This window comes from Taudactylus pleione, unplaced genomic scaffold, assembly GCF_031769625.1.
Source record: "Taudactylus pleione unplaced genomic scaffold, aTauple2 ptg000483l, whole genome shotgun sequence".
Classification (NCBI taxonomy): domain Eukaryota; kingdom Metazoa; phylum Chordata; class Amphibia; order Anura; family Myobatrachidae; genus Taudactylus; species Taudactylus pleione.
The window spans coordinates 1358905-1430993 of NW_028284885.1; positions in this window are offsets into that span (position 1 = coordinate 1358905).

The window sequence follows — 72089 nt, forward strand, 5'->3', positions numbered from 1 at the left end:
AGGGATACATATCCTACAAGGGGGGTTCCTATCTAACCCCCTCCCATGCGGCTAACTTATTGTTTAAAATTTGTTAAGGATGCCGGTAGTCTGAATTTTGGCGTCTTAAAGTTAAAGATAGGCGTCGGGATATAGACCCATAATGTAATTCCAGTTCAGTGTTTTAGGCGTAAGGATATAGCGATTATTTGCCGCCATTGTATTACATCCCACTAGGAGTATATCTATATAAATAACTTTATTGTTTAATATTCATTAACCAATTGAAATATACCAAGTATTTAGTATAGATTTTTTTATTTTTTTTTAAACTTTAAATGGGATGGTGGCGTACGTAGCATTGTAGGGTTATACAATAGGAGGATTATTATTATTTTTTTTTTATGCATGGTTTTAGCTAAAATACCGCCCAAAAGATCCTGTCCAGCCCATCTACCTTTTTTGCGATATTTAGCATGAACCCAGAGGGAGGGACTTAACTAAAATCCAATAGAATTTACATTATAGAGCATGTGATTATGAATAATTATGTCAGTTACAGCCTAGGTATAAATACCACGCCTTTCACCACAAATAGTCCAAAAGAGAAATTTTTGCTTTGGAGTTGTTTAAGGATTTTAAGGACCTAAAAATGGAACAACAAGAACAACAGCAACCCTCCTGCAAGTTTGCTCCTTCACAAAAGGGAGTTATGTTGTTGAACATACATGGATATTTGTTTGCTAAAAACAAGACGAGAGGTGACACTTCTTATTGGAATTGTGTGGAGAAAAGAAGTGGCTACTGTTTGTCATATGCCAGAACCATTGATTTTGGAGAACCTGCAGTGCGTTCACATGGAGAGCACAATCATCCTCCTCGTGCCGCGCAGACTGATCTATTAATTGACAGAGCTGCTCTGAAACAAAGGGCCAGATGTACAACTGAAACTCCAGCACAAGGAATTCAGAATGTCACCACAGAAATGCCAACTACCAGTGCTATTGCCATGCCTAATCGAGATGCTTTGAGGCAAGTTATAAATAGGGCCAGAAGACAGGATTTACCTACAGAAGCCCAGTCTTTGACAGATATAAATGTGCCCCTAAATTTAAGAGAAATTGATGGCGCTGTTTTCCTGGCAAAGGATACAAGCTTTTCTGGTAACAGAATATTATTGTTTTGTACAGTAGAGAACTTAATGAAACTTCAAGAGGCGCCATCTTGGATTATGGACGGGACTTTTAAAACCTGCCCCACCCTTTTCCGTTCATGCCATGGTTGGGACAGATGAGTCCTCCCAAAGATTCCTACCTTTGGTGTATGGTTTACTCTCCAGCAAATCCTTGGAATGCTACAAGCAATTTTTTTCAGATTTTCAGGATTTTGCTGATGAAAATGAAATCCAACTGGCGCCACAATATATCATGACTGACTTCGAAATGGGTGCCATTCATGAAGCTAGGAATGAGTTTGGGAGCAGTGTACACAAATGCTGTCTTTTCCACTTGTCCCAAAATATTTGGAAAAACATACAGGGCGCCAGACTAGCAGAACAATATGGGTCAGACCCTGAATTTTCTTTAAAAATTAGATATTTATAAGCACTTGCATTCTTGACAGAAAGTGAAATCCCATCTGCCTTCATAGAATTAAAACTCAGATGCCTGCTAATGCTCAACCAGTAGTTCAATACTTTGAGGAAAATTATGTACTTGGCAAAACACGAACATGAACGAGAGCAAGAATACCTCCAACCTTTCCCCCCTCAATTTGGTTGGTAGCAGTAAACAATGAACCGGGTATATTCAGAACGCAAAATAAATTAGAAGGATGGCATAGCCGCTGGAACACTATTCACGGACACAAAAAATTGGGAATTTATAATCTGATTACACATCTAATCAAGAAACAGCGCAATACAATAATTCAATGTGAAAGAGTTGTAGCTAATGTGTCCAAACCCCCCCACGTAAAGAAAATGTCACTAAAGAAAGAGCATTGCAGAATTGCATCCGCAATAAAGATACATTGCACACAATTTGAAACCTTAAATATTTATTTTATGCTAAAATATAGCATAAATCTGCTGTAGTTTTAGAAATATGTTAAGTAAAAGTTTCTGTGTTATGCTTCAGTTCTTAGATTTTAGATTTTCTATCATAATGTGATTATAAGATAATTTCTTCACTTTAAAATATTAATATTAAGGAAGTTCTACTTTACTGAATATTGCCTAAGATATAAATACAAAATAAATTACTTTTGATTTTACTACTGTTTTTGTATTTTTTTTAAATAAACACTTACTTTAAAATATATATTTATATTTTAATATTTATTAGGATTATATTTTATTTGTAAATCATACTCCAATTTTTTTTGGTTTGTTTAAAAAAAGCAACATTATATTTTATTACCATAGCAAACATCTCTTTCTTTAATTAAATAAGTAATGCAAGGTCTGTGGACAAAATATAGGTAAATCAGTATAATTTTGTATGTATAATTTGTTTGTGTTTAATTACAAAACAACAGACTTATGTTCCCTGTTTTGCACCTACAGTACACACAAGTCTGTGTATGAGTGGAATGTAGATAATAAACCTGCACCCGAGAACCTATATCCCAGCACCTAAATCACCATTGACTACTTCAGATAGGCGTCTAAATATCCAACATGTTTTAGACGGCTAACGATAGCTATCATATTCCATTCTCTAAACCATGCATATCCTGCGTATTCTAGATGGATAACCCTAGCATCTGTACATGCAGGGTTAGTGACAATTATTTTGATCATAACCCCTCCCCCCCGGTTTCCTACACCGTGCTCGCCCCCACTACGGGCGACTGCTGTGAAGCCGCCGGTTCAAATCAAGACAAGAGGAGATCCTGATGCCGGTTGTTACGTACTGTTGAAGATTAATTTACATAATTCCATATTTACATATGCTTTATGCTGTATAATGAAGCAGTACATGAGATTTAACAGGGCATTGGTACTTCCATTTTGTTTCTCTGTCCAAACTTAGTTTTAAATGGAAATGAGTGTGATGTGTTTAAGGCCGCACCCGAGGGAAACTGTTTATCTAACACAGTGAAGAGATCATGCCCATATATGTGTCCTTGTGCTGGGGAAACTATTCAGACTAAATATGGGATGTAATACTCCATGAGTATCACTCAAAAGGAATTCAGTTTCGAGTCTGATTGTCAAGGAGGAGTTAACAAAAATAAGCTTTGTCTATTATCTGATAATGGTAGTGGGCGTTAAAGGGGCGTATTATCTGAATATTGTAATAATGTATAAGTATTGTGTGACAATGTCAATCGTTGTTATTCCTGCATTATAACCCTGGGAGAATATGTCCCAGTTAAATGGGCTTGATCTAATTATTTAATTAATTAATAAAATGACAAATTCTTAAGTATATTGGTTTGGAGAATATTACTTATTATGGAACAACACCTGTCAAAGATAATTTTAAACAGTACCCTAACCCTCCACCCCCCTCAGGGGGCCGAGGGGGGGAGCGGGTAGAGATTAACCGGGCCCGAGCTACCTGAGGGGCACGGTTCTGGCGCCACCCCCCTTCCCTCACGGCCGCCCATCACACAGCGTGTGCTGAGCTGCAGTGGGAGACTGCTAGTGGCTGCTGAGCAGCCACAGCAGTCTCCTATGCCTGCTCGGGTGAGTGATCACACTGATCGCGCCCCCCCTGGATTTGTTCCGGGCAGAGGGGGGCTCAGAGCACCCCCCTTGCCAGCGCAATTTAGTTTATTTTCTTTCCTCCTAAAGATAGGTTTGTGCATCTATCTTTAGTACTAGATGTAGTAGTAGTTGGTATTTAGATGTACAGCATCACATACGCCAGCAAATCAACTTATATGAAGTGAAATACCGACACCCTAACCTTAACCCCCCTCAACCCTAACTCTCCCCCCAGTGGCACCAAGGGTCCGTAACCCCTTAGCATCACCACTGATAAAAAATAGTTTTTGAAATCACGATGCCGTAATTTAATCATCCGCCATCCTAGCTCTTAGCTGCTGTGGTGTATGAATTATTTAGATATTACATAACTAGTATTGAAGCAAAGATTGTTAAATATTATTCACAGCACTGTTAAAATGGCCACCTGCAAACCAAACATATCAGAACATATTTTTCCTCTATCAATAATTTTTGCTGTTCCAAGGGGATGAATTAAGTGACGTTTTCTGTAGCCTGTGAGATATCCAATAAAAACGTCTGTATTTGGACAATGGGATTGTTCATATTTTCGCTCAATTTGTGTTTAATATAAAAGCTTTGACACGCCCAACATAGTTGCCATTTTCTTTGCACTGAAACTCTTGGTGACAGTGTTGAGAAAATCGGCTTTAATTGGCAAGCGATAACTGGTGACTGATCGAAATAGCGAATACCATACTGCACCTGTTATTTTTTTTCCTAAACATAAGTATTTACTGTTAATCAAAAAAAATGTTTGGAGAGTTAATACAATACTTTTAGGAATGCTACATGTATCCCCTGTAACCCACACCCACAATAAATCAAACCCCCCCACCCGGTGCCATAAAGATAGACACCGGACGCTGCTTTTGCTCTTTCGTCCTTCAGCATTTCAAGGTCGGTATTAAGGCGTCGGTATTTTGACGCTTAATCTTGATCCTCTAGAATTTAGGCATCATTAAATCTAATGTTGGCATTTATTCCAGCTGTATATTTAATACATACCCGATATGTTAGTTAATTGAAAGGTTATACTATGGAGTTAGCACCCCTTTCTGTGCCTATTTTCTAGCTTTCATAAGATAGGGTCTATTTACTAAGCAGTGTTAGGAGATAGACTGAAAAGTTATAAGAAAGTGAGAAAGTGCCAGCCAATCAGCTCCCAACTGTCATTTTTCAAAGACAGCCTGTGAGATGCCTGTTAGGATCTGATTGGCTGCTACCATATTGGCTGCTTAGTAAATAGACCCCATAATTAACTATACCTATGGATCATTTCAAATGTGTTAGTCAATGTAATGAACATATATGTGCACCTGATGATAGAAACTGTATTATGTGGTGACCCAGTTTGAGAACCATTGGTCAATATAATATCTAAATTAATATTATTTGTTTATTTTGTTGCTGGGATTATAGATTACTGTGTGTGTGTGTTTGTTTATAGATAATTAAAAGCATGTATCCAAAAATATGCTATTGATAAAAAAATATATATATTTTTTTTTTTATAATAAATGTTGAATAAAATTAGTATATTTTAGTACAAAAATAATCTTAATACTCTTTTAGAACCTGCAAAACACGTGTACTGCACTGATACATGCCTGGTAACATGTGGGAGATCTACATGGATAATTGGATAAATGTATATATTTGAAATGTAATGTAGTTATAATACTGAAGGCCAGGGTGGTGCCGTCTGTTTAAAAGAAGCCCTCAATCATCAAACCAATGTAATAGTGCTAGTTTAAAGAAAATACATAATGAAGAATTTAATAAATAATGTTTTACTTAGACAGGTAGTTAAACCATGGATATCCTTAAAATATGACCAGTATAAATACATTAAGTAATTAGTATAGTAAACAACGTTATAAGTTCAACATTGTAAAAATATATAAAAATACAATAAATTGTAGCTTGTTAGACATATTTAATGTTTGATATTGCATTTTTTTTCATCGCTTTTAAGGGATATAAATATATTTATATTTAATAGGATGTAATTTTGTATCAGGAGCACATCATAACAATGCTCACCATTATGGAGCAAGAATGTTGCTGCCAGTATAACTGTGGCTACAATCCAGTTATGTCAAATTATACTGTTAACTTTTGTGGGGAAGGATTAATCGCAAGGGTAAAGTGAAGGGTTACGTATTTATGTAAGGTTATTAAAGGTTAGTGGAATGGGATTTGTTAATTAACTTTAGACGTGTGGAATGTCAATGAGTATTCCTGGTCTTTGATCCAGTGCACTTGCATTATGTTTTATGTGATCCAGTACACAACCTTCTTTACCTTGTTTAAGGCCTTTATACTTTATTAACATGTATGTGTCATTTTAAAATTGTTAGAATAGTAATTACATTTTTTTTTTTAAATAAGTCTTTAAATCCTTTTTTTTTTTTTTTATAGCAATTTCAACCATGTCCAAGGAGGTGAAGACACAAGAAGAAACTGAGCGTGACCAGAGGAGGATCGGTGCTGAAGAAACAAACCAAGACACCTCAACAATGGAGTCTGTCAACGTTTCACATGCTGAAGATGAAGGATCAAAACTGAGAGCCCCGAATTTCAGCAGAAGGCAAATAGAGACCCTCATCAAAAAGGTAATTCTTCACACCTCTCTGCTTTTTGGTTCACAGGCAAAAAACATGCACCACAAATTCAAAGATTCCACATGGGAAAAGATTTCGCAAGCAGTTTCTTTAGTCGGTAAAACAGAACGCACACCGGAAAAATGCAAGAAAAGGCTTTGTGACTGTAAAAGGACAACTAATAACAAAATACAAGAAGGAAATGACCTGGAGACAGAATGGGAAAAGAAGATACAGACACACTTCGATATGGTACGAGAGGAAGAAGTTCCAGGCTCTAACTCACAAGGTATGTATGTATGTAATTTATAATTATAATTTTTTTTTATTTTTACAATACGGAGGTTTAAGACTTTGAATTGTGAGAACTAAATGTCCAATTTTTATTGTGGTTATTGTATAGGAACGCCAAAGAAGAGCAGTAAGAAAAGCCGATCAAGAAAGACGGAAACAATCACAAGAAAGAAATATGCAACAACACCATCAGAAACGGAAGATAAATAATATTGTAATTTACTTTGCTTTAAAAACTGTTGTAAATTATACAGAAAAGATATAAATAATTAAAAAAATATATATATAGACACTGGAAAAATGAGAAAAAGAAGAGTTTTGTTTGTTGAGGGAGAAAAGGACAGCGAAAGTGAAGCAAGGACAGCGGACGAGACTATAACCATGTTGGAGACAGGTATGCATGTTTAACCAAAATGTACAATATATTTACTTAGTAGAGACATTGAATAATTATAGATTATAAACAATTTTTAAACTATAACACTTCAAGGAGTGTTTTGTCCATTATGGTTGTGCTTGAAATAGTCAGTCAGAATTATAAGGCAAACATTACTACACATTTTGGTCGATATTATATGTCTCACCCTCTCATACTCTAAGCCTCTTTTCCTAGTGTTAGAGCCTAAAATCTCACATAGTAAGTAGAGTTAACCTAACACTCACGATACCCTATACCTACTCTGTCCCTTAGTGCCTAAATCAAACAATACCCCCAACTACATTAGTTATTTGGAGTGGGGAGCATTTATAAAAAAAATTTGATTCATCAAATTTTCATTGTGGGATTCTCCAAGAACTGATGATTACATAAAGAGAATCTGATTTAGTACATATACTACACACTACACTTGTGATTTTTCTTGGATTATCAATACTCATAACAGAATATGATTTTATGACATTGGTAAAACATTAATATGTTGGAATCTTAAAGCAGAAAACACAGTAAGAACAATTCCTTATGACCAGGAAGAAACCATAGATGAAAGGGCAGCCAGGACAATGACCACAGTTCAAGGATTTCTTGAGAGGTATGTCTGTTTTCAAATAATAAAAGACAATCAAAGTTTAATTCGTTGTACTGTTGCACATCAACATAATAACTACATACAGTTGTTATAATGTAATGTTATTTAATTGTTTATATTTTATAAAATAAAAATTTCTTTTTAAATAACATTAAATTTTAAAAAAAAAATGGTTTTAAATATATATATATAATTGGTTTTTATAATTTCAGGAGGACAAAGTACAGTAGACAGTAATGTAGATACTGCATCCTGCAAACTTTCTATCAAATGAACAAAATGCACATCGAAGAGAGATTATTAGTAAGGACCCCAAAAATATTTATAAAAATTTTTTTTTTATAATTTTTTTTTTTTTATTTAAGTTTATTTACATATTTTTACATTTTTATATATTAATAATCCAATGATAGAGCATCGTGAATGGATGGAACAGAAAATAAGAGAAGAGCACAAATGGTTTGAACAAAGGAGAAGATCGGGAATGGTTGGAACAAAGGAGAAGAGAAGATCGGGAATGGATAGAAGAATGAAGGGCAGAAGATCGTGAATTGATGGAATGAAATTTGAACAGCCTGGTGCAGAGCATGAACCAGATTTCAACTATACAGCAAAATCACTCATGCAGTTGGGAAACGGTAGGCCAGTACTTTGGTCAAATGACTACAACGATTGATGTGCTTTTTAGTAGTCTCCAACAGATGGGCAGCCGCCTTATATGGTAGTGTGGCAGCATCAAGGCAACACAAACACAAGTTTGATTGCCAACCATTTGCAGCTGTTGACGGAAGATATCAAAAGAAGATCCTCAGAAGTAGATCCACAACTACAAACTGCACAGGTTACAATGCCAGCAACGTACAGTGGAGTCCAGCAAATACATTAAGTAAAACAGAGAGCTTTGGATGAGGATGGAAATGGAACAGATGCAATTCTCAAGACAGGAAGAACAGGACCCAGAACCAAGGACTGATCAACCATAATTGTTAAAGGTAAAATCGAGTTATTAATGGAATCCTATAATTGTTTAGAATTATATTTTGGGGGAGAAGAGATTTTTTTTGGGGTATCTTTATTTTTTTTAACTTACACTGGGCGTAAGGGGTCTGTGTCCTACTTTGGTGCGCAGGACCCTGTGATGACAGCAAGAGAAGAGCGGGCAGAGAGAAGGACTTGGGGACCAGGTGCTGGGTGTATTTTCTTTGTGGAAAAGAAGGAAGTTTCATTGCACATGTTTATTTTTTCCTCCGCCTTTCAGTGTCCAGGAGAAGCGGAACGGCATGAAGGGACCAGCTGCCACTAGAAGGGGAGGAACCAACGAGGCTGGTATAGAGCTGTAAAGGACGTGGTTGGACGGTAAGTGCAATATATTCTCTGGGGCTTCCCCCACGTCCAACTTTTAAGTGTTACCTGTTACACAGCTTTTATTTTTTGGGGATTAGGCACCACAGCGGGGGAGATTAGGATTAGGCACCACTAAGGGAGGGTTCTAGTGGTGGTGGAGAAGGCTAGGGTTAGTGTATTTACTATGCACAGTCAGGATCTTCAGAGTTCGTGATTGCAACGTCAGTATTTTGTGAGAAACTTACCAACTGTCAGATTTTCATACACAAGGCTATAGAAAATAGTTAGCTAAATATTTCTTATGGAAATGTTTCAATAATTTAGGACTGTGTGCTATTATTTAAAATAAAATATTGTAGTATAGTTGTATTTTAATCTTTATTTTTTATTCACAGCTAACAAAGGAATTTGAACAAGTGAAAATGGATTGAAAAAATACAAGTCAATAAATACAAAACATTTATATAAATACAATAACAAAAAGACACAAAGAAAAAATTTTATTATTTTTAATATGTGTTAAGCAAAGTTTTTTTTTTTTTTAATTGCAAACAAAATAAATAATTTATATTTTGTTTATGGTTGTAAAATTAAAATTGTTACCGTGTGTTTATTTGCTTTGTGAATAATAAAAATATGACTTGAATTTTTATTTTTTTGAGTTTAAATTGTATTTTGATCAATATATGTAAGATCAACTTGACATTTAAAATTAAATGCGTGTGTTTGTGTTTACATACACAAATGGAGATGAACCGTGCAATTGCACGGTGCGCTCTGCCATGACCCCTGCTGACAAGAACTGTCAGCCACCAGAGGCTAAAGAACCATCCACTTCAGAGAACAGCAGCGTTCACAATAATGCACTGCAAGGGTTAAATCATTACATTACACGGGCGGTGCAGAGCCTACCCTGCGCACCTGCTGGATAAAATTACATTAAGTCAGAGGCAGAAGGTGGTAGAAGCTGTAGTGGTGCTCAGAGTCTGGAGAAGACAAAGGAAAGTGATCAGGTAAGTTATACAAAGTAGTCTGGGGGAACTGCATATGGGGCACTACTATATGGGAATAAACCAACAGGGGACATTGCATAAATGGCACTGCATAAGGGCCACAACTACAGGGGGCACTGCATAAGGGACACGACTACAGGGGGCACTGCATAAAGGACACAAATACATTTGCTATATTTGAGTCCACCAGGGATATTTAATGAAGTCACTGGGACACACTATCCATGGTGGATGGTGTGTGTGTATGTGTGTAGCCAACAGGAGAAAAGCAGGAATACATAATTTTTACTTGGAAAGCTAGAGGCAGGACTAAAGACAGATGTCTATATTGAAAAACCCATCTAGATCTAGATGACAGAAACACGACAGACTGATTACAGAACGAATTGAGCCAAAACTAGTAGTTTTTGGTCCCTCCAGGAAGTTTAAAATTAAGCTAGGCTAAGGGGGGGATTTGGTTTAGACACCCCCCTTGTAGGCAGGTCCACCAAGAGCTGAGCCGGGCATGGGTGACAGGGGGTGTGTCCTAATAGCTGGAGGAGTGACCACGCCACCGGCTAGGTAAAATAATTAAAAAAAAAAAATTAGAGCACCGCGTTGGGAGGGGGGCACTGTGGACCCCTCAGCCCAGCACACAGCCAATGGGGGGCGCGATGAGCGTGATCACTCACCCCATAGGCATAGGAGACTGCTCCAGCTGCTGCTTAGCAGCTGTGAGCAGTGTCCCACTGCAAGCCAGCACACAGCGGTGTGTCAAAAAGGGATTTTGTTAATATACTGAGAAACCAAATAGAGAATGCTATCCATCTAATTTGCCCTCTAATAAGGGACAGGTTTGGCCGTTGTAGACGGGACGGCGGACTAGGGGTTGATGGCCGGACATTATCTTAATTTTGGTCGTCTAACTTTCCGTCTAATAATGGACGGCTATTTTCAGAAGTTTGGGTGTCTAAGTTTCCGTCTAATAAGGGACGGCTATTTTCATTAAAATACGGGGTGTGAAGGCGGACTCGCGTATCAGCCTAGGGTTAGCCGTCTACATTGCCTTCTCTTACATGGCGGGTCTGGACAGTTTTAACTGGACATAGCGACTCCTCTTACTGATGTCACTTGTTGGTTGTTCACTTGTCGGTATTATGTTGATCGGTATTGTCATAGATAATGCTGTGTCGGTATTATTTATTGTCGGGTTTTTGAATGTCGGATTTAACATATGTCGGGAGTACAGTTGGTAAATTTATTTCTCGGTATTAGTGTAGTCGGGTTTCTGTCAAGGTATGGATATTGTTAATGTCGGTATTCCGTGTGATATGTGTAGTGATCTATTCTGTTTTGTGTGTTATCAGCATTTTTATTGTAGGTAAATGATTGCAGTCTGGATTCTGTGGTTGTCGGTATTTACGTTGTCGGGAATATGTTAATGTCGGCATTTCTAACTTCTATACATTGGAACTATCGTATATTAATTTGTCGGTATACAATACTGTTTGGTATTTTGTAGTTCGGGCTATCATTGACGGCATTCTCAGTTTCATTCCCACATTTGTTGGCAACTTGACTACATCCCCTTTGAACTACATAGAGGGGAAACACAAGTACCCACCCAGGAGAGACTGGCAGGACTCCGAACCATCACAGTCAGTACCCCCACATAGCATAGCTGCCAATATTCTGTGGGAAAACATAGACCAACAATAGGGACTAGGTCACACCTGTGTCATACAGCCGGTTAGATTGACTAGAGACCTTAAAGAAGAACCGGAGGTCATAGTTAATGTGGCCGGTAAAAGATAATCTTTCCTTGTGGATACAGGGGCGGCCAAATCTGTTATAACATCTTCGCTAGGTTTAAAAACTACAGGTAAAACAATTTCGGCAATGGGAGTAACGGGAAAAGTGCTACATTACCCTTTGACTAAATCTGCAGAAGTTACGATTGGGCCTCTGCATACCAAACAGCAGCCCCGACTAACTTACTCGCAGAGATCTCTTGTGTGAAATGGGATGTATAATATATTGTACACCTGATGGTGTGTTTTTAGATATCCCTGAAAATCACGTTCAGGAAGTGCAAGATGTGTTAGATACTCCTCAAAGACTAATATTGCATTCTACCATTCTAGATTCATGTCCATCGCAGGTAGAGGAAATTATCTCACAAATCCCGGGTTTCCTATGGACTAAGGATGGACAAGACACTGGATTGATGCCAGATGTAGCTCCAGTAGTTGTTCAATTAAAAGATGGTAGAGTAGCTCCAAATAATTCCACAATACCCTCTGAAACCAGAGGTGCAGTTAGGGGTGTATCCTGTCATTGAACGGCTACTGCAGCAAGGAATTCTGGTCAGGACATCCAGTAAGGCCAACAGTCCCATCTTCCCTGACCCCCCTTCCCCTAGCCTAACCCTCCCAGGGAGGGTGCCTAACCCTAAGTCCCCACGGGAGCCCCTAACCCTTTCCCCCCACGGCTGTCCAAGCCCGCTGCCCGGCTTACCTTCGTTCGGTATGCCGGACGTTGGGCTCCCGGCGGCGTACGGATAATGATAGACGTTGGAATTGTCGCGATTCAGAATTATAAGCATTTTACGGCATTCGCACATTGTTCATTGATGGCGTTTTGTCTCATGGCCTGATTCAGGTGCACTGCTGAAGGCTGATTCCAAATGTTCAGGAACGCACGCAAACTGTCAGCAGACTGTCAGTGATTGACAGTCTGCTGCCGTTTGGGGGCAGGAAGGGGGCAGCAATGCCCTCCTTTTCCCAAAACGGAGGCGTATCGCCGCCGTTGCGGGGGAGGGAAGCCAGGATCTCCGTTGGGTGACGGAGATTTCCTGGCCTTTTAATCTAAACTGCAGTGGCTGGCTGCGGGACCCCATGGTCAATAGCATGTACTATGATGCACTACTATTTGGGACTGCCCTCACCATCCCTGTAACTCATCCTCTGTCCCTGCCCTCACCCTCCCTGTAACTCCACACTGTGTCCCTGCCCTCGCCCTCCCTGTAACCCCCCTCAGTGTCTCTGAACACCCTCCCTGTAACCCCCCCTCAGTGTCCCTGCCCTCACCCTCCATGTAACTCACACTGTGTGTCCTTACCCTGTTTGTCACCTTAATCTCAATATTCCTGCTACTCATACTCACTGTCACTCTGACCGTCATTGTCCTGTCACTCAGTCACATTCACCTTTGTATCACTCACACTGACCCTCAATGTCCCTACACTCATCAATTACAGGAGTCCTGCCAGTCACACTATCACTCAAGCTAAGTACCACACAAACACCCACAATGTTACCCTAAAGGCGGGTATCCACTTGCCGACAATGAAGGACTGAACGATAATGTTATCGTTCAGTCGTTAATTATACTGTGCAGTGGATATTGTGCCCACACTGAACGATATGTCATTCAGTGCAGGCACCATCCCTCATCCCCGAACATGCACTACATGACGATATCGTCAGGTTGATCGTCATATTCGGGCGTTGAGCGATGCCGACAACGACCAGAGGGAGGGCGAATCGCTGGTTGTTTCCGGCATATCCACTGCACGATTAATGAACAATTGAACGATAACGAAGTCGGCATTGTTGAATCGTCCATTTATATCGGCAAGTGGATACGCGACTGTAACACACAATCACCATCAACGTTCTCCATCACAAATAATGAGCAGGAAAGAATGTCAGAACGGAAACAGACACAGACAGTGGAGGAGAGCGAGAGGGGGAACGTGGAAGATGGGACGGAAGAGAGAGACAAAGTGATGGGATGAGAGAAATAGGAGGAAGAATATCAGAGCAAAAAGGGAAATTGTGGAGGGAGAAAAGAGATATGGGGAAAAGACAGAGCAGAGAGGGAGAGATGGAATAAGAAGGGGGAAGAGGGGAGGAGAAACGGGGCAGGAGAGAGAGAGAGAGAGAGAAATTCAGGCAGCACTGGGGACAGCAAAAAACTAAAACGAAAGCTAGGCAACGTTGGGCATTACATTTAGATTGTGTATGTATGTATGAATGTTTTTAAATGTTAATTTTTGTGTGGATGTTTTTTTGATATAATGTGTATATTGGGAAGAGTGTATTATTCGTATCCACACTAAATTTTCACACACACACAAGATCCACACTGGGTTCTATGTAAAAAGCAAAGTGAAAGCGTCATAAAAACATATTTTTTGAGTCCAACTCAGAATCAGGCCCAATGAGGGATCCCGCCCCCCCTTGACTTGAAAACCACAAAGTTCGGTTGTGCTCAGATTTCAGCAAATCATATCTAATATCTAAGTCATATATATCTCATATTTATCTATCTTTCTCATATATCTATATATCTCATATCTATCTATCTTTCTCATATCTATCTATCTATCTCATATATCTTTCTATCTATCTCATATCTATCTTTCTCATCTATCTAATATCTATCTATATCCAGGGCCATAACTAGGGTAGTGTGACCAGTGCCATGGCACAGGGCACTGCAGGGCAGGGGGCGCTGTTTGGGCCTGTCAGTTTTCCTGTTTCTTATCATTCTCACTGGTAGATTCCGCTTCTTTTATCCCCAGCATCCCCTGGCCTCCCCTATCTCTTCCCTGGCCCGTCCCCATGAGGCCATGGCCCTTCTTCAGGTGCACTATCTTATGTCCCTATTTAAAAAATGAGGGGGGGCGCCAATGCTTTCTCTGGCACAGGGCTCCGGAAAGTCTAGTAATGGCTCTGTCTATATCATATCTATCTCATATTTATCAATCTTTCTTATCTATCTCATATCTATCCAGGGCAGGCTCCAGCATGAGCCACGCCCTGTACAGTGAGAGACCGGGACTCCCAAGCCTCGCGTGTGGCCGAAATGGGGCGTGGGCTAATCACCATAGACCATGCCCCCAAATGATGCTATTAGGGGGCGTGCATATATGGCACCCCTCCCATTTAACGTCAGGCTGGGGGCGAGCCCAGCACTTTGTCAGTAGCTGGGCTGCCCCCAGCTCTCTCCCTGCACTGAATGGATGGCGCACGCATGCGCGTGGCATCCAATCTTCCCAAGGGCCGTCACCGCTGCGGCGGTGGAGGTGCCGAACATCCCGACCGCCCGCGGGACACTTTGTCCCGTGGGTGGAACAGTGCCCGAAAAATGGGACTGTCATGCTGAAATCAAGATTGGCTGGGAGGGGTGCGCCCTCTATGGGGTGGTGCCTCTGTTCAACCGCATTACAGCGACTGTCTGAGAGGGCTGCGAGAAGCATGTGAAATCATCATTCCTGCAGCAGGGGCACCAGACCTCATCTCTTATGCTGCTATCCCGGTGTTCTCTTACAGCCGGACAAGGTTTTCTGCTGAAGCTGCTGCTATTTGCACACAGGACGAAATCAAAACATGTGATTTGTTCCTATAAGGCAACATCTGGAGGTTTTGCATGGGTTGGAAAGAACTGAAAATGATCATGTACTTGAACTGAGTGACATCTGGATAATCTTTTAATTAAAATATAAAATATATCTGTGTGTGACGGCAATTCTGCTTTTTGAGTGTACAACAATTATTCTCCCCATTTCTGACCCACCACCGTCACCACAATAAGCAGGTAAGCGAAATGCACTGACTGCACACACTCTGCTCTGCATCAGTGTCTGGTGTTACGCAATCCCCTGCGCTCTGCATCAGTGTCTGGTATTCTCCAGCTTGCGCCATCTCCGTACGGCTAAGGCGCCTGCGCACTACTTACTCTGAAGCCGCTGGAGTCTACACCCGACTACATAGCCCGATTCCGGAAGTGACGCCGCACATTAGACAAGGCGCGAACGGCACGGTCACCGCAAGTGTTCGGCCATGTCGGAGGACAACAAAAAGCAGCCGCAATATGTCTGCACACTATGCAATATTAAGCCTTCTACAGCGTCAGACCTGTACTGTCACATCCTAGGGAATAAGCACGCAAATGTCCTGAGAGATAGCTGCCCTGAGACGCTTCCACACACGCAAAGTCTCCAGGACTTCCTGGACACCTATGTGATGGACGAACCATTGCTGGGCTTGGAGTACATTGAGGAATTGCAGTTTATGCATATAGGGGGGGACTACATGTACAAGTGTCACCTCTGTGATCTAGAAGCTGACAGAAAATCTGTTTTCACCCATATAACTGCATCAAAGCACATAATGAAATATCTGAACACTCACCGCCCTGACCTGCTGCCTCCCAGAACTAAGCTTTCAGTAAAAATATTGCGTTTTATTGCATTAGAGATTTTCCGTCGGCATGGGAGAAAAAACATCACACAAACAAGGTCTGCCACTGATGAGGGCCCAATGCTAGGCCCACCGCCCGCCAAAGTGGCCAAACACGATCCTCCCAGCAGGGACAGTGATCTCCCCAGAAGAGAAACGGACTCTTTAAAACCCAATTGCGAGGATTTAAGCAGAGACCCGCCCCCTTCCCAAAAAGCGTTACCGGAGAAGACGCCGCTGCAGCGACACAAAGCAATCGGGGACATGTGGGAGAGTACGGAATGTCTACCATTTCAACACACTGATGAGTTTTTGGTTTATATGAGAGACTTTGAGATACAAAACGATGAAGACGCCATGTTCATTAAAATCATCGTTCAGAATTGTGTCAAAGCGCTGGTGACGTTTCAAGAAGAGGAAGCAAACGCAGCGGCGGAGGGAACGCCCTCCAGCAGTCACCTGGCTTCAGCTCCTGCATGCAGCGCTGTTGCAGAGTGCGGCGGTCATATTCCGGAGACTCTGGATAAACCAGTTCCTTCTGTGATATCCTGTGCTGACACCTCCAGCCTAGAATTGGAAGCGGTGGTTAAAAGTGACGCCACACAGATTTTCTTCAGCAGAATCAAAAATATGGCGGCCTCTGAGGTCCGCAGCACGTTGGAGAAATTTGCTGCTTCAAATCCCGCGTTTAAAGGGATTGATATACCAAATTTGATTAAACACCTACAGGAAACTGGGAGACTTAAATAACCATGATGCTGGAATATTCTATAGCTATAGATATATTTATTATTTCGGAATTACTACTTTTCAAATTTGGTTTTATTAACTCCCCTCCCCCAAACTTATTTCAGCTGGGAGATCCAAGATTTATTTTAAAATTATAGTTTTTGTACAATTTGTTTGGCTTTATAAAATTATGATTCCAATGAACGGGTCACATTTACTGTCAGATTTCCATAATACTATTTGTACTAAGGCACCATATCTTCTGTGTTCCTTCCCGAGTTGGCCAGTAATGCTGGGACTTACAGTTCCATAACAGCTGGAGAGCTGCCCGTTCTCTATAACTTGCATCATATAACGAGGCTGAAGTTGGTTTCTTATTCGGCCAGCTTCCTATTCATTTCTTATTCATTTTCCAGCTTCTTATTCAGAAAGTTAGATCACTAAACGTACACAATGTAAACAAAGAATTGTGTCCCTCACACAGTTTGCAATTGTTATTTTCCTGGCACAATAAGGATTTTGGCATGAATAGGGCAGTAAAGCGGGCACAGGCCCCACATTTTCTCATTTTGAATAAGAAGCTGTAGTTGTGCAGGGGTTAACTAGCTTCGATCTTCAAATGTTACACTTGAAACCCACAGAGGGTGGTCTGGTACATATGACCCACTTGCCATTTCCCTTGACCAACAATGATTTTGGCATGAATAGGGCAGCAAAGAGGGCACAGGCACCAGATTATCTCATTTTGAATAAGAAGCTGTAGTTGTGCAGGGGTTAACTAGCTTCGGTCAACAAATTTTACACTTGAAACCCACAGAGGGTGGTTAGTTACATATGATGCACCCTCCATTTCCCTTGACAAACAAGGATTTTGGCATGAATAGGGTAGTGAAGCTGGCACAGTGTTTTTTTTTTTTTTTACTGTTGTGTTTGTGTAATGGGGGCACTGCATCAGGGGGGGATGTGACCTCTACTAGGGAATACTACTAATGAGGAGGTAACTATTATTGGGGGCACTGCATTGGGGGGGGGCTCTAATGGAGACTACTACTGGGCACTGCATTGGGGAGGGACCACTTACTGGGGGCACTGCCTCTGTGGGTTTCAAGTGTAACATTTGATTACCGAAGCTTGTTAACCCTGGACAACTACAGCTTTTTATTCAAAATGAGAAAATGTGGTGCCTGACCGGCTTAGGTCTGGTTTGGCACTATGGCAGTAGAATCCCACACTGTCTGTTTTGCCGCTATAGTGCCATCAGCCCTAGGTGGCATTATTTATTTTGAATTTATATACATAATGCAAGATCCATCCTGATAATTATTAGCACCCACTAGCGATCAGTCCCCAAATAGACTGTACATTTGTTTGGTACCCAGCACCGGATGCCTTTTGAGGGAACACACCTTAACTGTATTTAGGTAGCGTCTACTTGTGCCTTCCCAACCCCAACTTGGCCCCCTCCAGTGTTACTGCTAAATTCGTGTTGGACTGCATAGTACACCGATTTGTTCTCCACTACGGAAAGACATAATTTTGTGGTTAACAACAAAAAAAACCACAAGAGGCATTTACATTAACTTCATATGGGGAAAATTCAATCCAGCGCGATGTTGAATAGCGACGGGAGGGAGCTCCCGAAGCTATTCAATACACCGCGCTGTTTGGCCGGGCTAAGGATTTTTTCTCGCACCCTCTTGGGGATGAGAGGAGAAATCCGACCAAAGTCCCGGGCGCACAGCTGTTTTTCTGCTTAGCGCGGCGCTAACAGCCGCATGCCCGGTACTTCAGTCAGAGATTGCCGGTTACCGCGCCTTAACACCCTTGATAAGGTGCGATAATCGGCATTCTTCCGACCACACAGCGCACTGAATTGGAATAGCTCCGGGAGATATTCAATTCGCGTTGAATTGAATCGCCCCCTATGAGCCCAAAACCTTTATAATTTCCAAATATATAGTATATATCAAGTATTCTGCATTTACACATTTGGAAATGTTCGCAACTGAAGCCAAACCGCGGGGAAAGCAAATGAACAGGTGACCAGTGATGGCACAAGCTGCCAGCGGCATCTCTCCGCTGGTGAGTGTATTCATTCATGACTGAACATTGGATGCGAGGAGCATTTACAGTGGTCAGGAACTGTGGGCCTGATTCAGACCCGGTCGCAAGCGATGAGCGCTCGCAACCGGGTCAATGGTGGCCCAGAGCGCATGCGCACGACAGAGCCAGGCTCCGTCGTGTGCGTGCGTGAGACCCGGATAGCAACGGGCAATCCAACGCTCCGGGTCTTGCACCAAAGGGGGCGTGCTGTCGATGTTGAGTGACAGCACGCCCCCTTTGGTGGGCGGGTCAGGGGGGTGGCTGGCCAGACGGAGGCATTCCCATGGGAACACATCATCCAGGCCGCTCGCATTAGCTGTGGTAGACGCCCTGACTCAGAGTGAGCGCTCTGTCAGAGCGTCTGGCTCTGAATCAGGGCCTCTAAACGGAAAACAGACACAGATACCATGTATGTAAACAGGCCACTTTCTAGAAGGTATCGTGTCTGCATTTGATCGACGGTATTTGTACTGTAACCAGCGTTATGCCACGGAGATGATTTGGTTGCTATTGGTGAGAAATGCCACTTTACGAGCTCTCTCACCAACGTGAATAATCGCAGTGAAACTCTCGGAGTGACTGCTCATTCTTAGGCTTACGCTGATCTGGTCAGAATTAGCATCTGACTCCCAAGCACAAAATGCGTTCCGAAAAGACACTTTTGGCTAGGCTTGCTGAGCTGGAAGTAAGATGCAGCCAAATCGGCAAGCCCAGCTCTGCAGACAACAGAAGCAAATACGCCTGGGATGCGACACGACAGAGGTTGTTGCTTCAATAACAGTAATTAAATGCTCAAAAAATCATTACAGAACTCATATCCAAAACAATACATGGCCGGACACTTTAATGGATAACTGATAAAGTCAAAGAGAGCATGTAAAACCAGGGGCCCAGTTCAGACCTGATCGCAAGGCTGCTTGCAGTCTGCGCATGCATATAAGACGCAGTGCACGTGCACGAATCAGCCACTGCGATTGTGAACGGATCGCAATTAGTACATAGACTGGCCGCAAGCTTGAGTGACAGGAAGTGGCGTTTGGAGGTGGTGACGAAGGGGGGGACGGTCGTGCGAACGCAGGCGTGTCTGCGTCTGAACGCCGTTTTATGGGCGTGCATAATTAAGATGCACGTCAGCATATAGAGGAGGCGTTCCAGTTAAACACAGAAGCTCTCGCTAAGGCTGCGGCAGGGTCAGGTCAACCACTGTTGTGCGAATGGCTCCGATGGTTCTCGATGTTCCCGCTGTCTAGCGACATGTAAGTGGTCGCATGACGTAAGGGGAAGTGGGTGGTATTATGTAGTGGTGGGCGTCTGCTTCTCTGTGATGCGTGTGCCGTGCGTATGCATTCATTGGCATATTTTCACTTCGGATGGCTATATGCGAACACAGCCTTGCGATTAGGTCTGAATCAGGCCCCAGATTCGAACAATAAAACCCTACATTTTTCCAAGCCCCATTACCTGACACTGTGCTGCCGCTTTCTGGCCCTATCTACCCCTGAGGACCGCCAAAGACATCCATGCGTGTTTTTTGGCGCAAACTCGCACCTTTTTCAAACTCGGACACTATTCCATTTCCCTCCATGTTTTTCTATGACAAGCATTGCCCTATTACATTTGCAGCCTAAACACGCCGGGAAGCACTTAGTAAATAAACCAACCCCATAGTATGAAGCTTTAACATTCAGACCTGATTCAGACCCGGTCGCAATCGCACGGCAACCGCAGCACTATACCAAGACGCCCATCACTGTATAAAGCCGCCCACTTTCCATGACATGCATCCGCAAGTCAGGGAAAACATCGGTAACATTGAGTAGCATCGGAACCACTCACACCGCTTGCGGTTGACCTGACCCTGCCGCACAAGCTGCTATACTTTATGTCGCCTGCTAGACCTCTGCCAGCGTATGCAATCGCAGTGGCTTATTTATGCACGCCCCTGTAACGGCGTGCAAACGCACAGACACTCCTGCGTTCTACCGACCACCCTCCCTCTCCAACCCTTCTCTCCATCTGACTTCATGTCAATCACTGTGAAGGCTTTGCGTGCTCACTGCGATAGATTCCCGATCGCAGCAACCAGCTCGCGCACGTGCACTGTGATGTATACGCATGCGCAGTATGCAAACATCGGCTGGCTACGTGCGAACTGTCGAAGCCGGATGGTTGGCTGAGACCTAAAGTGTAAAATTGATATTTGCCCAACGCCATTTTGCGTTGTCGGCACAACGCCATCTTGCGTCGTCTACACGATACCTTCATGTATGGCGCTATGTTCTGATTATTAGTGTCGTGTGTCTGCCACTGCACAATGTTAAAAGTCCTCACAATACCTACATTTATTAATACATATAATATGAACAACCCCACAAAGCACGTTTCATGTGGTACTCCACAAACACGTAGACGCACAACGCATACTAGCGTCTTTACTTAATATCGCCACACTTACACATGGCATACTTACACTAAAAGGTTCTTTAGCACTAAGATTAATATTAGTGGTTTTATTCGTTATCAATTATGTTGTGAAATTAATGTATTTGATATCTAAGGGCCTGATTCAGACCCGGACGCAAGTGGCCGATCGTACGTTCGGCGTACGTGCCGAAATATGTAAATTTAAGCGCTCGCACGTAATTTCGAACGCAACTAGACTTCCTCCCCAAAGTCTACCGACCCCTCCTCTAGCTAACGAGAGAGCCAAATAGCGACCGTACATCCCCAATGTGGCTTGCAGGGAACACACGCACAAGTACAAACCGGAAGTGGGCCTGTCAGATTCCGATTACCTGCTCGTTCATTCTGCCTACCTCCTTCAATCGTATCATGCCAATCAATATATCAATTAGCTTAATTGCTCTTCACATGTTTTTTTTGTATTTTTTTTTGAATTGCAATAAACTTTACTCTTGTCCGTGTTTGTGTTTTCCCGCAGAATACGTACGGTTTAAACAATAGCTTTCTTTTGCCAAAATACATGTTTGAGCCAATTCTCCATTTGTTTTCCGTGTTTTTACCCACGCATATTTTACTGGGTTCATTTCTTTATTTAAATTAGCTTACGCATGTCACTGCATCAAGCCTATCATAACTCACAATAGATTTTTGGGCCTGTCGAACACATGACTCATACACTAACCAATAGAATGGTTCCTGTTAATTTCCCAACTACATTAGCCAATCAAAATTATTTTCTGGTCTTTATTAAAACTGTTTTATTAAAAATACACCATTGCCATCATGAGAGCCTCTGCATTCACCAAGCGAGAGCTTTTGGTTTTAACAGAGGTGATGGACAGGCGTATCACCAGCCAGCCTCCCCCCATCAGCAATCGGGAAAAGCGTGCCGCCTATGCGGAGGTTCGCGGCCGCCTGCGTTCCTTCGGCTCACGCCGACACATCGGCCAGCTGGAGCGCAGGTGGTCCGACCTTCAACGGCGGACGTCCCGCTTGCTGGCATGCTTTCGCATGCGTATAGCGGAAAGTAAGTTTTTTTTTTTTGGTTTTCATGTTTATCTTTGTGGCCCTATCTGCGTGTGCATGTTTTCTTGTTTGGCCTGTTTTTGGTTTTCACTCATCTGCGTGTGCATGTTTTCTTGTTTGGCCTGTTTATTCTTTGCACTCATATCTGCGTGTGCATGTTTTCATGTTTGGCCTGTTTATTCTTTGCACTCATATCTGCGTGTGCATGTTTTCTTGTTTGGCCTGTTTATTCTTTGCACTCATATCTGCGTGTGCATGTTTTCCTTTTTTTGTGTTAAACAATTAGCGTTTAACAAGGTGATGTTCTAAACTAACCACAATTTTTTTATCATCATTTAGGGGCCGAGCGAAGACTACGGCGTCATTGCCGGCAAAGACGGCGCTCTCGTCCTCTCTCCCCAATCCCCAGCCAAACCTCCTCTGCCCAAAATTCCCCCTCCTCCCCAGCCTGCCCCGACCCTGTCGCCCATCCCTCTTTGCAATTTCCCCTCCGTCCCAATTCCCCCTCCCCTCAACCCACCCCTCTCTTGACCACCCCATCTCCCGAATCTGTGATAACCCCTCCCACCTCCTTGGGAAATGTGACCACCTCCGAGGAGGACGATGGAGTGGTTTCGGGGCTGGCCGTCATTCATTACGGTATGTTTCCCTTTTATCCTTTTTTGTTGATGAAAATGTGTTGATCTAATCCTTTGTCTGTGCCTTTTCCTTTTTTTTTGTTTAAAAAAGTTTGGTTATATATCTCTTTGTATTTACATTTCACAGCTGATTTCCCCATACACATATCCCACATGTTAAAACAGTCAAACTTGTATGTCTGGCTTACGGTTGCTTTTTTTTAATGGTTTTTTGTTTGTACATTTTTTTATTGTTCTGGGTTTTTTTCTTAATGTGTTTTTTGCCACACTATTGTCACTTTTTGCTAAGTCTCTTTTGCTTGAGTATTTTTTGAGATTCCTAAATTATGGATTCATTGTAGTAAGCACCACAATTTTCTAACCCACAGAGGACCAGAGGCGTTTGGCGGACCTAGCCGGGAGCGTCCAACTTATGCGGGGGCACGTGATCGGCCTGCTGGTGGTCCTGGATCGGATGGCAGGGATCCTGCGTCCCTAATTTTTTTGTTTTTCCCTCAAATTATTTTTCTCAAAAAGTTAAATTTTGAATACAGTCTCATTCCTTGTCTCAAAATCTTAGATTGTTTAAACTTACATAAGTAGACTCTTGCAGCAAGTATTTGAAACTAATGTCACTAAGATTGTGTTATGTTGTTTTTTTAAAGCAGGCACATGAAACAGCTAACAATAAGTTTTGCGAGTTTCCAGATGTTTTTTTTTTTTATAATTTACATGTAAAAATTTGTTGGGAAACCTGCATAGGCCGAGATTCCAAAGCATACTGATTCTACATAATACCTTTTGGTGTTGGTTTTTACCCACAAAGCATAGTTAAATAATGTGCAAATTGCCACATTACAGGATTAACCATTAAGCAAATTTTACGTTGGGGAGCCTGCTTACACTTGCTTGTAATGTACACAAAAATTTTTGGGATTCCAAAAACCAAAAATTTATTCACCACATAAAAAAAACACAAAGTGTTGGTTCACAAACAATACACACAGTGATAACAAAATGTAAAAACCAGCAAACACCATAATAAAAAAAAACTAAAAATGAAGAACTGGTTGACGAATGAGCATGCCAACATGATTCCACAAATGTTGCGTTTCCAAATTGGGTCCAGAATATATATCCAATGTGGCCCCATGAAGTCATTTTTTGGGAGCAGGAAGTACTCATCGTTTCAGTCCAAAAGATTATGAAATAAAACACAAGATGGGAAAAAAAAACCGATTAATTTGATGGTCAAAAAAATTCCTTTCAACATTGTGTCAAATAACTTATTTTGTGCCAATAATTACCTAAAGAATCTGGCCACCACATCATTGCATATGGCCCCCCCACATACTGACCTCCGACCAACCTCGGGGGGGCCATCCACAGGCAAGGCATCCTTTGGCTGCATTGGGACACCACTCCTTATGGCGATGTTGTGAAATATCCCACACAGGACCACAATTTTCGAATCCATATCCGGCAAATACATGAGTTCGCCACCAGAGCGGTGGAGGCATCTGAATCGGCCTTTTAAAAGGCCGATACAGCGCTCCACTTGCCTGGTGGCTGTAAGTGCGGAATTAAAATTACTTTGTGGCCCTGGTGTGGGAGCAAAATAAGGAGTGAGCAGCCAGGGCGTGCAAGGGTAACCACTGTCTCCTGTGAAAAAGAAGTGACAACATCAGGAACACTGTGTACCAAGCTTAGCATTGGCATGTACTAAAGGTCTCCACTTACCCAGAAGCCACGCATCACCAGCTTGTAGGTTGTCTAATTTTTGCCATATCCCTGATTGCCGGGTGACGAATGAGTCATGTGCACTCCCGGGTAATTTTGCATTCAGGGACAGGATCTGGAGGGAGGCATCACATACCACCATTACATTCAGTGAGTGATAGTGTTTGCGGTTCCTAAAAATGGCCTCCAGCCGTGCTGGAGGCTGAAGTGGTATGTGAGTACCATCCACAACCCCTATGATGTGTGGGAAGCCAGCTATTTGGCAAAAATTGGCCTTGGCCACACTAAGGGCACCCATATCCAAAGGCATTTTAATAAAATGATGGAGGTGCTTGAAAAGGGCCTCCATCACTGCCCTCAGGATCCTTGAAAAGGAGGATTGGGATATTCCCGCGACTATTCCCACCGTGGTTTGAAAGGATCCTGAGGCACAGAAATGTAACACTGCCATAAATTGCGTAAGTGGTGGTATTGCTGTAGGACTGTCAATTTGCCACTCAAGATCACTCTCTATTAATGAGAGAGTGTCTATGATGATTTGGGGCGGAAGACGGTAGCGCCTTAACACATCATCGGGCATTCCAAAAAGGGTGACACGTGTTCTATATATCTGGGGCCTTGCACGCCTACGATGCCTACGCCTGGGACGAGATTGAGGTTGATCGGCTTCCGGGAGCATGGCCACAACAATCCGACCAAGATCAACCTGAAATGGCAAGAATTGAAGTTAAGGTTTGTTTCCCCCAAAAAAGAACGAAAAATACTTATCTTTACGATACAATCCAATGATGCTTACATGCCGGGGTATTGTCATGATTTCCCAAACCTAAAAATCAAAAGACCAGAACAAGGACAAAATTTTTGGTGTCCATTTAGGATTCTTAATTTTGTAAAAGACAAAACATAAAAGGGGATAAACACACATTTCTCCAAAGAGCAAACCGACATTGCGCAGACTTCCACAATTTGGGGCCCAAACAACAACCAAGATTGTGAACGGTAAATATCACCCAATTTAACTTGAGAAAATAAGCAGAGAAAAATGCGCTAATTAGTTCGCAATTTAACTTGAGAAAATAAGCAGAGAAAAATGCGATAATTAGTTCGCAATTTAACTTGAGAAAATAAGCAGAGAAAAATGCGATAATTAGTTTGCAATTTAACTTTAGAAAATAAGCAGAGGAAAATGCGATAATTCAGACATTTAGGAAACACAAAAACAAACAAAAAAACAGTAGTGTCCACAAAAGATGCGTAAAAAAAGACAGGAACATTTAACAAACAATTGAAAATCCAAACTTACCAATACAGGATATAGAAGTCACCGAACAAAAAGGTCGTTGGGGCAGAGCCAAAATAAACCTACAAAAGGAGAAAAATTTTAAATTTTTGGAACCCCCCCAAAAAAAGAGAGCCAAATTTAACAAAAGGAAGACGGGAAAAAACTTACCAAAAAAATACACCACAACTAAAAGAACCACACCAAAAAAAGCGAACGGAAAGATAAACACAAAAAAAACGCACAGAAAAAATCGCCAAACACCGCCAAATACAATTCCCGCCAACAATCCACTCCGACCAACGTAACCTCCAACAAACAACACCCGCCACCTAGACTCGAGTCGGCCAAAGCCATAAATAGTGTTTCTTTTCCCGCTCAAATTAAGGACGGATCATAGGAATGCAGAATCAATGATGCAGACGAATAATAAGGACGCATGTATAAATACGTCACGACCAAAAATAAACGGTCTGGTGTATTTCTTGTTTGGTTATGAGAAATGGTTACAGACCAGCCAAACAATGGCCAAGAGGCGGCAGGTAAGTTTTTCTGGAATTTCCAATCAAGGATTATTTTGAGACAGAATATAGTGAAAGTTGGCCAGCTAAAATTTACCAATTTTATTGAAAATAGGTGTTGAGGATGACATGGAAGAGGCTGCTGGGCCCAGTATTCCGGGCAAAGCTGGGGAAAAGAAAAGGCAGCCACAATTCACAAGAAAGGAGATGGAGGTTTTGGTTCAGAAGTGTGTGGACATCCTGCCACAGGCAGACAGGAATATGGGTGCAAGCCAGAAGTGGAGAATGTGGGAGGAGATAGCCAGTGCTGTCAATAGGGTGGGTGATTATGTCCGTCTAGCCCGGGATGTCAGACGGCGGTAAGTAAAAACTTGACCACCCAAAAAAAACAGGGTTAAATAATGCAGGAATAATGGCTACTTTTTCACCCACAGATGGCAAGACTTCAAATATCGCCTAAAGCAAAAAATGGCTGACAGGGCTAGGCATGCGAGGGGGACAGGTGGGGGTCCCACCCCTGTGTCATTGGAGTTTAATGATTTTGAAGAGCTGGCACAGGGGTGTGTGCAGGATGTGGAGGTGTTTGGCGTGTCCAACATGGATACGGACATGCCAGACTTTGCGGCTCCTCATGTTGTCCCAGGTAAATGTTGTGATGTTACCAACTCTGAAATGTGTTTGTGACAATATGTAGATTGTAATGTTCCTCTTTTTTCTCACAGAGACACAGGCGGATGAGTCTGCTCCAGAGGGGAGCCTTGGCCGCAGAATTTCTGCTGGCTCTGCAGGGGAGGAACCAGTACATCCGGCTGAGGACCCTGCAGAAGCCAGTCCTGGGCAATCCCCCTCGCAGGCAGTGGCACTCCTCACAGAACTCAATTTTAAATCGGATTCCCATACGGAGATTCTGCAGAGGATGGACGCCAGTCTGCTACGGGTGGCTGAGGCCCTGGAGCAAAATGCTGCGGCCAACGTGACCATTGGTCAGGCCCTGGCTGAAAATACCAGGGCCAACATCAGAATCGCCAATGCCCTGGAGCAGCTCGTTCGCCAGCACATGGTGGAGCCGACCTCCCTTCCTGCCGGAACATCAGGATCCTCCACCTCTGGCACAACAACAGCCATTCCTCCAAATGTGCCTAGCCCTGTGCCTAGTCCAGAGGCCACAACACCTGCCTCTGGACAGGCCAGCCAGAGGACATCCCGGAGCCGGTCTGGCGCCCACCCTACCCCAGCCAAACGGGGAAAGAAACGATGACAGCACTGGCTACTTTGCCCACACTCCTTCTGTGCTTGCCCCATATTCCTTTCTGGCCAAAACTTCCCTCTCCTTTCTTGTGAATTGTTTTTTTTATTTTTGTCTTTTTGGAACCAAAAATATCAATTGAAAAAAAATAATGTACCAAAGATTAGTGGTAACAATGACCCCAAAATTGTACCCGAAAATGCACATGATTTGTTGTAAAATGTGTTTTGAAAATAAAACCGACAAATTGTTCTCAACTGTATTGTGACATTAATTTCGAATTGGTTTCTAGTTAATCCTGTCCCACAAGGAAAAAACGAAATCTGAGTTTTGGAGTTCCAAAAAATCAAGGATTAAAAGAAAATGTTACTTTAAGGAACACTTTGGCAAAAAAAAAACTAAAACTCCAGGCCAATGCAAAAGGTTACAATACACACAAACATGATTACAATATTGTTACAATATCCAAAAACACTATCAAAATTGTAAAATACATTTCTACTAAAAAACGCTAATTGATTGTGTAATCCTTTAATTAGCAGCCGAGAATTTCAGCTGCGTACGGTTTTGTGCTATTCCAAAGGAAAAAAAAAACATTACAAGCTGGTTTTCAATTCAAAGTTGATTGTTTATCTGACAAGCCGTGATAAATCGATGACACATCGAGGAGGCCCGGGCCAAAGGACAAGGCCATCGCCATTGTGGTAGAGTAATCCAGACCCCAAGCTGTGCGAGCAGTTTGAACGGAAAGAGGATCAGCCAGTGACGTATGAGTTGGTACGAACACATTGGACGTTCGCATGAGCTAATTTATGTAAGCCCCAAAAACGCCTCGCCGCACCTGCGTTTTTCCATCTCCACCCCCGTCAACGCCCAAAAACGGCCTGTTCTGTCAATCACATTTGACATGTCACTTCCTGTTCGCAATTTGCCGAACGAGTGAAAAAAAACTCGCAATCTGCCGTACGCACATGCGCAGTGTTACACCGATGCATGCGCGGTTTCTCAACATCGGAACGCAACAAGCGTACTGCTGTTAACGAGCGGCTCTGAATGAGGGCCTAAGTTTTAGTACATAATAAACAGACCATGTTTGGTACCATTCTAAATCACTGTTTATTTGCAGATCTCCCTTTACATCGGCAAGGAGATCGCAACATGCGTCTGCAAGTTATGAATTATAGAGAGTTAGGTATTAGAATGTACTCTGTATGTAGTGTCTATTGACTAGTTTAGACCTGTTCTTCGGCGGGAAAAGATACACAAAGAGCCGTAGGAGGGCTGAACTATAACTGTGCAAACTGACCTATGAACTGCATCATACCAGAAGAACCAAGAGCAAGAACCAATGAAATCATGCCAGCTCGTTTCTATTGTACTGTCCACTCTCTGTAAGGTATATATTCAAGCGCTCTCTGTCCAGTAGACAGTCATCATATTCTTTCTTTTGACGGAGGCTTCACGTTTGATGCCAGGAATCTGGATCCAGAGCGCTTGTGTATGTATCGACTGTACCTTTAAATGTAATAATCTTTTGTGCTAATTGTTTTAAATCAAAGCGTGTAACTTTTTCTTTTATTTTAATAATAACTTTTTGTGCTTTGGAACCACACTCAAAGTCTGGAAAGCAAATATTTCTATGCGACTTGCAACGCTAAATAGCGACATTTGGATATAAAGATTATTGGGTATTCATAGTTGGGGGCTCGTAGTTAGGAGGCCAAGCTACCGCGAGGCCGCACGATAGCGACCGGATCTCGATTTCGCAAACAAAGGGTGTAAGGCGCCGTACACAGGAAAGAATACACTGAGGGCCTGATTCAGACCCGCTCGCGAGCGCTATGCGCTTTTAAGTGGGTCGATGGTGGCCCAGTGCGCATGCGCACGATGGAGCCGGCTCCGTCGTGCGCATGCGCGAGACCCGGATAGCGATGGGCAAACCGTCGCTCCGGGTCTCCTACCAAAGGGGGTGTGCTGTCGATGTTGAGTGACAGCATGCCCCCTTTGGTGGGCGGGCCAGGGGCGTGGCTGCCCAGACGGAGGCGTTCCCATGGGAACGCCTACCGTCTGGGGCCGGCCCTACTGACATCACAAGTGATGTCAGTGGGAGTGCTTTTGGCTCTGTTGATGTTGAGTGACAGCACGCCCCCTTTGGTGGGCGGGCCGGGGGCGTGGCTGCCCAGACGGAGGCATTCCCATGGGAACACCTACCGTCTGGGCCCGGCCCTACTGACATCACAAGTGATGTCAGTGGGAGTGCTTTCGGCTCTGTTAGAGCCGAAAGCACTCTGGGGCTTGTGGCAACGAGACCCTTCCACAAAGGTCTCGTCGCAAGCCTGATGGTCGCGATGGTCTTGACCATCGCGACCATCTTCCTGGCCGCTCGCTATAGCTGTGGGTGGTCATCCACAGCTATGCGAGCGGCCAAGAGGCTGCTCTGAAAAACAAGGACAGCCCTGATTCAGAGCGAATGGTCTGTCATAGTGTCCGGCTCTGAATCAGGCCCCGTGTTCGAAACCTGCACCATTCAGTGTTGTGAAACCGATATCCGCTATTGTGTGTTTTCAAGTAGCGCTGGCTAGAACCTGGGGCAGGGGAGAAAAGTTTGTTTCTTTCATTGTCTGTCCCGACGCTAAAGTGCGATTCACATAATAGTGTATACATATTTCCTGTATTGCTGCCACGTGTTTCAAAAAATCGTTCTGATAGTATTGTCATATTGATAGCGATTACATTGTTTAAAACCTCTGTATCCTACTGCCATACTAGTGAAAAGTTTATTTTCTGCGCAGAATACTAAAAGTGTGTGTGAGCAGACGCGTGATTGTAAAGTGAACGATAGGGACTGTGTGTCGGGACCTATAGACAAGGTACTGTGTGTCGGGCCTAAAAGACCCGGTAGGTTTCTGACGAGGCAGAAAGCTACTGGGTATGTACACATAGCAGGTGTATTGCAGCAAGGACAGGGATTTTGTACCTTGAAGAAAACAAGGGGTTTTCGAAAAGCAGCTCCCAATAGGATTCGCAGGGCCCAGTGATCAGTTAGGTTCACTGGACACTGTGACTAGACCACACGGTTGGGCAGACCGTGGTTGTAGCTTGGGGGTAGTGGATGAAATCACTGAAAAGGGTAAGTTTTATTGGAACACTTAAATTCTAGCAGGGGAGAGTAGTCAAAGAGCGTGAGCTACCGGACAAGGGCTGAAAGGTGTCCGGAAAGACAGTCTAATCGTATAAGACGTTATTCTGCACCCCGATTGTGCAAGCTGTCCATAACGGTTAGCGGGCCGGCTGTGCACAATGGGATAGGAGTGCGTGAACGTAGCTCTATTGAATTGTTTACCGGTCCACATACTAGCAAAAAGTGCTTAGCGTTTTCCCAGATGGGTGCCAGGCTGACGCTGGGTATGGTGGACGATGTGCTGCTTTTGGAAGGGCCGACGGGTTCGGCAAGGCATATAATGTATACAAAATATGGTGCGTATGGACCTGCGTACTGTGATGTATGGGTTAATATGACCAAGGAATGTGTGAAACCTTTTCCTAAGATTGGCAGTTTTGATGTAGAGGTGTTGAATAATGTTAGGGATAGCATCTGTATGGTGAAATCTCTAAAGAAACGTGTAAAGTATAATGACTGTTTGAAATTGTGGCAGCATGAGGGGAACACGTGGTTGAGTGGCGTGCTCGTGACGCTAAGTAATGTCACGAGCACGACACAAAAGAGTGTGCACGCAATGCAAAACAGCGTTGCGCAGGCACCACCAGGGAGCGCTCCCACGACGCTCATCAGCGTCGGGTGTGCGCAATCAGGGAATGTGCTCGCACTGCAAGGTAGCGTTGCCCAAGGTATTGCTGTTAGCGCATGCGCGCCTCCGCCGCCCTATGCGGCTGCAGGCCATGGTACAGTCGATACCAAAAATTATAAAAATTTAACAAGTAATTTGTACCCTATCCTGAGTAATCATAAGGAAAATGTGTGTATAGATGATGAACCTATTGAAATGTCAGCCATTGCATATGCAGTAAATCTGTTAAAGACAGCACTGAACCTAGAAAGGGAACCAACTGTATCAACAGCAGTGACCTCACCAAATGTAGCAACAGGAATGATTCCACCAGCTGTATCAGCCGTGGAAACTGATGAAGGTAATATAGTGCGCCAAAGTTAGCAGATTGAACCCCCAGAGCACCAAGTTAAAAGTTCCCCTAAGTAACCTTTAAAATAGCAAAGTGGAAGGTATGCATCCTGTCCGGACAATAACAGTTCCCAATGGGAATCCGGACGGACATGGTGTAGTACCCATAAGGAATGTAGCAATGCGTTGTCCATGGTCAAGAGCAGAGCTACATTCAATAATGACAGATTTTCCCGATCCTAGAAAAGAATTAGCTAAGTGCCAAAAATTTGTAAAAGATTTAGGTAATGCTCATGAGCCAACCCACAAAGATTGGCGAGTGGTATTACGTGCATGTCTTCCATCCAATACCGACGTGAAAAAGTTTATCACGGATTGTGTATTGGATGGAGATGGCTCTTTAACTGACGAAAATGATCAAAGTAACATCACCCATATAGTTACCCAATTGGCCGTATATTTCCCAGTTGTAGTGAACTGGAGTAAAATCTTCACCATTAGACAGAAAGAAAGTGAGTCTGCAGCAGATTATTTTACCCGATCACTGCTGACAATCACTCAATATACAAGTATAGAAGATATAAAAGATAACACCCATTCTAGGGAAGTAGCTGTCACGGTACTCATGGATGGTCTTAAAGACAATCTAAAAACCAGTGTTCAAACCTCTCAGCCTAACTGGAGGGGCATTACTGTAGATGCCCTCAGGGAATCAGCTAAATAACATGATAAAAACATCCTCAGGAAGAGAGAAATGCAGAGTGAGAAGCTAATGGCTGTTAGCATTCAAGCTTTAGAAGGATTGTGCACACAGCCACAACACCCATACCAACCTCAACAACAAAACACATATCAACATTCCCAGCCAGAAACCCCACACCACCTACAACCACAAACTCCAAACACAACAACCTGTACAGTGACAACTTTCCAATGTAAGATGTTACACATGTAACCAGAGAGAACACCTAAGTAGACACTGTCAGGAGAGGAATTGGGGAACAAATAATAAGAAAATGCATAAATTCTCACCAAAAGGATACCCATAGAATGCAGGAGATTTTAAGCAATCACCTGCTCACATAGTGGCCGTGAATACTTTATTGGAGAATGATAGTCAGCTCTAGGGGTCAGGTCATACCTGTAGTCTACAGCCAGTCAGGTTAACAGAGAGTACTATGGAAGAACCTACCATGACAGTAGATGTAGCTGGTACTAAACACACTTTTCTTGTAGACACAGGGGCGACCAGATCCATTCTAAATTCTCCATCAAATTTACAGGTGACCAACAAGACAGTACCAGCAATGGGAGTAACGGGTAAAGTGCAGCATTATCCTTTAACCAAATTCGCAGAGGTTACTATCGGGCCACTGCATACCACGCATTCTTTTCTCCTGGCAGCGGCGGCTCCTACTAACCTGCTGGGAAGGGATTTGTTATGTAAAATGGGATGTGTCATTTACTGTACACCCATGATGGTATATTCCTAGATATCCCAGAGAAGGTTGCACACGAGGTAAGGGATATATTGGACACTCCAAAAAAAAGTTAATGCTTCACTCTACCATTTCAGAACAAAGCCCAAACCAAGTAAAAGAGATGTTATCTCAAATATCGGGTTCACTTTGGACCAAGGATGGACAGGATACTGGATTGATGGCAAATGTATCTCCTGTAGTTGTAAATTTAAACAGTGGAAGGCAAGGTAGAATTAGGGGTTTATCCCATAATTGAGAGGTTATTACAACAGGGGATTTTAATTCGTACAGCTAGCCCAGCCAATAGTCCAATTTTTCCAGTAAAGGCTGGGGGAAGGCTAAAGGTTAGTACAGGACCTTAGGGGTGTAACCAAAGTTGTTGAGAGCCAATTCCCCGTAGTGCCAAATCCAGCTGTCATCCTTATGCAAATCCCACCATCTGCAACCCACTTCACTGTCATAGACCTGTGTTCTGCATTCTTCTCTGTCCCTCTTCACCCTGTCAGTACCTATTTGCATTTACATACAGAGGCATACAATACACTTGGACACGATTGCCCCAGGGCTTCATAGACAGCCCCAGTATTTTCTCCCAGTCCTTACACGACTGCAATCTTTTCAACCTGCCAAAGGATCTGTTCTAATTAAATATGTAGATGATTTGTTGTTGTGCTCTGATTCATTTATGTCATGTTTCAATGATACTAAACTATTGTTGCTTCATCTCTCACAAACAGGGCACAAGGTTGCAAAGGACAAATTACAGCCATGCCAGACTAAGGTTAAATACTTGGGACACTGTCTAACCCAGGGGTTACGACATTTGACAACTGACAGGATACAGGCCATACAGACTGTGACACTGCCGCAAAACCAGCAGCAAATCCGTACATTCTTGGGCATGTGTGGATACTGCAGATCATGGATCCTAGGTTTTTTATTTCAGCATTACCATTGCAGGAATTGATGTCATCCTCAAAACCTGACCGTGTCAAACATACTGAGGAAACAGCAGGCTTTCCTTAACCTTAAGGATAGTCTGACAAAAGCACTTGCCCTGGGATTATGAAAAACCTTTTGACTTATATTGTACGGAAGCTGAAGGATGCGAAGCAGGTGTCCTCACTCAAAAACATGGTTATGCTAGCAGAGCTGTTGCATACTACAGTGCCCAATTGGACACTGTGGCAAGGTCACTCCCAACGTGTTTAAGAAGTGTAGCAGCAACCGCACTTCTGGTTGATAAGAGTGAGGACGTAATATTAGGTCATGAAATGATTGTTTATACACCACATGCTGTGTCTGCACTGCTGAATTCTGCCCAGACCCGACATGTTTCCTAAGCTAGGTTCACGAAATGGGAACTAGCTCTAATGGCACCTGCAAATATTACCATTAAACGGTGTAATACGTTAAATCCAGCAACGTACTTGCCATATGTAAAAAGAAGATTCCCTCCAGCACACTGCAGCAATATTAGCAAAAATACTTGAATCCTACATGATAATAGAAATTCAGAGGTATTGGTTGCATACATTTGCAAATATATGATTAAGCGCCGGGCCAGCGTCAATGCTCCTCTATACCGGCGTCCCTAACGTTAAGGGGTTCACGTCCGAAAATGCAGGGCAGCCCAAAAGAACCCAGCCAAGGACCACTCCCAGGGCATCACACAAAAAATGGAAGAAAGGTGATAGTGAAGTGTAAAGTATAGATGTGTCAAGATAATCATTAAGTGTTAATATAATAAGAAAGAATTAAAATTACATAAATAATTACAAACAAATGGAAAGGTGATGAAAAAATATCTATGTGAATTAAGTGGTGATGCCCTGAAAAAGGCACAGCCAGAGCCACTCCGGGGGCCCCACGCCCAAACGCTCACCCCAAAATAATTATTGCTACAAAATAGTAGCACCCACTCTGGGTCATATAATTACAATTAATGTACTGCTTGATAACAGCACATGTATAAGCTGAGAGCTGACTCACCTAGGAGGTACCCCAAAAACCTCCAAATGGCACTATACAGACCATCACATCCTCCCAATGCTGGCTCCTTTCATGCCTCTCAGAACTGCAAATAGAAAGTATGGTGGTCGCTCACATCAGCTTAATGATATTGCTCAGGTGCAGATCATGGTGGAAAAGTTTGTGCAAAGAGGATACGACTTGGCAGAGCTAACCCGTCAAAAACAGGAGGTTTTAAATACCCCTAGGAGTGCATTGTTCGTCCCTAAGGAAAGGGATGCAGCGTTGACTATCCCGTGGAAGAGTCAATACAGTACCAGCAGCGCTGTTATTCATCGAGCCAGTCAAGCCCTCTGGCCTATTGTTACTATGGACAGAAACCTTCTATTGTTGAAGAACAAGAGACCTCTAGCTTGTTTTACTAGGGGCCGTAATATTAAAGACATGGTGGTCCATAACGACATCACCAATTTTGACAATACCAGAAGTGGCACCGAAGGTACATTCCTCCACAAAAAACGGGCTGTTACAAGTGCCTAAAGTGCACTACGTGTCAATATATGATTACAGGTAATTCTTTTACCCACCCTCAATCAAAGCGGATTTATCACATCAAACATGTACTGACGTGCACCTCAGCCTTCATTATCTATTTGATACGGTGTCCTTGTGGTCTTCTCTACATCGGGAAGTCCACCAGGACAGGGCAGCTCATCTCCTACAGATAGAAGCAAGATGGACTTTTAATTTACAGACCATCAGTCCATCTGGTCTTAATGAAAGAATCAATTTGATACGGTGTCCTTGTGGTCTTCTCTACATCGGGAAGACCACCAGGACAATGAGAGAGTGCATGGCCCTGCATTTAAAGCAGCCTTGGCTGGTAGGACCACAGACCAACCGGTGGCCAGGCACTTCTACGATATGAAACATGCCCTTAGCGATTTAAGGCATATGGCCATTGATCATGTGGCCAAAAACATCAGAGGAGATGACAGGGCAGCACGTCTCCTACAAATAGAAGCAAGATGGATTTTTCATTTACAGACCATCTGGTCTTAATGAAAGAATCAATTGGAGCGTGTTTAATTAGTTCATGTACTTCTTATGTCAGCCGGATGGGAACTCTCGTGTATTTTCATTGAGTAACATTTGTCCCCTCGGCCTATTGGGCTCATTAGACTTGTTCTTGCTGAGTTAGACATATTGGACCAGATGTCCCATCTGTTCCATGCAATTGCATGATAGATTGGATCTGCCTGTTTTACTTTTCCCATCTACCCATTATTGTGATTTACCATGTTACCAAGTGTTTGTATCAGTGTTTGTTTATGTCTCTCTCAATGGCGAGTTAATACGTTTTTGTGTTTCCTAATGTTCTTCTGCGCTATATGATACCTTGTTTATGTTTGTATCTCAGTCTGCACTTATGCAATTGCTACACTAGTGTCTTTGGGTTTTCTTATGGAGGACGGCCAGCCGCATCTGAGCGCTTGCTCACTGGTTGCCTTGGTTTCCAGTGACGCCTGTCGGGATGACGTCTTTTGTGCGGGACTCCGGCAGCATCGCGAGGGGTCCCAGGCGGCGTCCGATCTCTCACTTCTGGCGGGCTTCTCCTGGTATAAGGTAAGCTGTTTTCACCTTTTCTTTCTCTTCACACCTTGACAAAGGGGTGCGTTCCCCGAAACATTGGTGACGGTAACATGTGTTACATGCACATTAAATTATCTTTTTTCAGTCTCCAAGTGCTGCTGATTTTTTCCATTTATATATATATGTATATATATATTCCAACAGGCCTCCGGCACTCCAGTGCCATGAATTTGTATCCGACTCCGGTGCCTTCCTCAGGGAACACCGTCCCCTCAGTATGCTGAAAGATGAAAAACAGGTGGCACTCTGAGATTGGAAAATCTCAAACAGAAGACCCCATGACTGGAATGTTTATTGTCTCAGTCTACATTTCAGGGATCAAGTCCCCTTCCTCAGGACTTCTTGTCCTGAGAAAGGGGACTTGATCCCCGAAACATAGACTGAGAAAATAAACATCCCCGTCATGGGGTCTTCTGTTTGAGATTTTCAAATCTCCGAGTGCCGCCTGTTTTTCATCTTTCTATATATATATGAGATATGGTAAGAACTTACCTTTGTTATCTCTACTTCTACGAGGTCCATAGGGTTCCACAGGATACCTTGGGGTATAGGCGATGACGTCAGTCTCAGGCACCACAGAGTTAATGTTTTTCAGCCTCCCAGGAAGCACTAGGGTCCCCCTTCTATACCTCGCGCCCCGAGCCAAGGCAAATCAGTTACGTAACAAGCCCCAGGTCGGAGGAGGAGAGGAAAGAGAAAGAAGAAAGATCTGGAACACACAAGAAACACATTCTCACCAGAAGGAGAGGGAAAAACCAGTGACCAGATAAAAGCCCATCTGCAATACAGGTGCAACAGTGCGGGAGTCCTGTGGAACCCTATGGACCTCGTAGACATAGAGATAACAAAGGTAAGTTCTTACCATATCTCTTATTTTCTACTGCAGGTTCCATAGGGTATCCACAGGATACCTTGGGGATGTCCCAAAGCAGTATCCTTTAAGGGTGGGGACGCTCCTCTGTTGTAAGGAGAATCCGCAACCCGAAAGAAGCATCCTGAGAGGCGTAGGTATCAAAAGTATAATACAGTATGAACATATGGACAGATGACCACACGTGGCTGCCTTGCAAAGCTGAACTGCTGAGGCGCCACGTCGAGCTGCCCACGAAGGACCCAAAGACCTAGTGGAATGAGCCCTGACCGAAGATGGAACGGAAAGACCTACATGAGCATAAGCTTCAGAAATAGCCAGGCAAATCCATCCTGCCAACGTTTGTATAGTGGCAGGCCAACCCTTCTTCTGGCAGCCATAAAGGAAAAACAACGAGTCCGACTTCCAAAAAGAAGTGGTGCGGTCAACATAGAGTTTTAAGGCCCGCACCACATCCAAGGTGGCCTCACCAACCGAAAGGTCAGGTGAATTAAAGGCTGGTACAATAATTTCCTTGTTGATATGGAAACTAGATACCACCTTTGGGAGGAAACCAGGGTGAGTACGAAGCACCACCCTGTCCCTATGAAAAATGAGAAAGGGAAGTCGACATGAAAGAGCCCTAATTCTGAGACCCTTCTGGCTGAAGCAATGGCCAGAAGGAACATAGTCTTAGCCATAAGCCATTTCAAATCCACTGAGACCAGTAGTTCAAAAGGCGGTCCTTGGAGAGCCCTCAGGACCGCAGCCAGATCCTAAGGAGCCACAGGTGGAACAAAGGGAGGCTGTATATGAAGAACACCCTGCATAAAGGTGCGGACATCAGGAAGTGTAGCAATCCTACGCTGAAACCACACCGAAAGAGCAGAAACCTGCACTTTCAGAGAAGAAAGGCGAAGACCGTGATCCAAGCCCGCCTGTAGGAAAGCCAACACTTGGGATATCCGAAACACCTGAGGATCATAGCCTCTAGGGCGGCACCACTCAAAAAAAGTATGCCATACTCGATGGTAAATCCTAGCCGATGTAGGCTTCCGAGCTCTTAGCATGGTCTTAACTACAGAGCTGGAAAAAAACCTGGATGATAAAGCCACGCCGTCAAAGACAGCCGACTGAGGTCCGGGTAAAGGCAAGGACCCTGTGTCAACAGGTCCGGACGTAGAGGCAACCGCAGAGGAGCATCTACGGAGAGACTTTGAAGGTCTGAGAACCAGTGATGTCTGGGCCACCTTGGAGCTATCAACAAGAGCTTGCCACCCTCCTGTTTGAATTTTCGGATCACCCGAGGAGCAAGGGAGAATGGAGGGAAGAGATACGCAAACTGGAAGGTCCACCGGACCGACAGAGAGTCTACTAGAAATGCCTCCGTGTCTCTTGTTCTTGACCCGTACACAGAAAGTTTGTTGTTGTGACGGGAGGCCATGAGGTCTATTTCCGGAAGGCCCCACTTGTCCACCAGGAGTTGAAATACCTCCTGGCGAAGAGACCATTCTCCCGGATGTACGTCCTGCCGGCTGAGAAAGTCCGCTTCCCAGTTGAGGACTCCCGTGATGAACACCGCTGAGATGGCAGGGAGATTGCCCTCTGCCCAAGCTAGAATGCAGGATACCTCCGCCAGTGCTGGCCGACTTCTGGTTCCTCCTCGGCGGTTTATGTAAGCCAAGGAGGAGAGCATTGAACACCGCGCAAAGTTCCAAGATGTTTATTGGAAGCTCACCTGCCCTGGAACAAGTGTGGACCCGTGACCGCTCCCCAGCCTCTGAGGCTGGCGTCCATTGCCAAAAGGACCCAGTTCTCCACCCAAAAGGGACATCCTTTGTTCAGGTGAGTTGTTTGCAACCACCAGGCCAGAGACAGACGGACCTCCGGAGAAAGCACCATGGTCTGCGTCTTTATCCGCTGAGGCAACCTGTCCCATTTGGACAGAATCAATTGTTGCAGAGGTCTGGAGTGAAACTGGGCATATTCCACCATGTCGAAGAGTGACACCATGGAGCCAAGTAACCTCATCGCCGAGTGAATAGACACTCGGCGGCACTGAAGACAACTGCGTACCTTAGTCTGCAATGCAGAGATCTTTCCTCCGTCACAAAGATCCTCTGCTGTTGCGAGTCCAACAAGGCCTCCAGATGGAGAATCCTCTGTGAGGGAACCAGGGTGGATTTTTTTCCAGTTTATCAACCAGCTGTGATTCTGCAAAACTGAGATCGTCAGCTGCAGATGAAGCTGGAGGATCTCCGGAGACCTTGCTAACAACAGAAGGTCATCCAGATAAGGTATTAAGCGGACTCCCTGCATCCTCAGATGAGCCGCCATGACTGCCATGACCTTGGTGAAAACCCGAGGCGCTGTTGCTAGACCAAAAGGCAGAGCTTGGAATTGATAGTTTGTCGCGTACTGCAAACCTGAGGAATTGTTGATGCATTAAGACAATGGGGACATGCAGGTAAGCATCCTGGATGTCCAACGACACCATGAAATCCCCAGGCTCCATCGCCAGTATGATGGATCGCAGGGTCTCCATCCTGAACCGAGGCACCCTCAAAGACTTGTTGAGGGATTTGAGGTTGAGAATAGGACGGTAAGACCCATTGGGTTTCTGCACCAAAAAGAGATTGGAATAGAAACCCATGCCCCTCTGGGATAACGGGACCGGCACTATAACTCCAGCCTGGAGCATAGAGTGCAATACTTTCTGCAATTCCAGGGCATTGTTGTGATCCGACGGAAGGCCTGTTGTGAAAAACCTGCTGGGGGGACTGCACCGGAAGGATAGGGCATAGCCCTGAGAGACCACCTCGTGTACCCAAGTGTCCTTGGTAGTCAGATACCAACACTGGGCAAACCGAAGCAGGCGGCCTCTCACTTTGGGATCCCCAAAGGGAGGCCTGGGGCCATCAGCCCGAAGGCTTGTCGTCCGACTTGGTGGCAGGGCGCCTTGTACTCCAAGCTTGTTCTTTGGGCTTGGTAGACTTCTTGGAAAAGACTGTACTTTGGACCTACCCTGGGGCCTGTAGGGCCGAAAGGACGAAGTACACGACCCTGACTGGACTGGAGCCGATGGGAGACACGCTGCGGCCAAAGTAGCTACAGTCTTGTCCAGATTGGGGCCAAACAGGACCTGTCCATTAAACGGCAAACATTCCAAGCCCTTCTTGTAATCGGCATCCACCTTCCAAGAACGCAACCATAGGGTGCGACGAGCGGCCACAGCCGCAGAGGAGATTCTGGAGGTGAGGAGACTGATATCCAAGGCCGCCTCATTAATGTAAGTAGCCGAGTCTCTGAGATTACCAACTAACTCTGCCTGCTCTGCAGATGAGTCAGAGTCCAGAGACGCCTCCAAATTGTCAGCCCAGCGCTCCATGGCTCTGGCCACCCAACACACAGCCATAGCCGGTCTGGATGCCCCTCCAGCAAGGGAATAAATGGATTTAAGGCATATTTCAACCTTGCGATCCGTAGCAACCTTTCAGGACATGGAGGGCATGGGCAATGTAGCTCTCCATACTAGGCGTGTCACATGAGAATCCACCTGCGGAGGAGATTCCCACTTACAGAAATAATTATCTGCAAATGGGTATGCAAAAGCCAAACGTTTTTGAGGCTGGTACCGTTTACCCAGATTTTTCCACGCCTCCTCTAAATGGTCCACTAGCTGACCAGAAAGAGGAAAAACTGTGGCATCACCCTTAATATCCTTAAAGAAGGTGTATTTAGATTTAGCCACGGGGGGATCGTCATCCTTAATAACCAAGGCCGTACGGACTGCACGTATTAGGCCAGGTATATAGACCTTAGACTTAGAATCCGTTTCTTTAGTACGGATGGGCTCCTGGTCAGAAAGGTCAAATATCTCACCGTCATCAGACGACACACCATCCTCATCATATGGAGCAGGCTGAGATGGTAATGGACGCTTATGCGGCCGTAATGATGACTCCCCCTGTAAAACGTCCAACAGGTGTTGCACCGAAGTGGACAGGGAATTAACCCATGCAGGCTCTTGTGAGACCTAGGGGGGCGACAGCGGGAGACTCTGGGGTACCACTAACTGTCCGGGGAACCCCTGCATGGTTGACGACACCAATGACTGCTGTGAAAACCCCATATGGGGATACGCAGAGGGGGTCGCTAGCTGGTCCACAAGGGTTGTAAGTGCCTTAGCAAAACAAGCCCAGGGCGGCTCCTGCACCGGCACAGTTACCGAAATTGGGCGTGAAAGTAAATAACACGCCCTACATAACCCATCAGTTACCATCACCCTCTGCTAACGGTACATTACATGTGGTACACTTAAGGTGCGTACACACTGGACGATTAAAGTGGACGACTGAACGATAATGATATCGTTATCGTTCAGTCGTCCACTTTATCGTCCATTTTTAACTCAAAAAAGATGAACGATAACGACGACGCGCGTAACCGCGGGTCGTTCGTCATCATCGTTCATCGGGTTAACATGCAGGCCAACCTGACAATGTCATCAGGTTGCTGCATGTTGGGGAATGGGGGAGAGAGCTGTTCTGCAGCATCCCTCAGACGCTTCAGGTCTGATCTCCCACAATGCACTATGTTGTCGGACTACATTCAGCAACAGCCAGACTCAGGATTCACGGCCTGTTGCTTTACAGTGATAGCTATCCCCCCACTCATCGCAACCCCCATCTGCTGCTCCGCCACGCTCTACTCTGCGCTGCCAGCCCTCCCCCACCCCTACCAAAAATATATATATTTTACACTAAAAAGCTGAAAAGTACACTGGCTGGACTTCAGGCCATCGGCTGCTGCAGCTCCCTAGTTTGGGAACCACCTGCCTGGTGTGTACCTGGCTTTCAGATTGTTCCAGACAGTATTTGTATTGTAAACCAGGAAGCTCATAAGGTGCGTACACACTGGGCGATTAAAGTGGACGACTGAACGATAACGTCGTCCACTTTATCGTCCATTTTTACACCAAAACGATGAACGATAACGACGACGCGCATTCCCGCGGGTCGTTCGTCATTATCGTTCATCGGGTTAACATGCAGGCCAACCTGATGACGTCGTCAGGTTGCTGCATGTTGGGGAGTGGGGGAGAGAGCCCGGCGCTGAACGATATCGTTAATGATATCGTTCAGCGGGTGTGCTCAATGTCATGAACGACATTGAGCACACCCTGCCGGGGACACACTACACGATATCGCTCAGGGAGCATATCGTGTAGTGTGTACGCACCAATAAGCTGGAGAGGAAAGTCACGTTCACTCTCAGACATGATGAGTGTAACAGAACTGTATGTGACAGACCTCACAGGTAAATACTTGTACAGTGAGGCAATAAGCACCTTGCAACACCGCACCGCAAGGGCTTTAGCAGAGGAAGTCAAGGATAGTAAAATGGCTGACAGGAAAAAGTGAAAGTACAGGCAGCAGCGCTAGCTAGAAGTCACATACAATGCAGAAGAATCCCTGCACTATCAGCGCTGACTCAACTACACAGACACAAGTCTTTTAGGAAAACAGCGCTACAAACACGGACCTTTTGTAATGGAGGATAGTTATGCAGGGGGACCCGGACCACACAGCCACCGGTGATGTTTCCAGCAGCGCTTGCCAAGCTCTGAAGATGGCTGCCGAGGAGCAGAGGAGGCGGGCCCCGGGGAGGAGCGCTGCACAGACGGACCAGACCGCTGTGGAGAGGCTGTGTGCAGCGGGGGAGGCGCCGGCTGTGAACAGGGAAAGCGCGCTCCCCCGGCTTGCAATTAACCCCTGGGACACCGGACGAGTTTGCCTCACAGCCGCAGGCCCCTGTCCCATGGGCATAGTGGAAGCTCAGGTTAATACCTGGCTCCACGCTGCAGCCAGTCGCCAGGGAGCCCCCTGCCTGGGGACTTTGGACTGTGTTGCCGGCGGGGACCCACCGCGGAACCCCGCCGCTTACCTGCCCCTTGGATCCGGCCACAGTCCAGGTATCCGGGGTCACCGCTAGCTGTGACCCCAGATACCTACCAGCATCCCCGGATCGGTACCGACGTTCTGGTACCGGCGGGGGTGTAGGAGAGACAGCATGGACGTCAGTACTGACAGTCCATGCTGTACACTCAGATGTGCAGCCACAGCTGCATTGTTAGAAAACTTCAGGGGCCATAGAAGCCCCCCTCTGTTAAAAGGTGCTCAGACTCCGAGCCAGGCACCAACTAAACTGATTTGCCTTGGCTCAGGGGCGGGGTATAGAAGGGGGACCCCAGTGCATCCTGGGAGGCTGAAAAAACATTAACTCTGTGGTGCCTGAGACTGACGTCATCACCTATACCCCAAGGTATCCTGTGGATACCCTATGGAACCTGCAGTAAAAATATATATATAAATAAAAAGGGCTGGGACTATATCACAAAGTAAATATTCAGACTGACATAATGGTAGGCACAAAGAGGAACTGTACGGGATGATAGAGGTGCTAAATGCTGGAATGAACACTAACAACCCGTACAGTTCCTCTATTCCTGCCTGGGGCGTCACTCTCTGCTTTGGAGCTTCTAGCACACTCAGCTGATGCTACAAACTTCTGATATACAGACCAGTGTGTGCTAGAAGCACCAGAGCAGAGAGCGACATCCCAGGCAGGAAAGAGGAACTACAAGGAATGTGACAGGTGCAAGAATGAAGATATATTATACACACATACATACATGTAGAATAGCACTCTCAGGTCAAATACAGCAGCTGCCGGGGTGCATTCCTTATAAAAGCATGATAGAAGCGATGTCTATATAATAATAATAGACCAGGTGGCACTCCTCCGGAAATTGTAATAAGCAAAGATGTGGTTTATTAAGCTGTTTCAAGGCCCATTGGCCTTTTCATCAGGATGCAAACAGTGTAGTAATGGTAAAATATGAGATATGGTAAGAACTTACCCTTGTTATCTCTATTTCTACGAAGTCCATAGGGTTCCACAGGATACCTTGGGGTATAGGCGATGGCGGCAGACATCCAGGCACCACAGAGTTAAATTTTCAGCCTCCCAGGATGCACTGGGGTCCCTCTCCTATACCCCGCCCCCGAGCCTCAGGCCACTCAGTTTCGTAACAAGCCATAGGCCGGAGCAGGAGCAAAAACGAGAGAGAAGACAGTCTGGAACACACAAGAATCACATTCTCACCAGAAGGAGACAGAGAAACCGGTGACCAGATCAAAGCCCATCTGCAGTACAGGTGCGACAGGGCGGGAGTCCTGTGGAACCCTATGAACTTCGTAGAAATAGAGATAACAAGGGTAAGTTCTTACCATATCTCATATTTTCTACTTCAGGGTCCATAGGGTATCCACAGGATACCTTGGGGATGTCCCAAAGCAGTATTCTTTAAGGGTGGGGACGCTCCTGTGCTGTAAGGAGAATCCGCCGCTGAAAGGAAGCATCCTGAGAGGCGAAGGTATCAAAAGCATAATACCTTACAAAAATATGGACAGATGACCACGTGGCTGCCAATCACCGCTGAGGCGCCACGTCGAGCTGCCCACGAAGGACCCACAGACCTAGTGGAAGAGCTTTAATAGAGGATGGAACAGGAAGACCTGTGAATCCATCCTGCCAAAGTTAGCGTAGTGGCAGGCCAACCCTTTTTATGGAAACCAGAAAGGACAAAACCGAGAGTCTGATTTCCTAAATGGACTGGTACGGTCAACTTAAATTCTTAGCGCCCGTACCACAGCCAAATAGGCCTCACCAGCAGACAGGACTGGGGAAGTAAAGGCAAGCACTGCCCTGTTCCTAGGAAAGATGAGAAAAAGGGAGGTCTACATGACAGAGCCTCCCATTCTGAGAACCTACTGGCCAAATTAAGAGCCAGAAGGAATACAGTCCTAGCCGTAAGCCATTTGAAATCCACTGAGCCCAGTGGATCAAATGGCGGTCCTCAGAGAGCCCTAAGGACCACAGCCAAATCCCAAGGAGCCACAGGCGGAACAAAGGGATGCTGAATATAACGTACACCCTGCACAAAGGTGCGGACATCAGGAAGAGTAGCAATCCTACACTGAAACCATACTAACAGGGCAGAAACCTGCACCTTCAGGTAAGCAAGGCGAAGACCGTTATCTAAGCCCACCTGTAGGAAAGCCAACCTCTGGATATCCGGAATACCCGAGGAGCCTAGCCTCTAGGGCGACACAACTGAAAGAAAGTATACCATACCTAATGGTAAATTCTTGCAGATAAAAACTTCCGAGCTCTTAGCATGGACAGAGCCCCTGTTAACTATAGAGCTGGAAAAACTCCTAGACCTTAAGAGGGCAGTCTCCACCGCCACACCGTCAAGGACAGACAACCCAGGTCTGGGTATCAGCCAGGATCCTGAGACAACAGGTCCGGGCGTAGAGGCAACAGCTTCGGAGTGTTAACTGAGAGCCTCCGAAGATCTGAGTAATAGTGCCTTCTGGCCTACGCTGGAGCTATCAGCAGGAGCGTGCTTCCTTCTTGCTATTACTGGAGGAAGAAGAGATAACGGAGGGACGAGGTACACTACTTGGAAGGTCCACTGGACCTACCTGCGTCTATCAGAAGAGTCTCATCTCTGAAAGGCTCCACTTGTTCACCAGAAGATTGAACACCTCCTGATAAAGAGGACATTTCCCTGAATGCACGTCTTGATGGCTGAGAAAGCCTGCTTTCCATCTGAGGATTCCTGAATGAACACTGCCGATGACGGCAGGGATATAGCCTTCCACCCAAGCCAGAATTCGGTATACTGCTGTTAGTGTCGCCTGACTTCGGGAACCTCCTAGGTGGTTTACATAAGCCATCATGATGGCGTTGTCCGACTGTACCTGCACGGTATTTCCGTGGAGGACCTGTCCTGCATGCTGGAGACCCTTGAATACTGCTCAGAGTTCTCAGATGTTTATGGGAAGCGCAAAAACTACTGGTGTCCACCTGCCCTGGAACAAGTGTGGACCCGTCACTGCTTCCCAGCCACGGATACTGGCGTCCGTCGTCAGAAGAACCCTGTCCGCAATCCCAAAGGGGGTGCCCCTTGTTTAGGTGAGCTTTCTGCAGCCACCAGGCCAGAGAGAGACAAACCTCCGGGGAAAGCCTATTGACTTTATCCTATGGGGCAACCCATCCCATCCGGAGAGGATCAAGTTCTTTAGAGGTTTAGAGTGAAGCTGGGTACTCTCCACCATGTCGAACAGCGACACCCTGGAACCCAGGAACCACATTGCCAAGTGAATAGACACTCGGCGACTCTGCAGGCAACTGCGTACCTTTGCCTGTAATGCAGAGATCTTTTCCTCAATCACAAACATCCTCAGATGTTGGCATATGGAGCATCCTCTGTGAAGAATCAGAGAGGACCATTTCCAGTTTATCAGTCAGCCCTAACGTAGCAACACAGATATTGTCCGTTGCATATGGCACTGAAGTATCTCTGGAGACCGTGGTAACAACAGGAGGTCACTCGGATAGGGTAACAAGCGGACCCCCTGCATCCGCAGGTGGGCTGCCATAACTACCATGACCCTGGTAAACCGTGAGGCGCGTAGGCCAGACCAAGGGGCAATGCCAGAAACTGGAAATGCTTATCGACCACTGCAAACCTGAGGAAAACACTGTTGTGCTAAGAAAAGAGGGATATTCAGGTAGTCACCCTGAATATATCCAACGACACCACAAAATTCCCAGGCTCCATTGAATGATGGAATGCAGGGTCCCCCTCCCGAACCGAGGAACCCTTAAGAATTTGTTGAAGGATTCGAGGTTGAGAATGTCCTGGTAAGACCCATTGGGTGTCTGTACCAGAAAGAGGATGGAGTAATACCTCGTTCCCCTTTGGGGCAACGGAATAGGTACTATAACTCCTGCCTGGAGCATAGAGTGTAACACCCTCAAAAATTACAGGGCCTTGTCCTGAATTGACAGAAGACCTGTAACGAAAAACCGTCTGGGAGGCTTTTACCGAGAGGAGAGGACATACCTTCAAGAAAATACTTCTCTTACCCCAGTGTCCGTGGTGGTCAGACACCAGCACTGGGCAAACTGGAGAAGCCGGCCTCCAACTCTGGAGGCTCCCGAGAGGAGGCCCGTCCCGTGAGGCTGAAGGCTTATAGTCCAACTTGGGAGTAGGACGTCTTGTACTCCAAGCCTGTTCTTATGGCTGAGCAGATTTCCTGGCTACTGACTGTCTTGGAAAGCTGTATTTTAGACTTACCCTGGCCTCACAGGGCCGAAAAGACAAAGCCCCAGACCCTGATGGGACTGTAGCCGATGGCAGACACGCAGACGTAGCTGCTGCCTGCAGGGCCACAACTGCGTCCAGACGAGGGCCAAACAGGACTTGTCCCGTAAAAGGCAAAGCATTCCAAATGGAATCTGCGTCCGCTTTCCAAGAGCGCAACCACAGGGAGCGGCAAGCCGCTATTGCTGCCGAGGAGATCCTGGAAAGGAGTAGGCTATATGTAAGACCGTCTCATTATGAACATGGCAAAGTCTCTGAGAATTTGCCACTATCCACCTGCTCTGCTGGAGAGTCAGTGTGCAGAGATCCAGTTACCTACTCAGTGTTCCATGGCTCTGGCCCCCCAGCACACGGCCATAGCCGGCCTGGAAGCCCCTCCAGCAAGGGAATATTGGATTTTAGATATATTTGCACCTTGCAATCTGGAACCGCCTTCAAAGAGGACCTGGAGGGCATGGGCAACGTAGCACTCCTCACTAGGCGTGTAACATGAGAATCTACCCGTAAAGGTAACTCCCATTCGGAAATGTAATTATCCGCAAAAGGGGTATGCAAAAGGTCAACCGTTTTTGAGTCTGGAACCGCTTACCCGGATTTTCCACGCCTCCTCTAAATGATCCACCTGACCAGATAGAGGAATTACAGTGGCAACACCCTTATCCTTAAAGAAGGCATATTTGGATTTAGCCACGGAGGATATGTAATAACCAAAGCCGCACGGACTGCCCGTAGAAGGCCAGGTATATAGACATTAGACCCAGACTACGCCTCCTTTGCACTAAGGGGCTCGTGTCTGAAAAAGCCAATAATGTCACCGTCATCAGACGTCATGTTTTTACCCGTCTGAGACCCGAAAGGCCGTTTAGAAGGCCGAAATGGTGACTCCCCCTGTAAAACGTCCATCAGGTGCTATACCATTTGGACAATAAATTCACCCACACAGGCTCCTGCGAGACCTGGGGGGGCGAAAAACAGGATACACTGGGGTACCATCAACTGTCCAGGGACCCCTGCATGTGATGAGACCACCACAGGCTGCGATAACCCCTATGGGGAAACGCAGGGGGCGTTGCCCACAAAGGCTGTAAGCATCTTAGCCAGCCGAGGGCGGTCCCCTTTTTTTGTGCAGGCACAGTGACAGAAATGGGGCGTGATATATAATACAACATGCCCTCCATAAACCCTCAGCATCTACATATCCCTCCGCTAACTGCACATGATATCAGTACATTATAGCTGGAAGAGGATATCCTCGTTCACTTTCCGACATGAGGAGTGTGAACGGAGCGTATGTGACCTCCCACACAGAAAAACCATGTTTACTGTGAGGTAATAAACACCCTGCAACACCGCACCGCAAGGGCTGTAGCAGAAGAACAGGGATAGGAAAAAGGCTGACAGTCAGAAATGAAAGTACAGGCAAACAGCGCTAGCATTTAAGTCACATACAATGCACAGATAACATCCTGCATTACAAGCACTGCGATCAACTACACAGACCAGAGCCTGGTAGGAAACAGTGCTGCATACACTGACCTTAATTGAAGGAGAGGTATGCGGGGGACCCGGACCGCAATGGCATCTGTATCAGCTTCCAGCAGCGTTTGCCATCCCCAGCACATGTAGTGAGAAAATGGCCACCGAGGAGCAGAGAGAAGGCAGGGCCCGGGGGAGGAGCGCTGACACAGCCCGCTCAGACCGCTGTGGAATGGCACTGTGCAGCGGGGGAGACGCCGGCTGTGAGACAGGGAAGGCGTTCTCCCCTGGCCTGCTATTAACCCCTGGGACGCCGCGCTGTACCGCACATGCTGCGGCCCGCTGTCCCTGGTGGTCTAGTGGAAGGCGCAGGATCAGTACCTGGCCCCACACGCAGCCGGTCCCCAGGGAGCCCCCTGCCTGGGGACCAAAAAGGACTGTGTTACCGGCGGGTGCCCACCGCGGGACCCCGCCGCTTACCTTGTTCCCCGTGCATCCGGCCACAGTCCAGGTAGCCGGGATCACCGCTAGCTGTGACCCCAGCTACCTACCAGCATCCCCGGATCGGTACCGGCGTTCTGGTACCGGCGGGGTGTAGGAGTGACAGCATGGACGTCAATACTGACTGTCCTATGTTGGAGCACTCTAGTTGTGCAGCCACAGCTGCGAAGAAATATTCAGGGGCCTTAAAAAGACCCCCCTCTGTACGGTGCGACTGGTCCTGCCAGGCACCTACGAAAACTGAGTGGCCTGAGGCTCGGGGTATAGGAGAGGGACCCCAGTGCATCCTGGGAGGCTGAAAATTTAACTCTGTGGTGCCTGGATGTCTGCCGCCATCGCCTATACCCCAAGGTATCCTGTGGATACCCTATGGACCCTGAAGTAGAAATACATACCTTAGGTTGTCCAATAGGTGACACGATGAGTGTCCGTCTCCCGCCGCCGCCCACGTAATGCAAGAAGCGCAACGATTATAACCGGGTTTTTTATTGGACATGTGGCTCGGTTGTTGCAATAGAGGACCAATGTTAATGAAATCATGTTAGTGCACCATTTGCGTGGGTACTTGGATACTGAATCTACATTTAATCATCCACATACGGGAAAGAAAATAAAAATCGTGATGTCAGTAGGTGGACTTCCTGCTCTATTAGAGCTGGAAGTCCACTGGGGCTTTCGGCCACAAGACCCTATCGCAAGGGTCTCGTCGCAAGCCCGATGGTCTTGACCATCACCTGGCCGCTCGCATAAGCTGCGGATGGTCACCCACAGCTATGCGAGCAGTCAGGAGGCTCCACTGGGGCTTTCGGCCACGAGACCCTATAGCAAGGGTCTCGTCGCAAGCCCGATGGTCTTGACCATCACCTGGCCGCTCGCATAAGCTGCGGATGGTCACCCACAGCTATGCGAGCAGTCAGGAGGCCACAATTTAAAAAACATGCGCCCGCCCTGATTCAGAGCCACTGTTGCATTTCTTCAGGATTTCACAGTTCTGCAACCTAGTAACATTTCTTTCACAAAATGTTATCACAATTCACATAATAGAGGAATTTCTGGTTCACTAAGCTCTGTCATTGTGACTTTTTAAACTTACCAGCCACTGTCTTTCCCTATAGGAAAGATCACATTGCACTTTTAATAGGAATTGAATGTTTGTTATCTGAATATACTGTGATGTTCTAATGCTGGGACCCATGCATTTATATTAATTTTATGTTTGAATAAATAATTCTGTTTATTATATATGCTGATTGATTAAGCGCAGTTCCTTATTTAGGAATTTATTTTGGTTACAACCGCTTTTGTATGTAGCCCACAAATACTGCACAGCTTTATTATTACACTGCACTTTAGATGTTAGTTTCAACACCTCCCTCCCAAATCTAAGGGGTATTCAATATGGGAGCGAAAAGTCCATGCTGGACTTTTCGCTCCACATCAGAGATTTTCCTGGGATAAAGTATCGGGCGCGCCCGCTTTATCCCCGTATTCTATATAAAACCTACGAAAATGGGAAGGTGCGAAGTGGGATCTGCGTAAAAAAAACGAAATTTTCCTGGAATAAATTGTAGGACCCCCCAAAAGTTGTAAAAACATGGGGGATCACTATGGGTACCCCCGTTTTAGACTGCAAATGAAAGTCGGGGATTTAAATAGCTGCAGCAGGTGTTTTTTCCCGACATTGAAGAAGTGTTGAAGAAAAGCACTAAGGTTATTTTTTTCATTTTTTTAAGTGGTCCCATCAAATTTGGGGTACATGAAAATGGGTACTAGCATATTTTTATGTCCCTAAAGTAAGTTTTTAAAAATTCTGCAACTATGCACCTGCCGCTAATAGCCTATTCTAGAAAACACCTGCCACATACTTGCAGAATAGCCCTGAACCTATTTCCCTATTTTTAAACACTTTTTTCCCCATTTTTTGTTTTCACCCCAATTTTTTAATTCATTTTTTGGGGTGTCCCTATTTTTTTTGAAACTTTTTTTGACAGTTCTTTTTAAAATGTCATTCCCAGGGGTGCAGGCTATTTTTTTTTAAGCCTGCACCCCTAAACCCCAATTCTGCACTTTTCTCGCCACCTATTCAGTGGTGAAAAGTTATCCCCGTTTTTTTTCAAAGACTTTTCAAACCTGCGAAAAGTCTTTGAAATTGAATACGGTGTAAAACCAAAACTTCCGAAAATGACGTCATCGGTGCGAAAACATCGCAAAAACTGAGTTTTCGCTCCATATTGAATACCCCTAAGAATCTCTGCACATTTTAAATCTGCTCCCCCCCCCCCCCCACCAGCAGCATGGTTTCACCAAGATGATCAGTTAGGTGCTAAATCTCACTATATCCAAAGCTGAATCAGGCCCTGAGTTCATTGTCATGGCACAGAGGGACTGTGCAATTAATTGCAATTCATCCGATCAGTCTTCATGACATTCTGGAGTATATGCAAAATGCCAGCATAGACACTGAAGCAGCACTTTGTGAAAACTAATACTTGTGTCATTCTCAAAACTTTTGGCCATGGCTGTAAACCCCTTTGTTTAAAAGCCAACATTTTGTAGTGCCTGTAATAGGAGATAACTCCAGGACAACCATTGTCTTTTGTTATTATAACATTGACTTGTTATTTTAAATCACAAAATATCTGTTTGGCTATTAAAGTGCACAACTCACTTATGTAAGTGTGTATAAAGAATAGTATACTGCTGAGATTGGGGTATTTCTATCCTTAAACCAAGTCCTTACATGGATAACCTGTAGTGCCTTTTATTACGTTTTCTTAAATCAGCGTTGGGAGATTTAATTTCTTTATATGCAATACAAATAGGATAGGTCACATATAATATAATGTCCCCAACTGGGTACAAATCTTTATAATTTCCAAATAAGTATTTTGCAGCCAAACATTTAGAACATTTTGCAACTGAAGACGAACCGTGAATTAGGGACAATGGGCCTGATTCAGAGCCGGACGCAATTAGCGCTCGCTCGTCCAGAAAATAGGGGTGGCTATTCAAATGAACCATTCGCTCTTTGCGGTCTGTTCACGCCTCTAGGTCTGAACGAGCGTACAAAACTTGCGGTCGTTTTTTGGGAAACTACGCCCCCTGGCCGCTCGCATCCTACGTCATGTCCGCTATTTATTAGATTAATCGAGTACATCAAACAGGGTATGAGCTGCTCGCTATTCTTGTGGTTGGTTTTTGCTACCACAATTTTGCGAGCAGTTCTGGCTATAAAATAACCCAGTGACGTGGTCAATGACGCTGCTGTTTTAAATATGCACACCCATAAAACGCCCGTTTTGACCTTTAAGCACGCCTGCGATCGGATCTCCACTCCCCGTTTTCAAGCACCTTCCCCTGTTACCACCCACATACGCCTCTTTCTGTCACTCAAATTAGCAGGCATTCGCTATTTTGCGAGCACATGAATTTCGGCCGCACTGACTGGTTCGCGCATGCGTATAACGATCCGTACGCATGCGCAGTTGGGCAAACATCGCTCAGAGCGAACGAGCTGCCGCTTACGAGTGGCTCTGAATCAGGCCCAATGACAGATTTTCATTTCACTACTTATATGATGCAAGTTATAGAGAACGGGCAGCTCTCCAGCTGTTATGGAACTGTAAGTCCCAGCATTACTGACCAACTCGGGAAGGAAAACAGAAGGTATGGTGCCTTAGTACAAATAGTATTATGGAAATCTGACAGTAAATGTGACCAGTTCATTGTAATTAATCATAACTTTATCAAGCCAAATTGTACAGAAATTATAATTTTTAAATACATCTTGGATCTCCCAGCTGAAATTAGTTTGGGGGAGGGGGGGGGGGGGGGGAGTAGTTAAACAAAAATGTGAAAAGTAGTAATTCTGAGATAAATATATCTGTAGCTATAGAATATTCCAGCATCATGGTTATTTAAGTCTCCCAGTTTCCTGTAAGTATCGGATCACATTTGGTACATCAATCCCTTTAAATGCTGGATTTCTAGCAACAATTTTCTCCAAAGTGCTGCTGACCTCGGAGGCCGCCATATTTTGGATGTTGCTGAAGATCTGTGTTGCGTCATTTTTATCCGCCACTTCCGATTCTAGGCCGGAGCTGTCAGCACATCGTGACGCAGAAGGAACTGGTTTATCCAGAGTCTCCGGAATATGACAGACGAGCTCTGCAACAGCGCTAGGTGCACATGCTGGAGCCAGGTGACTGCTGGAGGGTGTTCCCTCCGCCGCCGCCGCGTTGCCTTCCTCTTCCAGAAAAGTCATCAGCGCTTTAATACAATTCTGAACAATGATTTTAATGAACGTGGCGTCCTCATCGTTTTGTATCTCAAAGTCTCTCATGTAAGCCAAAAACTCCTCAGTGTGTTGAAATGGTAGACATTCCGTACTCTCCCACATGTCCCCGATTGCTTTGTGTCGCTGCAGCGGCGCCTTCTCCGGTAACGCTTTTTGGGAAGGGGGCGGGTCTCTGCTTAAATCCTCACAATTGGGCTTTAAAGAGTCCGTTTCTCTTCTGGGGAGATCACTGTCCCTGCTGGGAGGATCGTGTTTGGCCACTTTGGCGGGCGGTGGGCCTAGCATTGGGCCCTCATCAGTGGCAGACCTTGTTTGTGTGATGTTTTCTCTCCCATACCGACGGAAAATCTCTGATGCCATTAAATGCAATGTTTTTACCGGAAGCTTATAACCTGAACTCTTTGTTCTGGTACGCAGCAGCCCATGGTGGTGAGTGTACAGATATTTCGTCATGTGCTTTGATGCAACTATATGATTCAAAATAAGTCTTCCGTTAGCTTCTAGATTACAGAGGTGACACTTGTACATGTAGTTCTTGTTCTCCACGTGCATAAACTGCAATTCCTCAATATACTCCAAGCCCAGCAATGGCTCGTCCCTCACATAGGTGTCCAGGAAGTCCTGGAGACTTTGTCTGTGTGGAAGCTTCTCAGGGCAACTATCTCTCAGTACAAATTTGTGCTTATTCCCTACGACGTGACCGTACAGGTCTGAGACTGAAGAAGGTTTAACATTGCAATGTGTGCAGACATATTCCCGCTGCTCTTTGTTGTCCTCCGACATGGCCGAACACCTGCGGTGACCGTGCCGTTCACACCGTGTCCAGTTGTCTAATGCTCCGCGTCACTTCCGGAATCGGGCTATGTAGCCGGGTGTAGTCTTCAGCGGCTTCAGAGTAAGTAGTGCGCAGGCGCAGGGTGTACATGATCATTTTCAGTCCTTTCCATTTCATGCAAAACCTCCAGATGTTGCCTTATAGAAACTAGAAACTAGTACTGGGGGCACAATACTCGGGTGGCATTATTACTGGGGCATATATATAGGGGGTACGACTACTTGGGGCAATACTTGGGGAACATTTATACAGGGGGCACTACTTCTGGGGCATTACTTCTGGGGGCATTTATACAGGGGGCACTACTAGAGGGGACATTACTACTGGGGCACTACCACAGGGGGCATTACTATTGAGAGCACTACTACTGGGGGGCATTACTCAGGGGACATTACTACTTGGGGCATTACTACTGGGGCACTACTACAGGGACCATTACTAATGGGGGTACTAGGGGCATTACTACTGGGGAACTACAACAGGGGGCATTACTACTGGGGACATGAGTACAGGGAGCATTACTACTGGGGGCACTACTAATGGGGGTATTGCATAGGGGGCACTGCATAAAGCGAACCACTCTTTGGGGCACTGCATAAAGGGCACCACTACTGTGGGCTCTGCATGAGTTCCCCATTGCGCATACCCCCAGTTTGTCCACATTTAATAGGGGTCCCCACATGTTTGTTGCCCAGGGGCCCCCACAGACCTTAATCCGGCCCTGTGCACCCTCTATAGACCGCTGTATTTCTATCTGGTTTATCTTCAGACATACCTTCGGTGGCACCATTGAAACTTGCACCATCCCTATGATAAGTGGGGTTTCTCTGTCTGACCATGGTTTACAATTCTTGATGCTTCAGAGAATATCAAGACTAAAATTAATGCAGGAGCGAGCTGGGATGGGTAAGAGTCAACCCGCACAATATATCCAGTGAACTGTATCAGCCTCTCAGAGACTCTCATAGCACCAGAACTGCACCCGGCCCGGCTGTAGGCTGCGATTGTATGTGCACACCATTCAGTATCGATATTTACAAATATTGATATTCTCCAAGATAGGGTTTTTTTTTTATGATCACTTTAAATATGGCGACCCTATATTGATCTAGAATATCGATACAGGACCGCTGATTGGCCATCCCTAGTCCGATCTCTGCGAATGAACAATATAGAAGTTACATTGCACTGAGGGCCTGATGCAGACCCGGTCGCAAGGCTGCGTTCTATGAATACCCAATAATCTTTATACCCAAATGTCTCTATTTAGCGTTGCAAGTCGCATAAGAAATAATTGCTTTCCAGTCTTTGAGTGTGGTTCCAAAGCACAAAAAGTTATTATTACAATAAAAGCAAAAGTTACAAGCTTTGATTTAAAACAATTAGCGCAAAAGATTATTACATTTAAAGGTACAGTCGATACATACGCAAGCGCTCTGGATCCAGATTCCCGGCATCAAACGTGAAGCCTCCATCAAAAGAAAGAATATGATGACTACTGGACAGAGAGCTCTTGAATATATACCTTACAGAGAGTGGACAGTACAATAGAAACGAGCTTGCATAATTTAATTGGTTCTTGCTCTTGGTTCTTCTGGTATGATACAGTTCATAGGTCAGTTTGTACAGTAATAGTTCAGCCCTCCTACGGCTCTTTGTGTATCTTTTCCCGCTGAAGAACAGGTCTAAACTAGTCAATAGACACTACATACAGAGTACATTCTAATACCTAACTCTCTATAATTCATAACTTGCAGACGCATGTTGCGATCTCCTTGACGATGGAACTGCAGATCTGCAAATAAACAGTGATTTAGAATGGTACCAAACATGGTCTGTTTATTATGTACTAAACCTTAGAAATCAAATACATTCATTTCACAACATAATTGATAACGAATAAAACCTCTAATATTAATCTTAGTGCTAAAGAACCTTTTAGTGTAAGTATGCAATGTGTAAGTGTGGGGATATTAAGTAAAGACGCTAGTATGCGCTGTGTGTCTACGTGTTTGTGGAGTACCACATGAAACGTGCTTTGTGGGGTTGTTCATATTATATGTATTAATAAATGTACGTATTGGTATTGTGAGGACTTTTAACATTGTGCAGTGGCAGACGCACAACGCTAATAATCATAACATAGCGCTGTACACAAAGGTATCGTGTAGACGACGCAAGATGGCGTCATGCCGACAACACGAAATGGCGTCGGGCAGATATCAATTTTAAAATGTAGGTCTCAGCCAACCATCCGGCTTCGACAGTTCGCACGTAGCCAGCCGATGTTTGCATTCTGCGCATGCGTATACATCACAGTGCACGTGCGCGAGCTGGTTGCTGCGATCGGGAATCTATCGCAGTGAGCACGCAAAGCCTTCACAGAGTGATTGACATGAAGTCAGATGGAGAGAAGGGTTGGAGAGGGAGGGTGGTCGGTAGAACGCAGGAGTGTCTTGCGGATGCAGGTCATGGGAAGTGAGCGGCTTTATACAGTGATGGGCGTCCTGGTATACTGCTGCGGTTGCCGTGCGATTGCGACCGGGTCTGAATCAGGTCTGAATGTTAAAGCTTCATACTATGGGGTTGGTTTATTTACTAAGTGCTTCCCGGCGTGTTTAGGCTGCAAATGTAATAGGGCAATGCTCGTCATAGAAAAACATGGAGGGAAATGGAATAGTGTCCGAGTTTGAAAAAGGTGTGAGTTTGCGCCAAAAAACACGCATGGATGTTTTTGACGGCCATCAGGGGTAGAAAGGGCCAGAAAGCGGCAACACAGTGTCAGGTAATGGGGCTTGGAAAAATGTAGGGTTTTATTGTTCGAATCTGGGGCCTGATTCAGACCTAATCGCAAGGCTGCGTTCGCATATAGCCATCCAAAGTGAAAATATGCCAATGAATGCATACGCACGGCACCCGCATCACAAAGAAGCAGATGCCCACCACTACATAATACCACCCACTTCCCCTTACGTCGTGCGACCGCTTACACGTCGCTAGACAGCGGGAACATCGAGAATCATCGGAGCCATTCACACAACAGTGGTTGACCTGACCCTGCCGCAGCCTTAGCGAGAGCTTCTGTGCGTTCAGATGCACAGACATGCCTGCGTTCGCACGACCGCCCCCCTCCGTCACCACCTCCAAACGCCACTTCCTGTCACTCAAGCTTGCGGCCAGTCTATGTACTAATTGCGATCCGTTCACGATCGCAGTGGCTGATTCGCGCACGTGCACTGCATCTTATACGCATGCGCAGACTGCAAACATCGGCCGGCTGCGTGCGAACGCAGCCTTGCGATCAGGTCTGAATTGGGCCCCTGGTTTTACATGCTCCCTTTGACTTTATCAGTTATCCATTAAAGTGTCCGGCCATGTATTGTTTTGGATATGAGTTCTGTAATGATTTTTTGAGCATTTAATTACTGTCACTGAAGCAACAACCTCTGTCGTGTCGCATCCCAGGCGTATTTGCTTCTGTTGTCTGCAGAGCTGGGCTTGCCGATTTGGCTGCATCTTACTTCCAGCTCAGCAAGCCTAGCCAAAAGTGTCTTTTCGGAACGCATTTTGGCCCTGATTCAGAGCCGGACGCTCTGACCAGAGCGCTCGCTCTGAATCAGGGCCTACCTCCATAAATATGGAGCGTCCTCCTGGACGCTCGTATAGCTGTGGGTCACCACCCACAGCCTATACAAGTGTGCAGGATGATGGTCGCGATGGTCTTGACCATCGCGACCATCGCCACTGCGAGCAGAAGCCTGCGGTTGAGTTTCTTAACCGCAAGGCCAGGAGTGATTTTGGCTCTATCAGAGCCAAAATCACTCCCACTGACATCACTAGTGATGTCAGTGGGGCCGGCTTCTGACGGTAGGCGTTCCCTTGGGAACACCTCCGTCTGGCGCAGGCACGCCCACCAAAGGGGGCATGCTGTCAATCAACATCGACAGCACGCCCCCTTTGATCAGACACAACGGGCGAAGGAAAGTCCTTCGCTCGTCGCGTCTCGCGCATGCGCACGACGGAGCTCCCTCCGTCGTGCGCATGCGCAGTGCACACCATCGACCCACTTGCGAGCGGACAGCCGCTCGCGAGTGGGTCTGAATCAGGCCCTTTGTGCTTGGGAGTCAGATGCTAATTCTGACCAGATCAGCATAAGCCTAAAAATGAGCAGTCACTCCGAGAGTTCCTCTGCGATTATTCACGTTGGTGAGAGAGCTCGTAATGTGGCATTTCTCACAAGTAGCAACCAAATCATCTCCGTGGCATAACGCTGGTTACAGTACAAATAGCGTCCATCAAATGCAGACACGATACCTTCTAGAAAGTGGCCTGTTTACATACATGGTATCTGTGTCTGTTTTCCGTTTACAGTTCCTGACCACTGTAAATGCTCCTCGCATCCAATGTTCAGCGATGAATGAATACACTCACCAGCCGAGAGATGCCGCTGGCCGCTGGCGCCATCACTGGTCACTTGTTCATTTTCTATCCCGCGGTTTGGCTTCAGTTGCGAACATTTCCAAATGTGTAAATGCAGAATACTTAATATATACTATATAATATATATTTGGAAATTATAAAGGTTTTGGGCTTATAGGGGGTGATTCAATTCAACGCAAATTGAATAATGCCGGGAGCGAGCTCCCGGAGCTATTAAATTCAGTGCGCTGTGTTGTCTAAGAATGCCAGTTACCTCACCTTATCAAGGGTGTTAAGGCCCGGTAACCGACATTCTCTGACTAAAGTGCCGGGCATGAGGCTGTTAGCACCACGCTAAGCAGAAAAACAGCTGCGCGCCCGGCACTTTGGTCGGATTTCTCCTCTCATCCCCAAGGGGGTGTGAGAAAAAATCCTTAGCCCGGCCAAACAGCGCGGTGTATTGAATAGCTTTGGGAGCTCCCTCCCGTCGCTATTCAACATCGCGCTGAATTAAGTTTTCCCCATATGAAGTTAGATGTAAGTGCTTTTTGTGGTTTTTTTTGTTGTTAACCACAAAATTATGTCTTTCCGTAGTGGAGAACAAATCGGTGTACTAAATACAGTTAAGGTGTGTTCCCGCAAAAGGCATCCTGTGCTGGGTACCAAACAAATGTACAGTCTATTTGGGGACTGATCGCTAGTGGGTGCTAATAATTATCAGGATGGATCTTGCATTATGTATATAAATTAAAAATAAATAATGCCACCTAGGGCTGATGGCACTATAGCGGCGAAACAGACAGTGTGGCATTCTACTGCCATAGTGCCAAACCAGACCTAAGCCGGTCAGACCGGGTCAGGAACCACATTTTGTCATTTTGTATAAGAACTGTAGTTGTGCAGGGGTTAACCAGCTTCGGTCATCAAATATTACACTTGGAACCCACAGAGGGTGGTCAGGTACATGTGACCCACCTGTCATTTGCCTTGACCAATAAGGATTTTGGCATAAATAGGGCAGTAATATGGGCATAGGCACCAGATTTCTTCATTTTGAATAAGTACCTGTAGTTTTACAAGAGTTAAATAGCCTTGGTTAACAAATTTGACATTTGGGGTCTTTGCCTAAATTAGTAAAAGCCCCACAATTCTGAGCATGGTCTATTATTGGAATACAGGAATAAAAATTGGTGTGGGGTTCACCTTTTATTCCGATAGCCAGCACTAGGCTGGTTATAGGGAGGATGGGGGTAAAACTATAGCAGGGAGACACACTTAGCATGGTGTTCTCCTGCCATCACATTATCCAGCACTAGGCTGGTTTAAGGTAGGAAGGGGGTAACATTATAGCAGGGAGACACACTTAGCATGGTGTCCTCTGTCATCACATTATCCAGAACTAGGCTGGTTATAGGGAGGAAGGGGTAACACTATAGCAGGTAGACACACTTAGCATGGTGTCCTCCTGCCATCACATTATCCAGCGCTAGGCTGGTTATAGGGAGGAGGGGGGGTAACACTATAGCAGGGAGACACACTTAGCATGGTGTCCTCCTGCCATCACATTATCCAGCACTAGGCTGGTTATAGGGAGGAAGAGGGTAACACTATAGCAGGGAGACACACTTAGCATGGTGTCCTCCTGCCATCACATTATCCAGCACTAGGCTGGTTATAGGGAGGAGGGGGGGTAACACTATAGCAGGGAGACACACTTAGCATGGTGTCCTCCTGCCATCACATTATCCAGCACTAGGCTGGTTATAGGGAGGAAGGGGGTAACGATATAGCAGGGAGACACACAGCAATGGTGTCCTGCCATCACATTATCCAGCACTAGGCTGGCTATAGGGAGGAGGGGGGTAACACTATAGCAGGGAGACACACTTAGCGTGGAGTCCTCCGCCATCACATTATCCAGCACTAGGCTGGATATAGGGAGGAAGGGGTAACACTATAGCAGGTAGACACACTTAGCATGGTGTCCTCCTGCCATCACATTATCCAGCACTAGGCTGGTTATAGGTAGGAAGGGGGTAACATTATAGCAGGGAGACACACTTAGCATGGTGTCCTCCGTCATCACATTATCCAGCACTAGGCTGGTTATAGGGAGGAAGGGGTAACACTATAGCAGGTAGACACACTTAGCCTGGTGTTCTCCTGCCATCACATTATCCAGCACTAGGCTGGTTATAGGGAGGAGGGGGTAACACTACAGCAGGGAGACACACTTAGCGTGGTGTCCTCCTGCCATCACATTATCCAGCACTAGACTAGTTATAGGGAGGAAGGGGGTAACACTATAGCAGGGAGACACACTTAGCATGGTGTCCTCCTGCCATCACATTATCCAGCACTAGGCTGGTTATAGGGAGGAGGGGGGTAACACTATAGCATGGAGATACTCTTAGCCTGTGTCCCCCTGCCATCACATTATCCAGCACTAGGCTGGTGATAGGGAGGAAGGGGTTAACACTATAGTAGGGAGACAAACTTAGCATGGTGTCCTCCTGCCATCACATTATCCAGCACTAGGCTGGTTATAGGGAGGAGGGGGGTAACACTATAGCAGGGAGACACTTAGCGTGGTGTCCTCCGCCATCACATTATCCAGCACTAGGCTGGTTATAGGAAGGGGGGTAACACTATAGCAGGGAGACAGACTTAGCGTGGTGTCCTCCGCCATCACATTATCCAGCACTAGCCTGGTTATAGGGAGTTAGGGGTAACACTATAGCAGGTAGACACACTTAGTCTGATGTCCTCCTGGCTTCACATTATCCAGCACTAGGCTGGTTATAGGGAGGAGGGGGTAACACTATAGCAGGGAGACACACTTAGCATGGTTTCTTCCTGCCATCACATTATCCAGCACTAGGCTGGTTATAGGGAGGAGGGGGTAATACTATAGCAGGGAGACACACTTAGCGTGGTGTCCTCCTGCCATCACATTATCCAGCACTAGGCTGGTTATAGGGAGGAAGGGGTAACATTATAGCAGGGAGATACACTTAGTTTGGTGTCCTCCTGCCATCACATTAACCAGCCCTACACTGTTCAGCACATTTCTGGAATCTCTCGGAAAGCTGGTACAACGGCAGTGGCGTAATAAGGGAGTTTGTGTGGGGCACCTTGCCCGGGGCACCTTCTGACAGGCCCGGCAGAGGGGGGAGCTGATGGCCAGGGCGATGTCCAGTGCTCAGTGGCATAACTAGGGCAGGGCCGCCACGGCCGGCGACACCCCCCGCACCGCCGGCCATGGTACTGGCCCATCCTAGTAAGCCAGTGTAGTACCGACCGCAGTGAGTGCGGTAAGCACTACAAATTTACTCAGGACCGGCGCTAGGCTTCCCTGCGCCCTGCACTTTCTTGTACTGCACAGCCGTGCCCCTTCTCTACCCCTGAGCGCTTCCCTAATAGCGCCAGGTGAAGGGTGGCAGGCGGGCTCAGGCTAGCCCGTAGAGCCGCCAGTGCATGTACAGCAGCCAATGAGAGTTAGACAGACTCTTACAGTATTGGCTACTGCTGTGCCCACTGCAAGAGCCGGGCTGGAGCTCACTCATGAGCTCCGCCTTCCGGCTCCTGCAGGGGTTATGGGAGAGACGTCATGACTTCTCTTCCATAATGTAGAGTGCGCCAGCCCGGGAGGACTGCGGTGGTGCAGACAGCGGCGGGAGCAGGAGCTGGAGCGGGGATTCAGGTAAGTGTTTTTTTTTTTTACTCTTGTGTTTTTCTAATTGAGGCACTGCATCAGGGGGGGATGTGACCTCTACTAGGGAATACTACTAACTGGGTTAGGTAACTACTATAGGGGCACTGCATTTGGGGGGCTCTACAGGAGACTACTACTGGGGGGGCTACTACTGGGGGCACTGCATCGGGGAGGGACCACTACTGGGTGCACTACTGGGGAGGGGACTACTTATAGGGCACTGCATCGGGGGGCCACTACTTGAGGGCACTGCATGGGGGGCTACTACTGGGGGCACAGAATAGGGATGACCACTACAGAGGGCACTGTATAAGGGGCACTGTATAGGGGGATCACTACTGGGTGCCTGCATAAGTGGTACCACTACTGTGATCTGCATAAGGGGGACCACTACTGGGGGTACTGTATAAGGGGCACTACTGAGGGCCTGCATAAGAGGGATCACTACTGGGGACATTGCATACTGGGGGTACTGTATAAGGGGCACTACTGGGGGCCTGCATAAGGGGGACCACTATTGAAGGCCCTGCATAGGGGGGACTGTGTAAGGGGCACTGAATTAAGGTGCATATGGAATGGAAAGGAATGTTCAGAGCACATGGGGGCTCCATTTTTAAATTTGTCCAGGGCTCCATATACCCTAGTTACGCCGCTGCCAGTGCTGTGACCAAGTGCTTGATCCCAGCGCCTTACTCCTGCAGTCCGGTGAGATGTATGTATCCCCAGCAGGACACATAAGTGTCTGGTGCTGGGACAGTATGTCTGTTTTCAGTGCCGGCCAAGGACCAGCAGCGGCAGACATATGGTGCCGGCTGCTAACTGAGCGCAGCTCATGGACCGCTGGCCATTGAAGAGAGGTGACAATTTGAATTTGAGCCAATCACAGTGGTGACAATTTTGACAATCTGAGCCACTCACGGCACACACCGGCAGCCAATAGAAAGCAGCAACAGTGAGCCAATCATTGTGAGCCGCGTCATGGCTGGCTACGCCCGTGGTGTCTAAAGTCAGATGTCCATGGAAGGAAGTCAATTTGTCGGAAATGGGTGAAGAGCTCCAGTGGCCGAGGAAGAGTCCAGAACACACCAGGCTCAAAAGAGAAGAACTCCAGCAGCTGCAGAAGACACCGGGCTCAATAGAGAAGAGCTCCAGCGGCGCCGCTACTGACCAGAATGGGCCAGCGACAGAAGAGTGCAACTGAGAACCGGAGAGTACTGCAGTGGTTGGGAAGTAAAAGAGTGAATGAAGCTCCTCACTGCAGCCTCTCCCACAGGACAGGTAGACCCTCTTTGAGGCCTTACCATCATTAACCTCTCCCTAGACCACCAAGTTGTCAGGCAGTAGGCACGTAGGGGTCATTAGGCCTTAAACCTTTGGCACAAAAAGGCGGGCATTAGGCCCATGCTCCTAAGGCTATAATTGATCCTGAGCAATAGGCCCAGGTCACATAAATAAGCAAAGTGCCAACTTCTCATCTTGCCCTGGGCGCCAAACACCATAGTTATGCCCCTGGACCTTGGTCACAGATAATTGGGTGAAGACTGCTGTGGCAGTGGGAGTTTGCCAGCTCAAGGTGAAGACTACAGGAAGCACTGAGATCGTGGGAGTCGGCCCACCTCAGGTGAAGAATACATAGTAATTGTGGATGAACTAGGCTTAGTTCAGCCAAAGATTACTGGACTGGTAAGTCTAAGGGCATTGTAGTTCATGCTATTTTCAGGGGTGTATCTAGGGATCCTAGCTCCCCTGGCAAGGTAATGGACTGGCGACCCCTCCCCCCATAATTTCAGGAAGTGTCCCCCAGTAGTAGTCCACCCTATGCAGTGCCCCCAGTAGTAGTCCCCCCTATACAGTGCCCCCAGTAGCAGCCATTCCCCCCATAATGTGTCCCCAGTAGTGGCACTGCCAGATGGCGCCCCACTTTGACCCGGCACCCCTGGCGATTGCCATCCTGGCCAATGGGTAAATATGCCCCTGGCTATTTTAATTTTCAGGCATTAAGCCCATGGCCACTGTGGGCATTAAGCTCTAATCAGCAGGGACAGCCTTTGTTAGGCAGACAATAAGCCTGAGCCAGAGAGGGCACTAGTACCACAAGGTATAAGGGGCATTAAGCAATATAGGGTTCATTTGTGATCCACGTCATTAACCCATTGTTACGTGGGCAATAGGCCCTACATAGTGTCATTGTTCCCCTAGAAGGCAGGCACTAGGCCTAAGGCAGCAGTAGATCATTAAGCCCTGTAGTACTGTTGTTTTGATTTGATAAGAATGTATTGTGGTTTGTAACCTTGTTACCTCGTCATCTCAGCTACTACAATCAGGCCTCCATTAAAAGGTAGGCTGTAGTAAGGTACCTATTTGTGATTATTGTAATGCTTTGTAACTGCATTATTCCATTGTTGGGGAGCATAGGGGTAGCATGGTGATATGGAGTGCACTAAATCCAGCCTGTATTGCTGTTGGCAGGGTGCTGGTGTATGTACGAGTAGTCAGGTTGGTGTGTGTGGTCAGAGGCGTCACCTACCTTGGTGACACCTGGTGCGGACGCTCTTAGTCCTCCTGCGCACCGTAGGCGAGAGTTCCCGGAAGGGGGTGTGGCTTTGCAGGAAGGGGTGTGACCTCGCCTGTAAAGCCACACCCCTTAAGTGAGCCGATTTTGGGGGCGTTACCGCCTCCCGTTCTTGGCACACAGTGGGCTTCCCCAGCGCTCCTGCAGCTGCTGGGGCAGCCCACAGTCTCTCCCTGCCTCTTTCCGCATCCTGGCGTTACGGTGACACCATCCGACGGGTTGACACCAAAATAGCAGAGCAGCTCTTCTATTTTGGTGTCACCCCCTTCGGATGGTGTCACCCAGTGTTGTCCGCACCCCCCTTGTGACGCCAGTGTGTGTGGTACACACTAAAGAAAGAATTCAGTATAGTGAAGCCGTGTAGTTGGCTGTTTTTTTGTGTTTATGTGCAGGTACCGAGATCCGGATCATTTGTCCATTGCCCAAATTATTCATGCCAAAATCCTTGTTGGTCAAGGCAAATAGCAAGTGGGTCATACAGTCAGGTGCATAAATATTGGGACATAGACAGAATTTTCATATTTTGGCCTCTATTCACCACCACAATGGCTTTGAAATGAAACAAACAAGATGTGCTTTAACTGCAGACTTTCAGATTTAATGTGAGGGTAATTACATCCAAATCAGGTGAACGGTGTAGGAATTACAACGGTTTCTATATGTGCCTCCCACTTTTTAAAGGGCCAAAAGTAATGGGACAAACTAAACAATCCTAAATCAAACTTTCACTTTTTAATACTTTGTTGCAAATCCTTTGCAGGCAATTACAGCCTGAAGTCTGGAATGCATAGACATCACCAGACGCTGGGTTTCATCCCTGGTGATGCTCTGCCAGGCCTCTACTGCAAATGTCTTCAGTTCCTGCTTGTTCTTGGGGCATTGTCCCTTCAGCTTTGTCTTCATCAAGTGAAATGCATGCTCAATCGGATTCAGGTCAGGGGATTGACTTGGCCATTGCATAACATTCCACTTTTTAGCCTTAAAAAACTCTTTGGTTGCTTTTGCAGTATGCTTCGGGTCATTGTCCATCTGCACTGTGAAGCGCTGTCCAATGAGTTCTGAAGCATTTGACTGAATATGAGCATATAATATTGCCCGAAACACTTCAGAATTCATTCTGCTGCTGTTGTCAGCAGTCATATCATCAATAAATACAAGGGAACCAGTTCCATTGGCAGCCATACATGCCCACACCATGACACTACCACCACCATGCTTCACTGATGAGGTCATATGTTTTGGATCATGAGCAGTTCCTTTCCTTCTCCATACTCTTCTCTTCCCATCACTCTGGTACAAGTTGGTCTTTGTCTCATCTGTCCATAGGATGTTGTTCCAGAACTGTAATGGCTGTTTTAGATGTTGTTTGGCAAACTCTAATCTGGTCTTCTTGTTTTTGTGGCTCACCAATGGTTTACATCTTGTGGTGAACCCTCTATATTCACTATTGTGAAGTCTTCTCTTGATTGTTGACTTTGACACGTATACACCTACCTCCTGGAGAGTGTTCTTGATTTGGCCAACTGTTGTGAAGGGGTTTTCTTCACCAGGGAAATAATTCTTCTGTCATCTACCACAGTTGTTTTCCGTGGTCTTCCGGGTCTTTTGGTGTTGCTGAGCTCTCCGGTGCCTTCTTTCTTTTTAAGAATGTTCCAAACAGTTGATTTGGCCACACCTAATGTTTTTGCTATCTCTCTGATGGGTTTGTTTTGATTTTTCAGCCTAATGATGGCTTGCTTCACTGATAGTGACATCTCTTTGGATCTCATATTGAGAGTCGACAGCAACTGATTCCAAATGCAAATGTCACACCTAGAATCAACTCCAGACCTTTTACCTGCTTAATTGATAATGAAATAACGAGGGAATAGCCCACACCTGTCCATGAAATCGCTTTTGAGTTGATAGTCCCATTATTTTTGACCCCTTAAAAAGTGGGAGGCACATATAGAAACCGTTGTAATTCCTACACCATTCACCTGATTTGGATGTAATTACCCTCAAATTAAATCTGAAAGTCTGCAGTTAAAGCACATCTTGTTTGTTTCATTTCAAAGCCATTGTGGTGGTGAATAGAGGCCAAAATATGACAATTCTGTCAATGTCCCAATATTTATGCACCTGACTGTATGTACCTGACCCCCCTCTGTGGGTTCCAAGTGTAACATTTGTTGACCGAAGCTAGTTAACCCCTGCACAACTACAGCTTCTTATTCAGAATGGCAAAATGTGGTGCCTATGCCCGCTTTACTGCCCTTTTCATGCCCAAATCCTTATTGTGCCAGGAAAGTAACAATTGTAAACTGTGAGAGGGACACAATTCTTTGGTTACACAGTGTTAGTTTAGTGATCTAACTTTATTTAAATGTTGTAATATAACATTTTCTGAATAAGAAGCTGGAAAATGAATAAGAAGTGAATAAGAAACCAACTTCAGCCTCGTTATATGATGCGAGTTATAGAGAACGGGCAGCTCTCCAGCTGTTATGGAGCTGTAAGTCCCAGCATTACTGACCAACTCGGGAAGGAAAACAGAAGGTATGGTGCCTTAGTACAAATAGTATTATGGAAATCTAACAGTAAATGTGACCAGTACATTGTAATTAATCATAACTTTATAAAGCCAAACAAATTGTACAAAAATTGTAATTTAAAAATACATCTTGGATCTCCCAGCTGAAATAAGTTTGGGGAAGCGGGGTAGGGAAGTTAATAAACCAACATTTGAAAAGTAGTAATTCCGAAATAATAAATATATCTGTAGCTATAGAATATTCCAGCATCAGGGTTATTTAAGTCTCCCAGTTTCCTGTAAGTATCGGATCACATTTGCTACATCAATCCCTTTAAATGCTGGATTTGAAGCAGCAATTTTCTCCAAAGCGCTGCTGACCTCGGAGGCCGCCATATTTTTGATGTTGCTGAAGATGATGTGTGGCGTCACTTTTATCCGCCGCTTCCGATTCTAGGCCGGAGCTGTCATCACATCGTAACACAGAAGTAACTGGTTTATCCAGAGTCTCCGGAATATAACCACTGCGCTCTGCAACAGCGCTAGATGCACGTACTGGAGCCAGATGACTGCTGGACGGTGTTCCCTGCACCACCACGTTTCCTCCCTCTTTCTGAAACTTCATCAGCGCTGCAGTAGAATTCTGATTGATGATTTTAGTGAACATGGCGTCCTCATCGTTTTGTATGTGAAAGTCTCTCATGTAGGCCAAAAATTCATCAGTGTGTTGAAATGGTAGACTTCTCGTACTCTCCAATATGTCCCTGATTGCTTTGCGTCGCTGCTGCAGTGCCGTCTCCGGTAATTCCTTTTGGGAAGGGGGCGGGTCTCTGCTTAAATCCTGGCGATTGGGTTTTAAAGAGTCTGTTTCCCTTCTAGGGAGATCACTGTCCGTGCTGGGAGGGTCGTTTTTGGCCACTTTGGCCGGCGTTGGGACTAGCATTGGGCCCTCATCAGTGGCAGACCTTGTTCGTGTTTTTTTTTTCTCCCATACCCACAGGAAATCTCTGATGCGCTTAAACGCCATGTTTTTCGCAATGTTCTTTCCATATCTTCCAGACCTGAAATCTGTGGTCTGATAGGCAGCATCTCAGGGTGGTGAGTGTCCAGATAGTTCTGTACGTGATCTGATGTAGTTATATGGGCGAAAACATTTTATCTGTCAGTTGCTACATCACAGAGGTGACACTTGTACATGTAGTTCTCCTTGTATATAAAATGCAATTCCTCAATGTACTCCAAGCCCAGCAATGGCTCGTCCTTCACAAAGGTGTCCAGGAAGTGCTGGAGACTTTCTGTGTTTAGAAGCATCTCAGGGCAGCTCTCTCTCAGGACATTTTGCTTACATCCTAAGGTGTGATAGTACAGGTCTAAGGCTGAACTAGTCTTAACATTGCAATGTGCGCAGACATAGCTCCGGAACAAGTTTTTGTTCTCCGACATGACTGAACCGTGCTGTTAACGTGTCGAATCATCAAACATTTGGTGGCGTCACTTCCGGAATCGGGCTATGTAGCCGGATGTAGACTCCAGCGGCTTCAGAGTAAGTAGTGCGCAGGCGCAAGAGGGGTGTTCACGGCAGAGTGCGCAGGCGCCTTAGCCGTACGGAGATGGCGCAAGATGGGGAATACCAGACTCTGATGCAGGGCGCAGGGGATTGCGTAACACCAGACACTGATGCAGAGCGCAGGGGATTGTGTAACAACAGTCACTGATGCAGAGCGCAGGGGATAACGTAACACCAGACACTGATGCAGAGCGCAGGGGATTGCGTAACAACAGTCACTGATGCAGAGCGCAGGGGATTACATAACAACAGTCACTGATGCAGAGCGCAGGGGATTACGTAACACCAGACTCTGATGCAGAGCGCAGGGTATTGCGTAACAACAGTCACTGATGCAGAGCGCAGGGGATTGCGTAACACCAGACACTGATGCAGAGCGCAGGGGATTACGTAACAACAGTCACTGATGCAGAGCGCAGGGGATTACGTAACACCAGACACTGATGCAGAGCGCAGGGGATTACGTAACACCAGACACTGATGCAGAGGGCAGGGGATTACGTAACAACAGTCACTGATGCAGAGCGCAGGGGATTGCGTAACAACAGTCACTGATGCAGAGCGCAGGGGATTACGTAACACCAGACACTGATGCAGCGCGCAGGGGATTACGTAACAACAGTCACTGATGCAGAGCGCAGGGGATTACGTAACACCAGACACTGATGCAGAGCGCAGGGGATTACGTAACACCAGACACTGATGCAGAGCGCAGGGGATTACGTAACACCAGACACTGATGCAGAGCGCAGGGGATTACGTAACACCAGGCACTGATGCAGAGCGCAGGGGATTGCGTAACACCAGACACTGATGCAGAGCGCAGGGGATTACGTAACACCAGACACTGATGCAGAGCGCAGGGGATTGCGTAACAACAGTCACTGATGCAGAGCGCAGGGGATTGCGTAACACCAGACTCTGATGCAGGGCGCGGGGGATTGCGTAACACCAGATACTGATGCAGAGCGCGGGGGATTACGTAACACCAGACACTGATGCAGAGCGCGGGGGATTACGTAACACCAGACACTGATGCAGAGCGCAGGGGATTGCGTAACAACAGTCACTGATGCAGGGCGCAGGGGATTACGTAACACCAGACACTGATGCAGAGCGCAGGGGATTGTGTAACACCAGACACTGATGCAGAGCGCAGGGGATTACGTAACACCAGACACTGATGCAGAGCGCAGGGGATTGCGTAACAACAGTCACTGATGCAGAGCGCAGGGGATTACGTAACACCAGACTCTGATGCAGGGCGCGGGGGATTACGTAACACCAGACACTGATGCAGAGCGCAGGGGATTGCGTAACAATAGTCACTGATGCAGGGCGCAGGGGATTACGTAACACCAGACACTGATGCAGAGCGCAGGGGATTGCGTAACAACAGTCACTGATGCAGGGCGCAGGGGATTACGTAACACCAGACACTGATGCAGAGCGCAGGGGATTGTGTAACACCAGACACTGATGCAGAGCGCAGGGGATTACGTAACACCAGACACTGATGCAGAGCGCAGGGGATTGCGTAACAACAGTCACTGATGCAGAGCGCAGGGGATTACGTAACACCAGACTCTGATGCAGGGCGCGGGGGATTACGTAACACCAGACACTGATGCAGAGCGCAGGGGATTGCGTAACAATAGTCACTGATGCAGAGCGCAGGGGATTACGTAACACCAGACACTGATGCAGAGCGCAGGGGATTGCGTAACAACAGTCACTGATGCAGGGCGCAGGGGATTACGTAACACCAGACACTGATGCAGAGCGCAGGGGATTGCGTAACACCAGACACTGATGCAGAGCGCAGGTGATTGCGTAACACCAGACACTGATGCAGAGCGCAGGGGATTGCGTAACAACAGTCACTGATGCAGAGCGCAGGGGATTACGTA